The 69,195-nt window shown below is 59.4% G+C and overlaps 1 protein-coding gene across 2 annotated transcripts; it reads right to left on the minus strand.

Annotated features, from left to right (window-relative positions):
• Positions 1–4,171: 4,171 nt before the first annotated feature.
• HS6ST1 (heparan sulfate 6-O-sulfotransferase 1) lies at positions 4,172–56,767 on the minus strand. 2 transcript variants are annotated; one of them, XR_006736803.1, is made up of 3 exons: positions 56,187–56,767; positions 5,463–7,435; positions 4,172–4,747 (listed from the first exon to the last, which is right to left on the minus strand). XR_006736803.1 is itself a non-coding variant. In XM_045559030.1 (2 exons), the coding sequence occupies exons 1-2, from the start codon at positions 56,711–56,713 to the stop codon at positions 6,727–6,729; spliced, it is 1,236 nt and encodes a 411-aa protein (XP_045414986.1). In that variant the 5' UTR covers positions 56,714–56,767; the 3' UTR covers positions 4,172–6,726. The 2 variants fall into 2 exon arrangements, 1 of the variants encoding a protein (XP_045414986.1); XM_045559030.1 differs by having other exon boundaries at positions 4,172–7,435.
• Between the last annotated feature and the right edge of the window lie 12,428 nt (positions 56,768–69,195).

Consider the following 69,195-nt stretch of genomic DNA (forward strand, 5'->3'; position numbering starts at 1 on the left):
CTTGGGCTGCAGCCTCCAGCTGTGTTTTCTTTGCGGCAATTTGATCTTTAGTGCCCAGACCCTGTGGTCCACCATTGTTAGCATTAGGTTTAGTTGACAGTGATGGAAACCCCAAGCAATAGTGGTTTAAACAAGGTACAAACTTACTTGTCTCTTACTTGGATAAAGTCTTAAGACCCAAAACTGGTAGGGGGGTTCCACAACCATCAGGGACCTATCTTGTTACTCTGCCATCCTCAACACACGGTTCTACTTCATGGTCCAAAATGGCTGCTTGAACTCCGACCATCACATCCTCATGCTAGCCATTAAGTAGGAGAAAGGGAGGAAAGGCCTGTTGCTTCTCTTTCAGGATCATTTCCCAAAGCTACAGGTGACATTTCCTCTTGTACCCTGTTGGCCAGAGGGTGGTGGTGAAGCCACGTCTCATTGTAAGGGGGCCGGGAGGGCAGTGCAGTCTTGGTCCCGGCTGGCTGTGCTCCCACCGATACATGGAGATTCTACTACTAAGGAGGGAGAGGAGAATAACTATCAAGGGACAACTAGCAGGCTCTGCTGTGAGGACCAGCGTCAACTTTGAAGTGGAAAATTCACTTCCTGTGTGGAGTGCCAGGGAAAACGGGGAGTCTGCAGGCCGCCTGCCGTGCAGCCCCTCAACATACTCCCGAAGCACAGGTCAGACGCGCTTGAAACCGCTTCCTGTAGAACCGCGTGTGAGCCTTACGGGCAGGCCTTCGTCGGCTGGAAGCTCAGTGCCCCTGGAAGCCCTTCTTGCCAGAACCAAGGGCCCTTCCAGCTCTTCCTGTGCACCAGGCTTTGTCACGCCACGGCCACTCCCTGGAGAGGACACTGTGAAAGCGCTGAGCTCCTCACAACAATGTCGCCTGGAGTGTCGCCTGGAGCTCCCCGGCTGGAGTCGGGCCATCGGCTTTGGGGCAGGGCGGGCACCTGGGGAACAAAGACCCATTGCAGAGCTAGCCGCGGGCTCCCAGCCGACTCCTGGGAGTTTCGCAGAGCCTTGTCTTGAATGCTTGGCTTTCTGTCTGAGAAAGAAAAGTGTTTTCCAAAGTCCCCAGGCTTCCTCTCACACAGAAATCACAGGGTCTGGAGCAGCCACAGGGTAGGGCAGAGGATGGGGGCAGTGAGGACTTCCTGTCACAGGGGACAGCGAGAATGTGCCAGGGGCCAGGGGTGTGGGGAACTCTGAGGGCACAGGGGAAGGGGGAGACGCCGGGTCTCAGCGCTCCATGACCATGGCCTTTGCCAGGGCCAGGCCCTGGGAGGGTGCAGGGCCCGCCTGGCGGTGTCTGCAGCGGGGGAGGCCGCAGAGTGGCAAGTTCAGAGAGCGCAAGGGGAACTGCTGCCTGGGGTGGGGTAGGAACCTGGTGCTGGGGTGGGGGCTCAGGGCAGAGCCTCAGAGGGACAGACTGGGTCCTAGGAGGGGCCTCTGCGCCTCACCTGAGCCAGGAGGGAGACCCCAATTCCAGCTGGCCTGGACACCCTTGCAGTGGGGCTAGTGAGGACAGAGGCTGGTGGTCCTGGCTGAGGCCGATGGCCTTCTCGAAGGGGCAGCAGGTGACCCCGTGTGAGCGCCCCGATGGCACCCAGAGAGAAGGGGGAGCAGAGGAGGATAGGGTCCCCTAACAGACTGGTTCCAACCAGGAGGGACAGTTGACTCAAATGGGTGAGTTTAAAAACATGCAAATCACACTTCGGAGGGGAGGGGAGCGTAAGGTCAGGATGTGGTGTTCCTTCCTTGTCCTGGGCCAGTCTGGGCAGTGCCGCGTCAACCCAGACCCTCCTCTCGGTCTCCCCTGGGAGCCCCGGTCCCTGAAGCCCGAGGCCACGGCTGCAAGGCAGCGGCAGCTGGGCCAGGCGGAGACGGTGGACAGGCGACCCCCCCAACATGCGCTGGGGAACGAGATGGCACGGGCCAGGGGGGGATGGAAGGAAAACGGTCACAGCCCTCCGGGGGCCAGGGCTGGAGAAGGCCTTTGTGGGCAGGGTGGGGCCCGGCTCCCCGTCCCAGTTTACAGAGAAGGGAAAGGGGGCACAGGAGCCACGGGCAGCCGGGGGCGCCGGGGGATCCACAGCCCGACCCGAGAGCAGAGCTGCCCCCGAGAGGTTTCCTCCGAGAGGCTTCTGTGTTGCTGCAGCTCACTTGCTGAGGACCCGGCTCCCCCGCAGGGTTCCCCGGACCCCTGAGCTGAGGCCCTCCTGGGAAGAGGTGACCCGTGTCACAGAGGCATCGTGTCCCCCCAGAGGCCTCCTGGCCTCGGAGGTCCCCAAGACCAGGTGCACACTCTCGGGAGGGGACTTGGGGTGCCCATTCTTGCGAGGACAGCTCCTCACTGTGCCGCTGTGAGGGGACCAGGGTCCACGCCACCCACATGAGACCGCACCCAGGTAGGGGAGTGGGGGCCAGCGTCCCCGTGGAGGAGACGTGGCAGCACGTGGGCAGGCGCACCCCCAGCAGAGCAGGTGTGAGGACCAGCGCTGGCCCGATGGCTTCGGGGCGAGGACTGAGGGGAGCAGTGGGGAGCAGGCCTGTCCAAGGACTGGGCAGTGCTGGTCACAGCTGGAGTGTCGCAGGGGAAGGCGGGTGGCAGTGGTGGGAGGGATGAGGCTGGTGGCTGCTGGCCACGAGGTGGGGTGGTGGCGGTGGAGGGGGTGCAAAGCCAGGTGTGGGCTCCCAGGGGACAGGAGGGACAGTGGACCACAGAGGATGGGGGCCTGGCCCTCACCGGGAGCGGTGGGTAGGGCTGGCTGGGGCAGACCAGAGCCCCTGGGTCTTTGGCTCAGGTGGCTTTAAAGCGGCCTTCAACTGCAAACCAAAGGAGGAAGAGGAAAACCCCCGTTTGGGGGGAGGCCTTTTCAGGACTGATCCACCCGTGTCTGATCACACCGGCCCTGCAGAGCGGAACGGAGCTGGTGAAAGTGGAGGACGCGGCCATCGTGTCTTCGCCAGGGCAGGACCCAGGCTTAACCCCAAATGGAGGGTCGGGGAGCCAAAGCCACGGCGGCTGCGCGGGTCTCTCCACAGCGCGGCTCCTCCGGGACTCTGGCCTCCGCCCGCCCCTGCACAGACTCACACGGTCACCGCGGATTCTCAGGTGGAGTCTGAGGGAGTTTGAGGGGCCACGACTCCCCACCCCCCGCCTCCCGCTCTGCCTTGACCCTTCCAGAAAGGCCCATTGCAGGAAACGTTCACCTTTGCCGTGGGACAGCTGCAGGTCTAGCCAGCAGGTGACCCCCCTGCTGCCGGGCAGGCTCCTGCTCCCCAGGTGGCGGGGGTGGGGGACAGAGGTGCCCCGAGAGAACCACCTGGCCTGCGGCCACGCGTGCCCGGGTTTAGCCAAATCTGATCACTAGGAAACAGACTTGTGCAGGCCTTGTAAGAGACAACGGGCCGGTGTCAGTCAACAAGGTCAACGCTGAGAGATGGAAAAAGGAGGGCGGGATGGCGGGACGCTCCTTGGGTCACGGCAGCAGGAGGTGCCTAAGGAACTGCTGGGTGGTGCTGGGGTCACACAGACGTCCTGAAGACATCACTGGGGCGCCTGGAAGAGGCGGCCGGCGGCAACACGGCTTAAGGTTGTGCTGTGAGTGGGGCTGAGTTTGCAGCATGATCGTGCCTAGGAGCTCGGGGCGGGCCCGCCGAAGAGCGCAGTGTTCTGGTGACCACAACCTACTTTCAAATGCTGCAAAAACCGTGAGCAGGGGCGTGTGCGTGGGCGTGTGCATGTGCGTGTGCGTGTGTGCAGAGGAAGCATGAGCACAGCATAAAAGGTGACGAAACGTCATCTCCAGGTAAATCTAGGCTAAGAGCTTGTGGGTGTCCATGGACTATTCTTCTACCCTTTGTCATTTGAAATCCTTCAATATTTCAAGAGTTGAGGGGAAAAGACGTCACTGAGGCTGTAACCAAATGGCACCAGCCTTCCTTTCAACCGGGTGTCATCTTCCCAAACGTTGTAATTAATGATCAGTAGATGGTTACTGTTTGTGGTGATGACAAAGTCCCATGTTTTGCTTTCACTACGCCCTAGGTAGGGCCACTCTGTCCCCAGCCACCGCGCCTGTGGGCAGGCCGGGCAGAAGCAGGTTTGGGCCCCCTGGCAGGGTCCCCGCCCGCGGACCACCCGCCCCACAGAGCACAGCAGCCAGCAGCTCCTTTTCAGGGTTTATTTCGTCTGCTAACATTCATTCTCGACCTAGACAAGAACAATTAGATGATTATGACTTGCTTTTCCGTCATCAACTTGTTTTTTTGTATGAATAACCAAAAAATTTTCTTCTCACTTTTTTTTTTTAAGAAGCTATAAATAAATAAAGCTTTAAACGCTCCTGGGTTCAAGTTAAACAGTTCCAGTTCCCAAAAAGTTCACAGAGTTGTTGCTTGGACGATTCTGCTGTCCCTGGCATCCCCTCCAGGAGGGGACGTCTGCAGGTCTGGGGGTCCCGGTGACCGGGCCGTTGGCACTGCCTGCCTGCGTCTGTCTTCTCAGCCCGGGTGGGGGGCCTGCGTGGGCACAGTCCTCAGAGTCCAGACGCCGGCCGCAGGCACAAGGAGCCTCCGCCCCAAAGCAGGTGGCCTGAGTGGGAAGTGCCGGGCTGGACACGCGGCAGGCTGAGGGCACTTCCGGCCACTGCCACCTCCGGCACCTCGGCCTGGCACTGGCCTGAGAAGAGACTGCTTTCCAAATGCAGCAGAGAGACCGAGAAGAGCCCGGTGCTTCCGTGTGGGCTGGGACGGCAGGGCACAAGTTAGAACATATTCCAGTATGTACAGCACAGACCCCGTGCCGGGGCCGGCACACGCAGGGAGCCCACGGTGAGGAGGGCCCTCTTGACCAGGCCACCAGCTGGGTGCCCACCTCCCGACACGAGGCCGCGGCACCCCATGTGGCTTGTGCAAGACCCCAGGCTCCCCTGAACTGCCCCAGCCTCCTCCCAGGAGTGCACCCACCCCAAATGACAAGTGTCAGAGCAGGTTCCCCCCACCCCCACTGACTCTGACCTCTTTAAAGAGCCACACTACTAAATCACCTTGGCACTCGCCTTCTTAGTGTGACACACCCACCTTGGCGGTGGCCCTGGGCTGGGCTGGCACAGTGCCCACCTGGCCTGTTGCCTGCCCTGCCCTTGGACCCCAAGGCGAAATGGCCAGTGTAGGAAGCCCGGGGCTGGGGCCCTTGTGCCAGACAAGCCACGATGAAAGCCGCGTCCTCCTGAGTAGCAACCTCATCTGATCACACCCTGCCTGGCTCTTCCTGTGCGGGATCCAGCTGATCTGCTGAGGCTACAGCCCTCACCCCGGGCCAGGAGGCCTGCAGCCCCTGGGCACATGCACCTGCTCTCAGGAGAGCCTGGGGCCTTGTCGCCTGGGTGTCGGCCCACCCGAGAAGACACCAGCCTGGCCTCCTAGGGTGCACGGGGGACGGGGAACTGGGAGTACTTACAATGGATATGTGACATGGCTTCTGGTAGGGCCACTGCTGGCCTGTGGTGCTGCTGCGGACAGAGATGACCAGTCTTGGGGGCTGGTTGGGAATGCAAGAACAGCTGGGTGTGGAGGGCTCAGTGCCTGGATACCAGGGAGGCCGCCCAGAGCCGCTTCTCCCAACCCTGGCTGAGAATCTGAAAGCCTGTGCCCCCTTCCCTCACCACCATGGCCCGGGCATGGCTCACGGGCAGGAGCTGCGGTCCCACGTTCCGGAGGATGGAAGCTGGATTGTCCTTTCATACACGGGGCCATGGGAGCAGTGGGATCTAAGCCCTTGGGACAAATGTCCCAGTGATGGAGCTGGGGGCTGGGGGCAGACTGCTAACAAGTTCCAGAGGTTAGAAAGGAGAAGGGGGCAGGTGGGGCTCTGTCCTCCCCCCCAGCCCTCTCTCCGCCCACCCCCCCCGCCTGAGCCTGGCCTGCCTGGGTGGTCACTCCTAAAGGCCAGCCAGATGCTTGGGCACAGGTGGCAGCATCACTGGCTACAGCCTCCGGTGCCTGGGCCGCCACCCCGGCCATGGGTGGGGGTAGTGCAGGGTAGGGCCTGCCCCTCACAGCCCTCCCCCGTCTGAGGACTGCGGGCCCCAGAGGTCTGCTTTGACCCCTGACCTGAAGCATGAAGCTGGACTGCAGGTTCTGACCATCAGCCAGAAAGGGGAGTGGGCTTCCTGGGGGCTGGACTCCAGTCTTCTCTGCCCCAGGCAGGGCGGGCCCTGACCTTGAAGTAGATGGCTGAGCTGGGAGCTCCCCCAGCCCCAGGCCAGTTGCTGGGAGCTGGTCGCTCACCCTCCTGGCGGGACAGAGGGGCTGGGAGCGAGCGCTGTGTGCATAGTTGGTGAGGACACGCTCCGGGCCTGGCAGGCCCACTCCCCACTGTCTGGGTCTCTTCTTTAGACCTTCGGCTGTTGTGCCAGTGACCTGGGGGCCACGAGAACAGGGACGCCCCTGGCCCAGAGGCCCACCCTGCCCAGGGCCTCCTTCAAGCTCGCTTTGCTCTGACCCACAGGGCTGCACAGGCCAACCCCTCGGACCCCTGGCCCGGGAGAAGCAGCAGGAACCCCCGGGCCCACCCCGGCCCCGTTTCGTCAGGATGCATCTGCCCTGTGCAGCAGGTCCGGGAGGCCTCCCCGGCCAGTCCTGCGTGAGCCCCGTCTGCCTGTGGGTCTGTCTGTCCCGTCTCGCTGCCCCACCCAGGGGCCTCCGCACGGCACTGACCCCCACTACCACTTCTCGATGATGTGGCTCATGTAGTCCTCGGTGGGCACGCGGCCTGGCTCCTCGGCGTCCTCCCGCGGCAGCGCCTCCTTGGCGCGGTGCAGCAGGCGCTCCTCGCGGCTCCGGAGGCGCTGCTCCCTGCGCTCCAGCTGCCGCTTGTACTGGTAGCGCTGCTGGAACAGGTCCTTGGCGTAGTCATAGAGCTGCATGTCCAGGTCGTTGAGCTCCTCGATGCGCCGGATGGTGTCCTCGTCCACCTCCACGCCGCCCGCCCGGGTGCTGTTGTACTGCATGAAGGGCCGGATGAACTTGAGGTTGAACGTCCGCTCGAACAGGTACTGCGTCTTGCGCTGGAACTCAGTCAGGCCGAAGAAGGCCATGCCGCGAAGGTTCTTCTTGGCGCTCTCCAGCAGCAGCTGGGCCCGCTTGCCCTCAGGGATGAAGGACAGGTTGTAGCAGCCCACCAGGCTCAGGTCGGCCAGCATGCGCACCTGGCGGTTGTTGGCCAGGTTGTAGGGGCAGTCCATGAACTCCTGCAGCGTGCAGCCTGACCAGTCCGTGCCCTCGTAGCAGGGCGGCAGCTCTTCAGGCGTGGGCGTGCGCCCGTCACACATGTGCAGTGACGTCTTCCAGGTGGCCCCCCGCTGCACATGCCGCCACTCGCTCAGGTAGCGGGACACGGGGTCTCGCAGCAGGGTGATGTAGTAGAACTTCCTGCAATGAGATGGGAGAGGAGGTGAGGTGAGCCCTGACTGCACGAGCCGCAGCTTCACCCGAGAGCAAGCAACTGCCATGTTTAGCTCAAAAAGGCCATTTTGCAACCTGGGGTCAGAGATGCCAAGGAACCTGCCAATGGCACGCAGACACCAAGGGTGACCACCACGGTGCCCTACAGCACTCGGCCCGGCTCCCTCCTGCCTGCTGGCTCCTCAGGAGGGACGATCTGACCTTCTCCTGCTTTGGGAGTGGAGCCACCAAGCACCTCATACCCAGGGCAGTCCCAGAGCCACGGCTACCTGGGACCAGCAGTTTTCACTGGCTGGCTGCGGCACGGGCACAGCGCCGCCCACGGAGCTGCTCAGCAGGTGCAGAGGGTGGGCAGGGGCCAGCAAGGGTTGCCCCCAGCCCTAGGCCACAGGCCTTCCCCGCCCAGAGTCCTGCCAAGGACCCCAGGGGAAGCTGCGACTCATCACCTATATCGACTCCAACCACACTTGGTTGGCCAGACGCCCAGGATGACCTCAGTCCCTGCCAGACTTGCTACAGTGACGCCTGGGAGCGACAAGACACCTTGGACAGGTGGGTAAAATATGGCGGCCGCTGCCGATGCGCCTGGTATGGCCCAGTGTGTGTGGGGTCAGCCCCAGAGGGGTCTGCAGCGTCACTTCTGGGGGGCTCTCCTCCTGGCTCCTGCGTGGTGGGGCAGGTGGGCCTCAGGCCAAGGAGAACCAGGGCCGGGGCAGGAGCCCCCAGGTCCTCTCTCGGCCTCCCCCGCCCCCAGCACTGCCAGGACAGCAACATGGATGCGCCCACGCGGTTCCCCTCCTCGTTAAGGCCCGAGAGGAGCACCTGACTCGTCTGCTCCCCTCCCGTGGCCCGGGGCAGAGCTGCAGGCAGCACAGCACCTCCTGCTGCCCGCTGGCAGCTGCCCTGACCTGGCTGCACATCTCCCAGAGGCAGGGAGGCCCGGGGCTGGGCACGGCACCTGGCAAGGTGGTGCGGTGCCACTGCAGGCCACCACAGAGGCTGGCGCTCTGAAGCAGGAGGGGTGGCTGGCTGAGGGCTCCTGGCGCAGGCCAGAGACTGCCAAGGAAGACAGGTACCAGCCATCCACCCGACACCCCCTGTAGCCCCCATGTGCTGGCGGGCCTAGGCCCTGCCCTCGAGGGCTCCCGGCAGACCGTGTGGAGAAGCTGTGGGCAGCAGGGAGGAGTGCCCACAGGCCCCTGCCCAGGGCACACCCAGCCCTCCCGGCATACCTGCGCCCACCGCCTGCCTGGCACTGCCCGTCCGTGCTGATGGCAGTGGCTCCCGGGCACGCAGGGCTCCGAGGACTGGAGGGCGGGACCAGCCCTCAGGCCTGCACGCAGCAGGGGCGGAACACACCACAGGACTAACAGCAGATGAACGGGACCAGGGATTGAGGGCGGGGTGAGTCCTCCACTCCCACCACCGCGGCACCAAGCCCGACCCCTCAGGAGACAAGGCCCCTGCTGTCACAGCCACCAGCTCAAGGGCAGGACAGATGCTTCCCGCCCCCACCCTCCTGCCGACAGAGAAGAGGCTGTGACATCTGCAGCAGTCCTGGGCCTGGCGACGGGCCAGATGGGGGTCCCAACGGACTCCCAAGCAGCCTACTTCCTCCACCGTGGCTCGGCCGCCAGGCCGGTCTGAGTGTACAGGGACGGCCTGGGGGGTCAGCAGGCGGGACCGAGGGGGGGCTGCAGGGATCTGGCCTGCCTTTCCCAGGAAGATGGTCTGAAGGACCCCTGGCACCTGCACCCAAGGGTGAAGGGCTGGGACATGCTTCATACCAACCCCACACCCAGGGCCCGAGGGGTCCTGACTGTCCCTGACCGTCCTCCACTGTCCTGAGGGCGGGAGCCTGGGGCTGAGGGTCCCTAACCCTGGGGCGGGGGCAGCACAGGCCGAGCCACAGACTCCATTCCACGAGCCCTATACCTTTCTGAACCGGCCTCTCACCCTTGTGGAGCCCCTGGAGCCTCCACCGTGTAGGGACCACCACGTCCACCTGCTGTCCTCCAGAACTGGGCCTGGCCCGGCCCTTTCCCGCCCCACCCTCACACAGCACCGCCATGGCCTCAGGCGGATACCAGCACGGTGACCGCCTGGTGACCGCCCCTCGTCAGGCCTCTTGCAGATAAGGAGGGCAGGGACGGGCCACCCTGAGCACATGTGGGGGGCCGGCTCTGGTGGCCACAGACGCACACAACCTCCAGGCTGGGACAGCGGGTGGGAGGCTGCTCGGTGACCACGTGCCGGCCCGTGCAGACAGCCGAGGGGAATGAAGGCCCCTCCGCCCATGTCTGCAGGGGCGGCGTCCTGGGGAGGAGAGGGCTCCATTTTCAGGGTACAGACACTGGAACGACTTGACGTTTTCCTTCAGGGGCGTGAATCACTCTAAGAATCCATGAACGACGAGAGAACTGGGGGTGGAGGGAGCAGTGAGCTGCCGGAGACGGCCGTCCACGCCTGGCCCCCGAGCACTGGAGGTGTGTTCCCTCCTTCACGTCCCCAGGCCCTGGCTGCTCCCCCTGCACAGGCCTTCTTTGCACAGGATGCCCAGCGGGCACCGACAGGCAGGCGCAGGACACCCATGCCCGCAGGGCACCTTCTGCCCACGGGGGACAGAGACAGGCCACCCATCCAAGGGCCCGGTCATGGCCCTGCAGACTCACCTGCCTTTTCTGCACTTCAGCTTCCTCGGCCCCCAGCCCAAACAGGGCCTCCCACGCAGGGATGGCTGCCGGGGACCCGGGATGGCAGGTGTGTGCAGAGACAGGTGTGCTCTTGTTAGCAGCGTTGGTCCAGGTGTGCCACATAACAGAATGGTAACATGAAAAGCGCATCTGTCATGCACGCACACACACACACACACACACACACGCAGACTCAGCCCAGTGTTTTCTCTCTGAGGGAGCCCAAGGAGCTGACCCAAGCCCCTGAGCTCCTGGGGCCCACGTGGCCCCCACGGCTCCCTGTGCACCACCTGGTGCCCAGCGGGGTGGCCTCGCTCCCGGCTGTGTCTCTGGCTGGTGGCTCGGGCCAGAGGGAGCAGTGCTCACCAGGGCTGCATGGTGCCCACGAGGGTGGTAAGGTGGGTGTGCTGCACCTTCTCTGCTCAGGACACTGCCGTGCCCTGCACCCCCAATCCTGTCCCCCAGACAAGGCCTGTGGTGGAGACAAAGGGCCAGGCGGATGCTGGAACCTGCTTGTGGTGCCAGCAGCCAAATGTGCGTGTTCTTACCCCTTTCTGCAGGTGTGACAGCTGAGCCACAGACAGGGTGACCTGCCCCAGGACACTGTCCAGTTCTATCTGCTCCTGCCTAGATGGCGCTGGAGCCCCCGCCTGGCGCACACCCGCCGCTGCTGGGCCTCGGGAGCCAGGAGCATCTGCTCACACACCTGCTGCTCAGAGGCCTCCTCCAGCCCCAGCCCCAGCCCCACGGCCTGGTCCCCTTACCTCACTCTGCCAGACACGGCAGGTACCTCTGGCCAGAGGCTTGTGCCTGGCCGTCCTTTGCCCAGACGCCCCCAGCTCTGTCTCTCCACGTCCCCTGGCCCTTGCTGTCCTCTTGTCCTTTACACACATCGCCAGACACATCAGCTGTCTGCCCTCCAGTTTATTGGAAAGTTTGCCGAAAGGTGGGATGGGGCATCAAAGAGAAGAGGGCGGAGGGGTTGTGGTGAGGCATGGAGACCCCCAGGTGACCCACCTCTCACACCCAGGCAGCTCTCTGATGTGTGTTCTCTAGAGGTGCTGTGAGGGGGTGGCTCATGGCTCAGGGGTACGAGGAACGGTCGGCACACTCCACGGTGGTCCCCAGCCCCTGCCTGCCAAGTGCCCAGACACCTGCCACTGGGCTAACTAATCCCTGTTCCCGCATTCCCCACTGGAAGCTGGAGGGTCTCTGCCCCAGAGCAAAGTCTTCCCTGCATCTGACGTCTGGGGACCCCACAAAGCAGGGGGCTTTCTGCCCATCACTCTCCAGCAGGGTCTATCCATCCCAGTACCCCAGGTGCCAGCCAACAAGGCTTCCAGGAAGTGGGGAGAGAGGAAGTAGAGAAGAGAGAAAGAAATGACCAGAACTGGAGTTCGTAATTCACTGAGGCTGCAGTGGCTCACCATGTACCCAGCCAGTGAGTGTGGGGGTGGGACCCAGGGTTAAAAAGCATCTGGACAGAAAGAACCATGAATAAAAAGATGCTTTTCCATCGCAATGCCAGACGTTAGACGTCAGTGGAGCAATGTCTTCACAAGACAGAGGGAAAATGATCAACTCAATCTCATACCCAGCCAAACTATCAACCAAGGGGGAGAGCAGCAATGTCTTCAGACATACAAAGGCTTAGGAAATTTATCTTCTGTGAATCCTGTTTTAGGAAGACACTGGACTCCGTATTTCATTTACTAAACAAAGAAAAGAAAAAAAGACCCTTGGGATACAGGAGCTCAACCCAGGCAGACCCAGGGTGTCAACAGCACATCGGGCTGGGCCTGTCAGGAGCACAGGGACAGGGGCTGCAGGAAAAGCGGGGCATGGACACACCGAGCATTTGGTGGGGAAAAAATGGATGGCAGGTGTGGCAGATTTGAGAATCATTTAGAAAAAAATTAGTCTATGAAGACAGAAAACAAAGCAAGTAAAAAGACAAGGCAATCGTTAATTCCAAGGAAAACAAACAGTTATGTAAAAAAAAGAAACACTACTAACCTCAGATGTAAACAGCGGTTTTGGAAGCATCATGATGTGACGAGTGACGACTGATTTAATAAGAACTCGAGCTTTAACTTTACTTGGGGGACAGGTGGGGTGTGGAGAAGTATGTGTGAGGGCATAGGAATGCTTAGTCTTCATCTACCAAAACAGAAAGTAAACAGATGATGTTTATTTATTTACTGCTAGAGACAGGGTCTTGCTCTGTCACCCACGCTGGAGTGCAGTGGTGCCATCACAGTGTCTGAAACCTGGGCTCAGGAGATCCTCCTGACTTAGTCTCCTGAGTCGCTGGACTACAGGTGCGAACCACCATGTCTGCCTAATTAAAAAAATTTTTTTTTGTAGAGATGGGTTCTTGCTATGTTGCCCAGGCTGGTCTGGAACTTCCAGCCTCTTCTGATTGTATATTTTCAAATAGCCTGTCTTCAAGCTCACTAATTTGTTCTTCTGCTTGGGTAATTCTGCTGTTGAATAACTCTGGTGCATTTCTTAGTTTGCCGACTGAATTCTTAAGCTCTGGAATTTCTTTTTGGGTTTTTTTTTTTTTTAATTTTAATCTCTTTGTTAAATTTCTCTGCTAGGCTTCTGAATTCCTTCTCTGTGTTGTCTTGGAGTTCACTGAGCTTCTTCAAGACAGCTATTTTGAATTCTTTGTCTGAAAGGTCACCTATCTCCATCGCTCCAGGGTTTGTCACTGGTACCCTACTTAGTTCATTTGGTGAGATCATGTCTTCCTGGGTGTTCTCGATGCTTGTGGACGTTCGTTGACGTCTGGGCATTGAAGAGTTAGGTATTTGTTTTAATCGTCACAGTCTGGGCTTGTCCGAGCCTGTCCTTGAGAAGGCTTTCCAGATACTCGAAGGGAATTGAGTGCTGTGGTCTAGATGTCTGGGCACCGCAGCTGTACCAGCACTGGATGCCCGAGCCTGGCCTCAAGTGAGCCTCCCACCCCGGTCTCCCAAAGCGCAGGGACTACACTGAGTCAGGAGAGGGCGCTCTGCAGCACCTAGAGACGCGGAGGCCACGGCCTGCCGGACACTGAGCAGAGCTGCAAACGGGCCTGGGGAGGCTGGGAAGGAAAGCAGATCCGTTGCTTTCATCACAGCTGATTGGAACTGCTTGTCTTAAAGTATGCGTATAAATTAACTAAAAAACTAAAAGGACAAGAAAACAACGAGGAAACTGGCCAAAAGCACATGGACAGCTGCGCGCTGCGTCAGTCACCGAGGCATGGCACGCCACTGGTGCGGCGAGAAGGCCGAGCCCGGCAACTGCAAGGCGGGCATGGATGCAGGGCGACGTTCCTGTCACCTGCTCCCGGGATGTGCGCGGGGACAGTCAGTGTGCAGTGTCTTCACTGGGAGGCTGGAGGTCACGTGACCCGAGGCACGGCGCTCCTCTCCTAGGCGCACACCCGGAGAAGCCCTGTCCCGCCCCAGGCAGCGCCGCCGGCCCCTCCACACGTCTGCGGTGGCACACGTCAATGGTGGTGTGTTTCACCCGGCGATAAAAACGAACAAATGACAGCTACTCACAACACAGTAAATGTGACAAGTTAAGACGTGGCCGGGAAAAAGCAAATCAGGAAACCTGATCAAGTGCGGTGACAACAGGTATGATGTCAAGTCCTCAAAAATAAACAAAACCCAAGAAAACACCTTTCAGTGATACGCAGTGTGCTGAAAGCACAAGACGTGAAGAGAAGATACACAGCTGGGGTGGCACCGGGGGGCTCACAGGGGCTCACGAGCCACCCACTGGGTCCTCATCCCCAAGGCAGGCAGTCGGGGCACCATGTTCATGGTCACGATTTATTTCCTATGCACACCATGCAAGTTCTTTTGTATGTCCCAAATACTCCACAATAAAGAAAACAGTTTAAAGGGAAGGCAGACAGACAAATGGAGACCCTTGGCGGCAGCCCGAGAGAGGCCAGCTGGGCGTCCAGGCGAACCTGCCTTCTCCGCCAGCCAGGAGCCCCGGAGCTCCCCGGCCCCTGCCGTAACTCCCGCCCACCTCGGGGCCCAGCCAACCCCAGGCCTCTCCCCTCCCCTGCTTCGAGCCAAGGATGCTGAAGTGAGCAAGGAGGAGAGGACCCCCTCAGTGTCAGGGAAGGGAGGGGGACCCCATGGGCTTCAGGGAAGGGGGACCACATCCCTTTGGAGACGCTGAGGGTGACCAGTTTCCAGGTCAGTCAGGGCTGCCCTGTGGTTTGTTAACTAACTGTGCATTGATGAGCCCGACTGCTCTGTGGTCACTCCAGGAAGGAACCACAGGTCTTGCTGGGCCCGAGCATCCGGCTGGTGGTCGGCTTTGCCGTCCACGAGGGCTTAGGGCATACTGCAAACAGGGCCTGCTCCGCTCCCAAGGGCTCCCCTTCACTGCTGCTAACCCAGGTGCGGAGGCCAGGGACCCTGCTCAGCGACTTGGCTGGCAAATTATGCTCTTTCAGGGTGGTACGCCTGTGGCACCTTCTGTGAACATGGCCTGAAGCCGGGGTCCTGGCCCAAGTGGTGTCCGCAGCCCTTGGACCCCCGGGGCAGGTCTCTGTGGGCATCTCCTACATGCCATGCACTTGGACAGAGCCAGGGCTCACCACACTCACCCCTGAATGGGGCACACACTGGTCACCCGAGGGTGCTGAGGGGCCCTGGCTGTCGCCACCACCAACCCCACTCAGCGCCCTGGATCGGCTGTGGGCAGCAGCAGGTACGACGTGTGGTCTTCCCTGAGGCTCCACCTCTGCAGCTGTGGGCACACGTGTCTGTGCAGCCACCACGCCTGTCCCCAGCCTGTGTCCTTCCCCCGTCTATGTGCTCCAGCCAGTGCAGTCCCCTGGTGATGCTGGACAGCCCTCGTGACCCAGGGCCTCACAGGGCCAGGAGAGATTGCCGAGGCAGTGCCTCCGTTGCCCTCGTTGCCGTCCCGGGGCCACTGGAGAGCGTCCAGCACCCAGATGTGGCCAGAGGGGGGCTAACTGTGGCTGTGGTGCAGGAGAGGCCTGTGCTGCCCTCCGGGGAGCGGCTGGGAGCAGTGGGTGGTAGGAATTGTGCTCCCAGTCCCTCTGCCTCCAACACCGAAGCTGGCCACAAATCTAGATACCCAGGCAGCTCACTGGTGTCACCGGGAATTGGGCGGAGTGAATGCCGGTCAGTGGGGTCTGGAGCCGGATCCACCGTGGGAAAGACGGGACTCAGGCGGGAGGGCATGGGTGCAGAGGAAGGGGAAGTGCTGAGAAGGCTCCAAACCGCTGCAGTAACGCTCAGCAAAGGACATGAAGTGGCAGTGTGGCCACGGGCACCTGGGCTTCCTCCAGTCAGGCTCAGCCTTTTCTCCCGTTTTACAGACGGGGCGTCCCCGACCGTTCCCAAGCACTCCAGACTGGGTGGGGTGCGACCAACAAGAACAGGGAGGTGACAAGTGGTGGGGTCGGTCCTGGTGGGGGTGGGGGGTAACGGGGCAGGGAGGCCCCTCAGAGGACGGTGGTGGCATAGCCAGCTGAGGCTCGAGGCACAGGTTCCAGAGACAAAGCATGAAACTTCTGCGCTGCGAAATGATGATTCTAGCCTGCACGAGCTGCACCTTCTCTTGACAGCCCACAGGATGTATCGCCTGGCATTTAATTACACTTGGTTTAATGCTTTCTGTGGCCTTAAGCTCTTGTGACACTTTGGTGGGCGCTGGTTTCGTGGGCCCCACAGGCACGTAGGTCCCCGCTGGCAAGCAAGGGGCTTCCTTCTCGGGTCCAAGTGCTGCTGTCAGGGAGAGGCTGGCTCCAAAGTTTTAAGAGTCTAGATTCTTAAGGGACAGGCTTAGGACTGGCCTGGGAGTGCCACTCCATTGGAGACAAACACAGAGAGCCCCTGGGGAAATTCTGCAGGTGAAGTGGAAGAGCTTAGAGCCCCTTCTGGGAAGCAGGGTGGGGCGCTGGGGCCAGGCGGGGCTGGGGACAGCCCTCCTCACTGTGTCCTCAGGCGCCACCTTCCTGTGGGGATCAGGCAGGCTGTGGCCCGTAGTCCGGACCTGGGGGACTGGTGCACTTGCACTTTGTAGATGACGGGGAAACTGGGCTTGGAGAGGCCAGGCAGCCGCAAGACCAGAGCCGCTGCTGCCCATGGCTCTCCTGTGGCTGGAGGTGGCTTCGTTTTGCCTCCTTTGCCCGAGAGTGTTGTCCTGACCCAGACTCATGCCCACATCTGCCTACTCCTGACTCTTCCTTCTGGAAGCCCAGCGCTCCAATCGGAAGGCTTAGCCCGGCTCAGGGCACGTGGACAGACCAGAGCAGGGAGGGGCGCGGATGCCGGGGCTGGCCGGGGGCCGCGGCAGGAATCCACCTCCCGGACGGGCAGCGTTTCCTCTCGGGGGACGCTCGCTGCAGCACCAGCTGCCAAGCAGACAGGGGCGCACGGCAGAGGCCACGGCATACACACAGCGCTGAGCCGCAGCCCACGGCGGGGACACCGAGACCTGGGCGTGGGGAGAAAAGCCTGCGACAGCCGGTGCAGGGACGCTGCGCGCTGTGGTCACAATGTTGCGAAAAACACACATGCTTAGAAAAACATCACCCAGGATGGAAATGGACTGTTTTTCAATGGCTGTCTTGGCACAGGGAGATTATGGGGCTTTTTTCAACACTTTATTTTAAAAATGTTCAGGCTTAAAGAACAGTTGAAAGTTCAGTGAAAACCCATAAGCCCAAATGGGCGACTGTAACATTTTCTTTATATATTTCTGTACTGTCCTTAATCGCGTATTACATAACCAACCGAAAAACACAAGGCAGATTACAAAAACCTCGCTGCTGCCTGGGGTGGGGTGTGGTGCCACCCCTGCCTCATCTGTCCTCCCCGGGGCACCAGCGCCGGCTGCCCCTCCCCAGAGCTGAGCAGGCGTTTCATGAACAAGGGTCTAATCCGCAAGTTTCTAAACTCAGACCCTGAAACAAAGGCAGATTTTTCTACCAGTGCCACCAGAGTTGCAGTTCCCTAATTGTGTGTCATTTAGAGTCAGAACCACAGAGCCTTTCGGTTTTTTTAAAGAAATACTGTTGCATTGCTTCCAACTCAGTCCCTGGGAGAAATCAATGGTTTCCGTGGTTCACAAGGAGTCCCTGGGGGCCGGCCTCAGCGCAGCAACACGGCCGCGCTGCCAGTTCTGTCCCCAGGACGAGGACAGGCCTGCGGGGATCACAGTGGTGGGGCGGGGGAAGCCCTGTGAGGGGCTTCATGAGACCCCTCCGCTCCAACTGTGTATTTTGGCCTTCCAGGGCCCCAGGGTCCCTTCATGAGAACAAAGGCCACACCATAAAGGCTGCATCCAGATGACTAGTTTTAAAACCATATTCCAAGGGTTATCAGAAATTCAGAGGGGTGACCTGGGGGCCACTCACCGAGGACCGCTCAGGGACTCAGAAGCACTCGACGACGCCTGTTCTGTTGCTGCCCCTACCAGGGGCTGGGGAATGGTTCTCTGGGGGAAGTGACTGGGCCTCACCAGGGCCTGGGTCCTTGTCACAGGAAGAAAGTGCAACCTCCAGGAGGCCACCCAAGCCAGGACCCACAGCCGGCTGCCGTCACACACCCTGGTGCCCCCATGACCTCGTCCCTGCAGGGCCCAACAGCCCGGTTCCTGCTTAGTTCCTGAGAAAACATGGAAGTCTGATTTTGGCTCCAAGCCCCCTGTGAGGTGGAAGTGCTCAGCACCCCACGTGGGGCTGGCGGCCGCCTCCCTCCTGTGGCAGGAAGGGGCCCGCAGGCACAGCTCCAGCTGGGGGGGCCACCTGCTCTCTAAGAGGCTGCAGCTGCAGGCCGGGTGGGGGAGAGACAACCACCACCTAAGCAAGTGCCCTGGCCCGACACCACGGCCCGCCTTCCTGCACCTGACCCCGTGCTGTGGGGCGGGCCCGGCTCAGGTCAGCAGCAGGCAGCCCCTCCCCGGTGCCTGAAGGAAAACCCAGAACATCGAGTTCTGAACCAGCAGCAGCAGGCTGGGGAGCCCCTCTCCAAACGCAGTGTAGAAAACGCTGGTCTAAGGCTACCCCTTCTTGGTAATGTCTACGGAAAAGTAGTGGTAATTTTTTTATGAACTGAATCTGCTTCCAAAAATATAATACCTGGGTCTGGAGAGAGGCCCCACAACATCAGTGGTCAGGTGTGCCTCCCAGGAAGACTGTCCTGCCCACCTGTCCTCCCAGAGGCCCCGGTTACCTCAGGACGCCCACTGCAGGCTGGGTCTGTCGCCAACAGAAGCCGTGGCAGCAGCCCAGAATGGACGGCCCAGGGCAACCCCTCTCCAGTGACCTGGGAGGCTAGGGGAAGCCAACGCCCAGAGAGGTGAATGGCCCAAGGTCACCTGGTCCCTGAAGGGTGGGCTGGGCTTGGAGCTGGGTCTGCTGAGGCTCAGCCCCTGTGCACCAACCCCTCTGGCAGGAAGGAACTGCAGGCCCCCCTCCCCCACCAGCAGCCAGGAGGCGCCTGGGCTCTGGGCAGGACTGGCCAGCAGGTGCCCAGCTTCCCCACCCACCTCCAGCAAAGTGGGGAGGGCCTCCCTGGCTCAGCCAGGTGAGCTGAGTTCTTACAGATGGGCGGGAAGAGAGTCCAAGTGGTACAAGAAGCTGTGCTCATGTGAGCCCCCAGGAGCCGGCTTGGGAAAGCGCATGGATGCCCCGCAGGAGGAAGCAGCCCAGATGATATGCAGCAAGGTGTGGCTGTGACTAAGTCTGGCCATCAGGATGTCCTTAGAGACACCCTTCTTTCCCATTTTCCTCCTCCTGGCTGGAATGTGGATGTGACTGCTGAGGGTCAGCCGTCATCTTGGACCATGAGGAGCAAACTCCACTGCCTAGAGCAGAAAGAGCCTAGGTTGCCTGGTGTTTTTGTGGCTGCACCACCAGCCTGCCCTGCCTGTGCTGGGCTCCTTTTAAAAGGGAGGGAAGGCCAGGCGCGGTGGCTCACGCCTGTAATCCTAGCACTCTTGGAGGCCGAGGCAGGTGGATTGCTTGAGGTCAGGAGTTTGAGACCAGCCTGAGCAAGAGCGAGACCCCCGTCTCTACTAAAAATAGAAAGAAATGATTTGGACAGCTAAAAAAACATATATATGAACAAAAAAAATTAGCCGGGCATGGTGGCGCATGCCTGTAGTCCCAGCTACTCGGGAGGCTGAGGCAGGAGGATTGCTTGAGCCCAGGAGTTTGAGGTTGCTGTGAGCTAGGCTGACGCCACGGCACTCTAGCCCGGGCAACAGAGCAAGACTCTGTCTCAAAAAAAAAAAAAAAAAAAAATACAGGGAGGGAAATAAACTGCCACCCTGTTTTGGTCTCTGAACCTAATCCCTCTATTGAGAGCAATGCAGTAAGGGCCTGGGCATGACGAGAGGGTGGGCTCCTGGGGTGGAGCTGCGAGGGCCTGGCAGCATCAGGGGCTCAGACATAACCAAATTACTTAATTTACTGAGCCCTCGGTGCTTTACCCGGTCATCCCGGACAGTCACAGACACCCGTAAGCACGAATCATTCCCATTTTGTAGATGAGGAAACCAAAGCCCAGAGAGGTTCAACAGCCAGCCCAGGCCACAGAGCCGGTCAGGGAGGGGCTGCGGCTGGAGCCAGGCCCACCTGATCCGAGCTGTGACTGGTGAGACTCTGATAGCCCGAGGGCCAGCAAATGTGCAGCTGTGGCAACGCTGGCCAGGTGGGACACCCTGCTGACCACTGTCCACGTCATGGCCAGGGGTGGTGGTGGTTTCTAACTTAACTATGAACAAAAATCGCAACCCGTTTCCTTTAAAGCACAGTGAATTAGGCCGAGTCCAGGCGGTCTGCATAAAGAAAAAGCCACAGGCAGACCTGCAGTGAAGACGCATCCACACGGGCTGAACTACTTTAAACAGAAACTGCAGCTGTCCTGGGTGTCATGGGGACAGAGTCCTGGACTTTGGTCTAATCCAGGTAGCACCTCGCCATGGGGTGCTGGGGTGGCCTCCCTCTGGCCCCGACAGGCTCCTCTGGTCCCACACAGCCCTGCCCCGCCCCCGCCAGCCCGTGGCAGATGGCCCATGTGCTGCCACACAGAGCTAGGCTGGCTCCTCCAAGCCCAGCCGCAGCCGAGATGACAGCTCGGCCAGAGTCCTAACAGCACTCCTGTCCCCTGCCGGGAAGCCAGATGGGCGGAGACCCCGAGGCAGGAGGGCGTATGGGGGCTGTGTCCCCGCAAAAGCAGGGAGGGAGGGGGAGGGCAGGGCTGCCTGAACTCCCACCTCGGTGCCTCAGGACTCTGTCCCAGCCCCACCCGCCCCACACAGTCCAGCCCCCAGGCTGGGGGGCAGAATCCAGGGGGGACACACAAGCTTCCCAGGAGCCCCCACCTGGAGGGGGGCTGAGTCTTACGGAGGAGGGGACGGCCTGGCCCGGAAACCCGAGCATGCCCAGGCAGCACAGCCCAGCCCAGCCCAGCCCACTGGGCCCCAAGCCACAGGGGCCACAGCCCTGGACACAGGACCTGCTGATCATACCACATGCATGTTCCTGCCCTGGGACCAGGTACCCTGTCCACGGTGACTCAGGCAGCAACACCTCCGAAGTCACCTTCCCAGCAAATCAAAATAGCTGTCCTCAGACCCAGAGCTCCTGGCTCTGGCCTGTAACTGTGTGTCCTGGTCAGGCCACCACTCCCAGCCCACTTTCCTGGGGTGAAAGGGGGAGGGACAGGGCTCTCCAGCCCCCTCCTGCACAGCAATGGGGTGGGGAGAAGGCGGGTGCCTCTCCATGACTGTGCTCAGGGGCCACTTCCTCTGACAGCTCCAGGCCCGGGCAGGAGAGGCCCTGGTGGCCTCGGACCGCAGCGTTTAGCAGCGCTCACACGTCTGCCTCCCCACTGGCTGGGGCAGCAGGCACCCCTGATGAGGGAGGCAACCCCAGAGACCGTCTGGCAAGGGGCCCGGCGGCCCGGAGTTCCCGTGCAGCCACGCCATGCGACGCCCTGCTCTACATGGAGTGGCTGGGGGGCCTTGCTGGAGAAGGTGACCCCTGGGCCAGGTCTCCAAGGTGAGGTGGTGGCCCCCACTTGCACCTGGAACTATGTAAGAGCTTGAGGGTACTGGGCCCTGTGTCCTGGCCACCAGCCCTCCCATGGCGCCGTCTCCCTGTTAGCGGGCAGCAGGGAGGGTGCTGGCCGGGCTGCGGGAGTGCGCGGGGCTGTCGGCAGGAAGACCCCTGCCCGCTCTTGGTGAAGGCCCAGGGATTTCTCAGCTGCTCCGAGTTCAGGAGCATCTTCGGCCTCTGCAGAAACCTCTCTCCCACTGCAAGCCTGGGTGGGAGTTCAAATGCAACCAACTCCTGGGACCACGGGAGATCTGGTTATCAAAATGGCAAAAATGGATTCCACAGGCATAAATTCTACATTCTGGGTCCCACCTGCCGAGGGACACCGTCCTGGACTGAGCTGGAGATGGGCCGGGACACAGTACACGGCAGGCCCACCCCTCCCCCACCTCAGCCCCCTGTCAGCCCCGCTTCCCCGTCTGCCCCGAGCTTCCCGGCTGGACCCTGCTCTCAGGCTTTGGTCGCTGGGTGCTCAGAGAGGGTGGTGGTGGGGGCCTCGGCATCTCCGAGCGACCTTCCCTTGGCCTCTGTGCCTAGGGCCACCAACCCAGGCCCTGATCCCCCCAGCCCCAGGACCTTCTCACACTGCCCTCTCATCTGTTGCCATCTGTCCCCGGGTCTTTGCCATCTGCCCTGCCTTGCACACGCCCATGGGTACACGCTAGCCCATGCCCCACGCCCCCACACCCCTCGGGTGCCGTGAACATGCCGGCACCTACCACACGGAGGGGGTGCGACTGCCTCTGCCTTAACAGCTGAGCCGAATGAACCTCTGAGAGGCTGTGCGTTTCCCAGAATGGATGTGCCACATGGCCTGAAGTGAACACAGCCTTCCTGGACCTCGGCAGAGCTCCGGCCAAGGGGCCCCTCCCTGCTGGTCTCTAGGAGACACAAGCAGCGGACCATAAGAACGTGCACCGATTGGACGCCGACTGTGTGCTGCAGTTAATCTACCCACTAGCGTTGTCAGGACCTGGGGCTGCTGTCCCGGGGGAGCTGGGATATGAACTCAGGTCCCACAGCCAGCGAATGTGGATGCGGCAGCAGGAGCACGGTGCGCTGGTGCTAACGGCTGGCGGAGGGCGGGGGCTGGGGCCGAGCGCAGTGGCTCTCTCTGTCTGGGAAGCCGCTTGCTTTCTCAGGGGCATCATGCTCTCCTGGGAAGCCCTGACTGTCGGAGACCCTGCGGTGAACTTGGCCAGATTCTGGGATAAAGATGGTCTTGTTTTCCAGAGCCAGGGCAATGTGTGTCCCAAGCTCTCTGGGCTCTGTCCTTCCTCCCTGGGGCCCCTGGCCAGCCAGGGTATTTGGTGGAAGCCTGTCCCTCTGTCCCAGGCCCTTGAACATGGTGTGGAGGGTGCCTCCCAGCCCCCAACCCACACAGGGCCCTCTCTGGCCTGCCCTGGATGCTGGGTCCACAGACCCCACTGAGGCCCAAGAAAGTTTGGCTGGTGCGGACGAGAGGGTGCTGGGCCCGCCTCACTCTGCACCCGGGCACCTCCTGGCCCCGAGTCCTCCCAAGGCCTTGGCCCACCTCATGGCCAAGCTGCTCACTTGGACAGCAGCTGCCCAGGGCCCAGTTCCACATCCCTGTGGGCCACAGCCATGCAGGGAAGGCTTCTGGGACGAGGGGAGGTCTTGGGGGATGGGCAGTTTGCAGGGAAGGAAGGGGTGGTGTGGCCCCAGCAGGCAGTGTTCCCCTGTCCCACCCCAGGGCTGGTCTCTCCGATGGCCAGGGGCTGGGCCTTTGCTGTGGGGACGGGCTTTTCAGGACAAGAGAACGTGCCAGCAGGCCCTGTGAGGGGAGCCGCGGCCAGGGCCAGGGCTGTCTCACTGGACGCCTGGCCTGTCCCACGGCACCCCTGCCCTGCCTGCCCGGAGGTCCCTGCCTGCCAGGGCCTGCCTGGTGCCGACTCAGGCAAATGCGCCCCAGTGGGCCTGGGCCTTTTCCACAGGGGGCGCTGCGGGCCCACAGCCTCTGCCCTTACCTGCCCGGGCCAGTACCGAGACGGCGCCATGCGCCCCAGAGTAGCCCTGTCCGGGCGTGGGGGCTGAGGACGTGAATGATTCGCTGCAGTGACAGGCGGACGCATGGGTGGGATTCCCCCCCTGCCAGTTGTCCCCCATGAGGCCTGGGGACAGTCACCTGGTCCCTCTGAACTGAAGTTACTGCCTCCATAAAACACGCTGTCCCTACGTCCCAGGCTGAGAGGCTTCGGCGACCGTCATGCAAAGGAGCATTATAGCCAGAACCTTCCAGAGGCGAGGAGCTTGCTCATCCCGAGGAGACGGCGGCCCGGTGGGAGCGAGGGCACCCGCACCTCAGCCTCGGGCCTCAGCCCCCGCCCCAGTGTGCCCTTCCTCCGCCACAGGGGCTGCACCAGGCGCCTGCGGTGTGCCCACCAGGGTGCGGCCGGTGGGCACCCGGACAAGACCACGGAGATCAGCGCCTGGTTCAGACTCCAGGCGGGGCCTCTGAGGGCTGCAGGGTGGGGGCGAGGCCAGGCGGGCGGGGCCCCTGCGAGCTCACACCTGAGGTCGGACGACCCGTCACCCACGCACGGGTCAGCCGGAGGAGGAAATGAGTTCATGGCTTCAAGGACAGGACGTTGTTATTGGCTTCAAGGACAGGACGTTGTTATTAAATGGTGAGAACGATGAAATTATCTGACCTTGTTTCAAAATACCCAGTTGTTAAAAAAACGTACAAGAAATAAAAATCTTATCAGTGCAGGCTTAGGCAACACCGCCACGGGCCCTCTCTCCCCGACAGCACTGCAGTTCCACGGGCGGGTGGCGATCTCCGCTCGCCTTGCAACAGGTCAGCGAAGTATCAGGAGAACAGAGCAGACTACCGCCCACGAGATGGCCCCCGGGCAAGGCCATGCCCACCCAGATGGAGAAACTGAGGCACTGCCTGAATGGGCATGGTGCCCCTGGTTGCCTGAGGGAGGCACAGGGGTCCCCAGGGCAGACCCCTCTGAATGCATCCCGGGAGCCTGAAACTCCACTTGCCCCCCAGGAATGGTGTGGGGCAAGTGACCAGGAAGAAGGGACCCCACACTTGGGGGAAGCCCCCCACCTGCATGATCTGATCAGACTCTGACACGGCCCTGGGAGACCACTGGGCAAAGGGGTGTCAACCCCCGGGCGGACACACACCGTGGGGCGCTGTGCAGGCCACACTTGCCACACGCCTGCACTGGCACAGACGGGAGAAAGCGCCCAGCCCTGGGCTGCGGTGCCCTCCCCGCCCCAGCGTGTGTGCTGGTGACTCTGCACTCCCGACCGGCGGCCCCCTGTGACAGCACACCTGCAACACACCAGGACCTGGGTGCTGCCCCCACACAAATGGTCCACACTCGGCCGAGGGTGAACGAGACAAAGAGCGGGCCCCAGAATGGGCTGTTTCCTGACGCACTCATGTGCATGTGCGCAGGGACTGGCACGGGGCTGGCATGCCAGGCCTCCGACTGCACCCACCTGGCAGGTGTGTGCTAAGGCCGAGGCTGCTGGAGACTCTGGAAGACCCGCCCAGGGCGGGGCCACAGCAGGGCCAGCCACTGAGGCTGGGCTCAGGGGAGCTCTCCACCAACCCTCTGCAACGAGGAGAGGGCAGGCTGATGGCTTTCTGGGAGCGTGCCTGCCGTCCCCAAACCCAGCATGGCTGTGGGCAGCCCGAGCTTAGACTCCGCTGACTGGACACCAGAGCGGAGCTGTGCCCGGGGCCTCCCGAGAGCAGGGCTGAGCACACTTGCCTCCCTGCCCTCCCAACTCCCCCGAGCTCCTGCCGGCAGCTCCTGGGCAGTGTTCCAGCCCGGCCCAGAAGGCCCCACGGGGCTGCCCGTTCATATTTCATGTCTGCTCGCCTGGCACTTACTGGCTTCTGACACTGGCAGGCAAGATGTCACTTCCACCTGAACGCACACACTCACACCTCGGGGTCAAGGGAAGGTGACGGTGCCCTGCTCCTTTGCTGGGCGTGGAGCTGAGTGCAGGGCAGCCGGGCTGTGTTCTGGCTACGCGGCCTGAGACCTGCCTGCAGAGCCTCAGTCTGCTCTTGTCCTGGCCAGGAGCTCTGGAGCTCCTCTTTCGCCCCAGGCCTTTGCTGAGGCTGTTGCCAGGGACTCGAACTGCACTCGCCCTGTGTCCTTGCAGCCTGTAACTGCAGCCCCGCTGTGGCCGGGAGGCCCAAGGAGGGAGGCGGGGAGGCCTGTGGGGAGGTCGGAGGCAGCGCCGGGCCCTGCCAGGGGTGCAGTGCACACGCCCAGCCAGGAACCGGTGCCTGCCAGCTGAGGAAGCTCAGGGTCTGACAGCGGGGGTCGGGGCGCACGGCCTGCTACCTGGGCCTGGACACTCCATGGCAACAGGGAAGCACGGCCCTTCTGGGGCCTTGGCAATGACACAGGGGCCCCGTTCTGTGTGTACAATGAGCAAAACTGCCACGTCAAAGCTCGTGGATACCACCTGATACCAATTCTGGAAAACATGAACCAGGAGAGATGGAGCGGAAATGCATGAAGTGTGAAGACAGCTTGTCCCTGGGCCTTGTGCCCAAGGCAATTCTTTTTCTTTCACTTTTTCTGCATTTTTTATATAACCAAGCATATACTACAAACAAAGAAACAAACAAAACGATAACGCACATGATCTAATCTGACTTTCTCATAGGAGGAGTGAGAGCCAGGCAGGCCTGGGAGCTCACGGCTTCCCCAGGGGCCTCTTAAGAGTCTCCAAAGCCACAAAGCTACCAGTTATCAGCTCGCCTAGGGGTCAGGAGGGCCAGGGCTGATCTGAGAACCACCGGGGGTGTTCCTGGGACCCCTCCAGGCTCAACCTGTTGACCCTACAGCATGGTGGCTCTGTGCCTCTCAAGAACCCATTCTCCCAGGATCCCAGGCAAAATCCTCCTGGGTCTCCCCCGAGTGGCCCACGGAGCCTCTCCTCAGAGAGGAGGGGCTGGCACCCGGCCCGCTGAGCACACGCATCCGCCCGCACAAGCACAGGAAAGGCGGCCCCGCATGCTCTTGAACACACAGCGCTTCCTCCCAGAGAAAGTCAGAGCCTAAATATAAACAGCACACTCCAGAAAGAAGCCCCGGTGAACTGCAACGCCCCACTTCCTACGTCCCTGTGGCCCTGAAGACGCGGCTCTGCTCACAGGGAGGGCGACCACCTCTGCTGATGCACTAGGAGAGTGTCACCTGAACAGTGACCCTTGGTCCTGGGGACTGTGGAATACTGTCCCTTCCAGAACCAGGATCGCCCCAGAAACTTCAGGGTCCCCCATCAAGTGCTTCTGTGGTTGGAACTTCCAATGGGGGGGTGGGGCCTGCCAGGCATTTGCTTGATTTATTCCTGCAACCCCTGGTATGGTCACCACTGTTAGATGCTCCCTGCAGATGGGCAAACTGAGGCTCAGGAGGTCATCCGCAGCCACAGCCTCCTGGGCATCACAGGTAGCTGACCTCATAGGCCATATGCCTGGGTGTGTGTGCCGGCTGATCCCGCAGGTGCAGGGACCCACAGGAACTGAGTGTGCCACCATCAGTCCCAAGAAACAGGTCTCCAACTTCTCAAGGGCTCTGCCACCAAGCACCCTGCGGCCGTGACAAGTTCCCCAAGGAACGCCTCTGGCATCTGTTTCCTCCTCGCACAAGATGGACACTACGCCACCTGGAGCCCACAGCACAACCCCAGGACGGGGAGGGGCCCAGCCCAGCCAGAAGGGAAAGAGAGAAACTGCCGGAACAGACTTGCCTGCTCTCACCAACTGCAGGTCGGGGGCAGCAAGAGACAGACAGAGAGAAAAGCAGTCAGTCAAATGATTTATATAAAATGTAAAAAATAAAAAAAAAATCACAGGTAGCCCTATAACCTCTAAAATAAAAAATTACAGTGGTAATTCAAAATCTTCCTACAAGTACTGAGGAATGCCTGCAGCTTACTTTCAAATGTTTTTGCTAAAAGGCAAAAACACACGCACACGTGTAAGTACATATATGCGTACACGTAAGTATGTGTATATAGCATAGTACAGTACACACGTGGACTCCCATGTGTGTAAAGAGCAAGTGAGAGCACACAGGCATGAGCATGTGCACAGACATGGCAAAATGTTAACAAGCAGCAGATGCAGGTTAAAGGTGTAAGGTTCACTTTACTACTATTTCAACTACTTTGTAAGTTTGACATTTTTCAAAACAAAAAGTTAGAGGGAAATTTCCTATGAAGAAAATGCCAGGCTATTTCTACCAGATTTCAAAAGAACAGATTATCCAATTTTATGCAAACCCTTCTAGATCACAGTAAAAGAGTGAACCCTCCCCAGCTCATCCTCTGAGGCCAACATAACCCCAAACCCCGACGCAGGCAGATGCAGAAGAAAGACGGTGGTCGCAGCCTGGCCGCTGCCCCTGCCGCTCGCAGCCAGTTCACAGTTCAGGCAGAAAAGGTCGAAACAAAAACCGTGGCAAATCAAATCCAATGGAGCATATAAAAGATATTAATTACACTATTGCCATGTCAGGTTATACCAGGCATGCAAGGATGGTTCAAGATGGAAAACTCCTACATGTGACTCATCTCATCAACAGATTATAGTTCTCAATAGATGTACAAGTGCTGAAATTAAACACCCACTGGTAATAAAAGCTCTCAGGGAAGTACAAATAGAGAGAACTTCCTTAATTTGATGAAGTATTCCGAAAGCCTGGGGCCAGCATGGTCCTCGTGGGAAAGAGTGGGACACCTTCCCTCTAAGGTCAGGAACAGGACAAGGGTGCTCCCTCCCCTGCGGCAACTCCACGTGCTGGGGCTCTCAGCTGATGACGCAGAACAAGGGGGAACCAGGGGCATCACTGTCCAGCACAGTCCCCTCGTCCGTCCTTCTCATCTCTAGTGAGCACCTCTGCGCAGCCATGACCAGGCTGGGGGCTGTGCACACGACCTCTTGGTCACCTGGGCCGTGTGCATGGCTGGGGGAGAGCTACTTGTCCCGCCCACTGCCCTTGCCTGGGACCCAGAGTGTGCCCGCGTGAAGGCTGTGGGTTTGCTCCCAGAGAGGTGGGAGGTTTGGGGCAGCAGGAGGAAGCAGGTGTCTCTTCGGCTCTATCCTGCCGGTGCCTCTTGTGGCCGGGGCCTAGCAGGGAGGGCCCCGGGCACTGGTGAGCTCAGCAGGTGCGTCAGCCAGAGCACCGGCTTCCGAGCGAGCTCAGTGGCCCAAGGGAGAGCCCCTGGCTGCACGCCCCGGGGGCTCCGGGGGCTGACGGCCTGCCTGGAGCCCGCAGGGCATTCCAAGGCTTGCCCAAAGGTGGGGTGTGGGGCAGGGCCTCCCAGCCTCAGGCTCCTTGCTGCTGGCACCAGTTCTGCTGCCTTCCATCACCTGGCCCCTCCTGTGGGAGGCCCTGGACAGACCTCGGGGAGGCAACCCGATGCAGACGTGTGCCACCAGCTCTGCCTGGGGCCCTGGCCCTGCAGCCTGCCGGGCGTCCACACACAGGCTCTTCCGCCCGAGCACACACACTTCCCCATAAGTGGCTCTCCCCTCCTCCCCTTCTGTCCTCGGCAGGCAGGGTCCTCGGAACGTGCACCCCTCTGAACCCCCACTGAGCTCCTCCATGCCAGGGTGGCTGTGGGGGGGTCTGGGCCAGGAGAAGGCCCTGGATGCCGGAAGAAGAGCCAGGGCTTTCCCAGGGGTGGTGGAGCCAGCAGGGGAGCCTGCACAGGCCAGGGCCGCACTGGGGCTGGGCGGCTGGGAGAGGATGCCAGTGGGCAGGGTGCCCGTGGGGTTCCCGGTCCTGCCCTCCTCCAGGCCCATTAGTGCCACCAGGACCACCAGGTGAAGGTGGGGGAGGGGACCCAAGTGCAAGGCACATGGCATGGGGCGGGGAGGGGACAGTGACTCACTGGGCCGCGGGGCAGGGCAGAAGAGCAAGGGCAGAGGGAGGGCAGGCGGGGGTGCTGTCAGCTGACAGGCTCCTGCTGGCAAGGACGCCTGACTCACACGGGAGGGCGCCCGAAACACGAGTCTCCAGGGACTGTGGCTTCCGGGTGGGGGCTGTGTCCAGCCTCTACCTGTCCACACAGCCCCTGGCCACCCCTGCTCCTCCTCTGTGATGGGGACATGCCCACCGGGATGCCTGCCCGGCCTTCCTGTTGGGGAAACTGCAGCACACGTGAGCACAGGGAGCGGCCCGCCCTCCCTGCTCAGAGACAGGTGTGTGCTTGTCAGGGTGCGGGAGCCAGTGTGCGTGTCAGTGTGCAGGAGCCAGTGTGCGTGTCAGTGTGTGTAGGAGCCAGTGTGCGTGTCAGTGTGTGTAGGAGCTAGTGTGCGTGTCAGTGTGTGTAGGAGCTAGTGTGTGTGTCAGTGTGCGTGTCAGTGTGTGTAGGAGCTAGTGTGCGTGTCAGTGTGTGTAGGAGCTAGTGTGTGTGTCAGTGTGCGTGTCAGTGTGTGTAGGAGCTAGTGTGCGTGTCAGTGTGTGTAGGAGCCAGTGTGCGTGTCAGTGTGTGTAGGAGCCAGTGTGCGTGTCAGTGTGTGTAGGAGCTAGTGTGTGTGTCAGTGTGCGTGTCAGTGTGTGTAGGAGCTAGTGTGCGTGTCAGTGTGTGTAGGAGCTAGTGTGTGTGTCAGTGTCTGTGTCAGTGTGCGTGTCACTGTGTGTAGGAGCCAGTGTGTGTGTCAGTGTGTGTCAGTGTGTGTAGGAGCTAGTGTGCGTGTCAGTGTGCGTGTCAGTGTGTGTAGGAGCCAGTGTGTGTGTCAGTGTGTGTGTCAGTGTGTGTAGGAGCTAGTGTGCGTGTCAGTGTGTGTAGGAGCTAGTGCGCGTGTCAGTGTGCGTGTCAGTGTGTGTAGGAGCTAGTGTGCGTGTCAGTGTGCGTGTCAGTGTGTGTAGGAGCTAGTGTGCGTGTCAGTGTGTGTAGGAGCTAGTGTGCGTGTCAGTGTGTGTGTCAGTGTGTGTAGGAGCTAGTGTGCGTGTCAGTGTGCGTGTCAGTGTGTGTAGGAGCTAATGTGCGTGTCAGTGTGTGTAAGAGCTAGTGTGTGTGTCAGTGTGTGTGTCAGTGTGTGTAGGAGCCAGTGTGCGTGTCAGTGTGTGTAGGAGCTAGTGTGCGTGTCAGTGTGCGTGTCAGTGTGTGTAGGAGCCAGTGTGCGTGTCAGTGTGTGTCTCAGTGTGCGTGTCAGTGTGTGTAGGAGCCAGTGTGTGTGTCAGTGTGTGTGTCAGTGTGTGTAGGACCTAGTGTGCGTGTCAGTGTGTGTAGGAGCCAGTGTGTGTGTCAGTGTGTGTGTCAGTGTGTGTAGGAGCCAGTGTGCGTGTCAGTGTGTGTAGGAGCCAGTGTGCGTGTCAGTGTGCGTGTCAGTGTGCGTGTCAGTGTGTGTAGGAGCCAGTGTGCGTGTCAGTGTGCGTGTCAGTGTGTGTAGGAGCTAGTATGCGTGTCAGTGTGTGTGTCAGTGTGTGTAGGAGCTAGTGTGCGTGTCAGTGTGTGTAGGAGCTAGTGTGCGTGTCAGTGTGTGTAGGAGCCAGTGTGCGTGTCAGTGTATGTGTCAGTGTGTGTGGGAGCCAGTGTGTGTGTCAGTGTGTGTGTCAGTGTGTGTAGGAGCTAGTGTGTGTGTCGGTGTGTGTAGGAGCTAGTGTGTGTGTCAGTGTGTGTCAGTGTGTGTAGGAGCTAGTGTGTCAGTGTGTGTAGGAGCTAGTGTGAGTGTCAGTGTGTGTGTCTGTGTGTGTAGGAGCCAGTGTGCGTGTCAGTGTGTGTAGGAGCTAGTGTGCGTGTCAGTGTGTGTGTCAGTGTGTGTAGGAGCCAGTGTGCGTGTCAGTGTGTGTAGGAGCTAGTGTGCGTGTCAGTGTGTGTGTCACTGTGTGTGGGAGCCAGTGTGTGTGTCAGTGTGCGTGTCAGTGTGTGTGTCAGTGTGTGTAGGAGCTAGTGTGCGTGTCAGTGTGTGTGTCAGTGTGTGTGGGAGCCAGTGTGCGTGTCAGTGTGTGTGTCAGTGTGTGTAGGAGCCAGTGTGCGTGTCAGTGTGTGTAGGAGCCAGTGTGCGTGTCAGTGTGCGTGTCAGTGTGTGTAGGAGCCAGTGTGCGTGTCAGTGTGCGTGTCAGTGTGTGTAGGAGCTAGTATGCGTGTCAGTGTGTGTGTCAGTGTGTGTAGGAGCTAGTGTGCGTGTCAGTGTGTGTAGGAGCCAGTGTGCGTGTCAGTGTATGTGTCAGTGTGTGTGGGAGCCAGTGTGTGTGTCAGTGTGTGTGTCAGTGTGTGTAGGAGCTAGTGTGTGTGTCGGTGTGTGTAGGAGCTAGTGTGTGTGTCAGTGTGTGTCAGTGTGTGTAGGAGCTAGTGTGCGTGTCAGTGTGTGTGTCAGTGTGTGTAGGAGCTAGTGTGCGTGTCAGTGTGTGTGTCAGTGTGTGTAGGAGCTAGTGTGCGTGTCAGTGTGTGTGTCTGTGTGTGTAGGAGCCAGTGTGCGTGTCAGTGTGTGTAGGAGCTAGTGTGCGTGTCAGTGTGTGTGTCAGTGTGTGTGGGAGCCAGTGTGTGTGTCAGTGTGCGTGTCAGTGTGCGTGTCAGTGTGTGTAGGAGCTAGTGTGCGTGTCAGTGTGTGTGTCAGTGTGTGTGGGAGCCAGTGTGGGAGCCAGTGTGTGTGTCAGTGTGTGTGTCAGTGTGTGTAGGAGCTAGTGTGTGTGTCAGTGTGTGTCAGTGTGTGTGGGAGCCAGTGTGTGTGTCAGTGTGTGTGTCAGTGTGTGTAGGAGCTAGTGTGTGTGTCAGTGTGTGTGTCTGTGTGTGTAGGAGCTAGTGTGCGTGTCAGTGTGCGTGTCACTGTGTGTGTCACTGTGTGTAGGAGCTGGTGTGCGTGTCAGTGTGAGTGTCAGTGTGTGTAGGAGCTAGTGTGCGTGTCAGTGTGTGTAGGAGCTAGTGTGTGTGTCAGTGTGTCTGTCAGTGTGTGTAGGAGCCAGTGTGCGTGTCAGTGTGTGTAGGAGCTAGTGTGTGTGTCGGTGTGTGTAGGAGCTAGTGTGCGTGTCAGTGTGTGTCAGTGTGTGTAGGAGCTAGTGTGTGTGTCAGTGTGTGTAGGAGCTAGTGTGCGTGTCAGTGTGTGTGTCTGTGTATGTAGGAACCAGTGTGCGTGTCAGTGTGTGTAGGAGCCAGTGTGTGTGTCAGTGTGTGTGTCAGTGTGTGTAGGAGCTAGTGTGTGTGTCGGTGTGTGTAGGAGCTAGTGTGCATGTCAGTGTGTGTGTCTGTGTGTGTAGGAGCCAGTGTGCGTGTCAGTGTGTGTAGGAGCCAGTGTGTGTGTCAGTGTGTGTCAGTGTGTGTAGGAGCTAGTGTGTGTGTCAGTGTGTGTAGGAGCTAGTGTGCGTGTCAGTGTGTGTGTCTGTGTGTGTAGGAGCCAGTGTGTGTGTCAGTGTGTGTAGGAGCCAGTGTGCGTGTCAGTGTGTGTAGGAGCTAGTCTGCGTGTCAGTGTGTGTAGGAGCCAGTGTGCGTGTCAGTGTGTGTAGGAGCTAGTGTGCGTGTCAGTGTGTGTGTCTGTGTGTGTAGGAGCCAGTGTGTGTGTCAGTGTGTGTCTGTGTGTGTAGGAGCCAGTGTGCGTGTCAGTGTGTGTAGGAGCCAGTGTGCGTGTCAGTGTGTGTAGGAGCTAGTGTGCGTGTCAGTGTGTGTGTCAGTGTGTGTAGGAGCCAGTGTGCGTGTCAGTGTGTGTAGGAGCTAGTGTGCGTGTCAGTGTGTGTGTCAGTGTGTGTGGGAGCCAGTGTGTGTGTCAGTGTGCGTGTCAGTGTGTGTGTCAGTGTGTGTAGGAGCTAGTGTGCGTGTCAGTGTGTGTGTCAGTGTGTGTGGGAGCCAGTGTGTGTGTCAGTGTGTGTGTCAGTGTGTGTAGGAGCTAGTGTGTGTGTCAGTGTGTGTGTCTGTGTGTGTAGGAGCCAGTGTGCGTGTCAGTGTGTGTAGGAGCTAGTGTGTGTGTCAGTGTGTGTCAGTGTGCGTGTCAGTGTGTGTAGGAGCTAGTGTGTGTGTCAGTATGTGTAGGAGCTAGTGTGCGTGTCAGTGTGTAGGAGCTAGTGTGCGTGTCAGTGTGTGTAGGAGCCAGTGTGCGTGTCAGTGTGTGTAGGAGCTAGTGTGTGTGTCAGTGTGTGTCAGTGTGCGTGTCAGTGTGTGTAGGAGCTAGTGTGTGTGTCAGTATGTGTAGGAGCTAGTGTGCGTGTCAGTGTGTGTAGGAGCTAGTGTGCATGTCAGTGTGTGTGTCAGTGTGTGTGGAAGCCAGTGTGTGTGTCAGTGTGTGTGTCAGTGTGTGTGGGAGCTAGTGTGTGTGTCGGTGTTTGTAGGAGCTAGTGTGTGTGTCAGTGTGTGTCAGTGTGTGTAGGAGCTAGTGTGCGTGTCAGTGTGTGTGTCAGTGTGTGTGGGAGCCAGTGTGCGTGTCAGTGTGTGTGGGAGCCAGTGTGCGTGTCAGTGTGTGTGTCAGTGTGTGTGGGAGCCAGTGTGTGTGTCAGTGTGTGTGTCAGTGTGTGTGGGAGCCAGTGTGCATGTCAGTGTGTGTAGGAGCTAGTGTGCGTGTCAGTGTGCATGTCAGTGTGTGTAGGAGCCAGTGTGCATGTCATTGTGCGTGTCAGTGTGTGTAGGAGCTAGTGTGTGTGTCAGTGTGTGTAGGAGCTAGTGTGCGTGTCAGTGTGTTTGTCAGTGTGTGTGGGAGCCAGTGTGTGTGTCAGTGTGCGTGTCAGTGTGTGTGTCAGTGTGTGTAGGAGCTAGTGTGCGTGTCAGTGTGTGTAGGAGCTAGTGTGCGTGTGAGTGTGTGTGTCAGTGTGTGTAGGAGCTAGTGTGCGTGTCAGTGTGCGTGTCAGTGTGTGTGTCAGTGTGTGTAGGAGCTAGTGTGCGTGTCAGTGTGTTTGTCAGTGTGTGTGGGAGCCAGTGTGTGTGTCAGTGTGTGTCAGTGTGTGTAGGAGCTAGTGTGTGTGTCAGTGTGTGTGTCAGTGTGTGTGGGAGCCAGTGTGTGTGTCAGTGTGTGTGTCTGTGTGTGTAGGAGCCAGTGTGCGTGTCAGTGTGTGTAGGAGCTAGTGTGCGTGTCAGTGTGTAGGAGCTAGTGTGCGTGTCAGTGTGTGTAGGAGCCAGTGTGCGTGTCAGTGTGTGTAGGAGCTAGTGTGCGTGTCAGTGTGTAGGAGCTAGTGTGCGTGTCAGTGTGTGTAGGAGCCAGTGTGCGTGTCAGTGTGTGTAGGAGCTAGTGTGTGTGTCAGTGTGTGTCAGTGTGCGTGTCAGTGTGTGTGGGAGCCAGTGTGTGTGTCAGTGTGTGTCAGTGTGCGTGTCAGTGTGTGTAGGAGCTAGTGTGCGTGTCAGTGTGTGTGTCAGTGTGTGTGGGAGCCAGTGTGTGTGTCAGTGTGTGTGTCAGTGTGTGTAGGAGCTAGTGTGTGTGTCAGTGTGTGTGTCAGTGTGTGTGTCAGTGTGTGTAGGAGCTAGTGTGTGTGTCAGTGTGTGTGTCAGTGTGTGTGTCAGTGTGTGTAGGAGCCAGTGTGTGTGTCAGTGTGTGTGTCAGTGTGTGTAGGAGCTAGTGTGTGTGTCAGTGTGTGTGTCAGTGTGTAGGAGCCAGTGTGCGTGTCAGTGTGTGTAGGAGCTAGTGTGCGTGTCAGTGTGTAGGAGCTAGTGTGCGTGTCAGTGTGTGTAGGAGCCAGTGTGCGTGTCAGTGTGTGTAGGAGCTAGTGTGTGTGTCAGTGTGTGTCAGTGTGCGTGTCAGTGTGTGTAGGAGCTAGTGTGCGTGTCAGTGTGTAGGAGCTAGTGTGCGTGTCAGTGTGTGTAGGAGCCAGTGTGCGTGTCAGTGTGTGTAGGAGCTAGTGTGCGTGTCAGTGTGTGTAGGAGCCAGTGTGCGTGTCAGTGTGTGTAGGAGCTAGTGTGTGTGTCAGTGTGTGTCAGTGTGCGTGTCAGTGTGTGTAGGAGCTAGTGTGCGTGTCAGTGTGTAGGAGCTAGTGTGCGTGTCAGTGTGTGTAGGAGCCAGTGTGCGTGTCAGTGTGTGTAGGAGCCAGTGTGCGTGTCAGTGTGTGTAGGAGCTAGTGTGCGTGTCAGTGTGTGTGTCTGTGTGTGTAGGAGCCAGTGTGTGTGTCAGTGTGTGTAGGAGCTAGTGTGTGTGTCAGTGTGTGTGTCAGTGTGTGTGGGAGCCAGTGTGTGTGTCAGTGTGTGTGTCAGTGTGTGTAGGAGCTAGTGTGTGTGTCGGTGTGTGTAGGAGCTAGTGTGTGTGTCAGTGTGTGTCAGTGTGTGTAGGAGCCAGTGTGCGTGTCAGTGTGTGTGTCAGTGTGCGTGTCAGTGTGTGTAGGAGCCAGTGTGTGTTTCAGTGTGTGTGTCAGTGTGTGTAGGACCTAGTGTGCGTGTCAGTGTGTAGGAGCCAGTGTGCGTGTCAGTGTGTGTAGGAGCCAGTGTGTGTTTCAGTGTGTGTGTCAGTGTGTGTGGGAGCCAGTGTGTGTGTCAGTGTGTGTGTCAGTGTGTGTGGGAGCCAGTGTGTGTGTCAGTGTGTGTGTCAGTGTGTGTGTCAGTGTGTGTGTCAGTGTGCGTGTCAGTGTGTGTAGGAGCTAGTGTGTGTGTCAGTGTGTGTAGGAGCTAGTGTGCGTGTCAGTGTGTGTGTGAGCCAGTGTGTGTGTCAGTGTGTGTGTCAGTGTGTGTAGGAGCCAGTGTGCGTGTCAGTGTGTGTAGGAGCCAGTGTGTGTGTCAGTGTGTGTGTCAGTGTGCGGGAGCCGCAGGCCAGAGGAGAGGAGAATGCAGTGGGGGCTGGGTCTCCATCCCATGTGCCTGGCAGAGCTGCTCCCCGCTCAGCCCCCTCCATGCCAGGTCCCCACCAGCTGCCCCCGGGGGACAGCACAGGGCCTGGACAGAGCGAGGACTCAGAATGGCTTGGAATGAAGCTGACCCACCGACAATCAGGATAGCTGCCCCATAAAACCCCTCGCAAGACAAGTTAGTGGTGGTAACTGCGGCAGCCATCACCACCCAACGGGCACTTTCCTTGCACAGATATTGGGGTGACTCCAGATTTCCCAGAAAGCACAGCTCCTTCCGCCCAGAGGAGAGGGGGCCTTGAGGCTGAATGAAGAGCAGCAGCAGTTTGAGGCCCCAGGGGACTCTGGAGGGACCCTCCCTGCTTCCTGAGGCCACAGCCCAGGGGCTAAGCAGGGTGGGGCGAGTGCGGACGGTGCTGCTGTGGACAGGGACCTGGGGGTCCTGGAAGGAGAAGATGCTGCAAGATGGGACTGAGACGAGGTGCCATGAGAGCAGCTGGTGGCCGCCACCTTCCCTCCCAGCAGGCACCTTGTCTGCACCCCAGTCACAGCCCAGGGAGCCCAGTTACCCAAGAGGAAGAGGAACACACGTTTCCAAAGCTGCTCCCCACAGGGAACAAAGAACGTGGCCCAAACCAAGTCTGGAGGGTTTGTCAAAAGACCGTGGCCTCTGCCAGGGCTCCGTGGCCCTTTCTTCCAGCCGAGGCTCCACCCGCACAACCTGGCCTGGGCCCTGGGAGCGCCGACCGACAGAGGCGGCGAAGGCTCCCACGCCGCCCCTTCCCCGCGGAAGCAGGACACAGGGCCTGGAGACCTGCTGGGCCATCGGCACCCCACGCCCCGCCAGGGCGGGAGCGCCAAGTCTACGACAGCCCGAGACCCGGGAGCCTCCTGCGCCACGGCTGACCCTGCACGTCCAGGGCCCCGAGGCTGCGAGAGTGGGGTCCGTGCCCTCGGCACATGTCCTAGCCCCGACGGACTGATGGGAAGGGAAGGCGAGGCACACTTACACCTGAGCGCCTGTTTCTGGGCCACCTGCGGGGCTGAGGAAGGGCGGGTTACACCAGCCTGGGAGGCAGGACGATGAGGGGAGGGCCAGGCAAATGCGATGTGAGCAGGTCTGTGGCCGCACAGGGTCCCGGCAGCCCCATGGTCGGCCTCCACCCACAGAATGGCCATGTTGAGCTGGCAGAAGTTGAACCAGCCCTGCTGGACCTCCCAAGGTATGGCCACGGGTCAGGGGTCCACGCTGAGACCACCGTAGGGACACAGGCACACCATGACAGTGCCACTCCTGGGCCCAGTGGGCTTGAGCTCCATGCCTCCTTGTGGGCAGGGGCCCTGCCCTCTCCTTCCTTCAGGGACATGTGTGCTGATTCTCCACGGACACAGCCCTGGCTTCCCCAGTGAGCTCCAGGAGGAATGAGGAAAATACAGAGGGCGGCTGCCATGATACCTGGCTCCAAGGCTCGGCAGACTGGGACCCACCCAGCCCACTGACCCCATCCTGGTCTTCCTCTGTGGCAAGGCAGGAATGCAGGGGGCTTAAGTCAGAGGGGCCTGGGTGTGCCCAGCGAGACACCAGACCTGAATCCCCTTGGGCAGATCCAGTGCCCTCTGAGCCCCGGGCCCCTCCTCTGTGAGACAGGTGACGCTGCTGAGAATACCTCGTGATGACAACGGCTGGTGGCACGGCCAGCATCCCTGGTGCCTCCCCTGTGCCGGACACACTCACACCTACTGGCTTGTGTGGTATCCCCTGCCCCAGCGCAGAGGGTACCATTCCTTTCCACTTACAGTAGAGGACGTGCAGGTGGAAGCCTTCCCGGGGCCACAAAGCCAGGCGGCTGCGTGGGTGTCCACAGCCTTTATTTTTTTATTATTATTATTATTTTTTGAGTCAGTGTCTCACTCTGTTGCCCAGGCTACAGTGCCATGGCGTCAGCCTAGCTCACAGCAACCTCCAACTCCTGGGCTCAAGCGATCCTCCTGCCTCAGCCTCCCGAGTAGCTGGGACTACAGGCATGCGCCACCATGCCTGGCTAATTTTTCTATATATATTTTTAGCTGTCCACATAATTTCTTTCTATTTTTAGTAGAGGTGGGGTCTCACTCTTGCTCAGGCTGGTCTCGAACTCCTGAGCTCAAACAATCCACCCGCCTCGGCCTCCCAGAGTGCTAGGATTACAGGCGTGAGCCACCGTGCCTGGCTGACAGCCTTGACTGTTAGGCTCTGCGGCCAAGCTCCCAGCACATGCCTGGGACTCAAGAGAGGCTCTCCCAGAACTAACACTAATCCTTCCCAAACTCTTCCAAACACTGATGCAGAGAGAACATGTCCTAACTCATTCTGTGAGGCCAGCATTAACCTGTTACCAAAGCCAGACACAGACACTACAAGGAACCTGCATGCCAACATCCCTATGAATATTGATGCAAATACGCTCCATGCAGCACTTGAAAGCTGAACTGAACAGAGCATGTTAAAAGAACTACAGGTCACAACCAAGTGGGATTTATCCCTGGGATGCAAGGATGGCTGACCCTATGAAAATCAATCAATGTCATAAACCACATTAACAGAACAAAGGGAAAAACCATATGATCATCTCAACTGATGCAGAAAAATCATTTGACAAAATTCGAAATCCTTTCATGATAAAAACATTCATCAAATAGGAAGGGAGGGAAACTACTGCAACATAATGAAGGACACTGCTACAGACTGAATGTGTGTGACCCCTCGAACCCTACACGCTGACGCGCTAGTCCCCAGTGTGGTGGAATTTGGAGGTGGGGCCTTGGGAAGCAGCTGGGTCATGAGGGCTGCACTCTCATGAATGGCATTAGTGCCCTCGAGAGTCACGAGGGCGGTGATCGCTTTCTCTCAGCCACAGGAGGACACGTGCAGGGCACACGCCAGAAGCAGCGGACCTTCACGAGACACCAACCTGCTGGCCCCTTTATTTTGGACTTCTGGTCCTGAGATCTGTGAGAAACGAGCATTTGTTGTTTAAGCCACCAGTCTGTGGCATTTGCCGCAGCAGCTGAGCTAAGACAGCCCTATATGAAAAACCCATAGTTAACGTCAGACTCAGTGGAAACACTGAGAGCGTCTCCTCGTCACGTAAGCACCAAGGCAGAGATGCCCACTTTGCCACTGCTACTCAACACAGTACGGGAAATTCTGAGCAATCAGGCCAGAGAAAGAAATAAAAGGTATCCAAACTGGAAAGGAAAAGGGAAAGATTTCTCTTCACAGGTGACATGATTGTATATCTAGAAAACCCTAAAGAATCTACTGTAAAACTGTTAGAGCTGATAAACTAACTTAGAAATGTTGTAGGACACAAAATCAAAACAAACAAACAAACAAACAAAATCAGTTGTATTTCTATATACCAGCAATGATGAAGCCAAAAAGGAAATGAACAAAACAATTCCACTTATAATAGCATCAAAAAGTATAAACTACTTAGGAGGAGACTTAACCAAGTAACAGACTTGTATGCTGAAAACTACAATACAGTGATGAAACAAAGTAATGATACCACCAATAAATGGAAAATCATCCCATGTTCATGGACTGGAATACGTAACATTGTTAAGATGTAAATAATACCCTACACAATCTACAGATCCAGTGTGATCTCTATCAACCCCAACAACATTTTCTGCATAAATAGAAAAAATTATCCTAAAATTCATATGGATTTTCAAGGGATCTCAAATAGCCAAAGCCCTTGATAAAGAAAAAAAAAGTTGGAAGACTCACATTTTCTGATTTTAAAACTTATTACAAAGCTACAATAATCAAAACAGTGTGGTACTGCCATAAAAGCAGACATATAGACCAATGGAATGGAGTAGAGAGCCCAGAAATAAACCCTCATGTGCATGGTCAATGGTGCCAAGACCATTCAATGGGGAGAGGACAGTCTTTTCAACAAATGGTGCTGGGAAAAATGGATGTCCACATGTAAAAGAATTTGGACACTTACTTAACATTATATACAAAAATTAACTGGAAATGGATCAATGATCTAAAATTTTAGGAGCCAGACCTGTCAAACCCTTAGAACATAGGAGAAAAGCTATACGACACTGGATTTGGTAGGGAGGGGGATGGGAAGTTGGTGTCATTAGCCAGGGCCCCCTTCTCTCGGGAGGGCAGAAGGGAGGAACGGGAGCCCCGAGGCCACACTGTCTGAGGAGTCTGGGTGCTTGAACACCCCCGGTGACCCCTCCTGAATGGTCCACAGATCCCAGCCCGCTCGGCCTGTGTGGGGGGCAGGGGTGCGCAGGGCCCGTGTGGCCCTAGGCTGCCCTCTGTTTTCTGCAATGACAGCAGATCTTCTGTGCAAACACATTTCCTCCAATATCCTGGGCCCATTCTGAGGGCTTCTGAGAGCTTGGGATGGAGTGGCCAGCCACCGAGTGGAAAATTGCTCAGCTCTTAAAAGGGACTAGTGCAAAGGAATTTCAAACGGCAAGAAATGTCCCAAAGTGCCAACCACTTGTAAGGAAAAAAGGAATTCCTGTTCCAGACTGTTTCTGAGTCACTGCGGCTGGGAGCTGTGAGTAGTGAGTGGGGTATGTGAGAGCTGGGGTGCCCTGGCCACACGCCCCTCAGGGCCATGCGTGTGTAGGTCTGAGGTCCGTGGCTGCCCCTGCCTGCCAGGGCCTGTCCCCACGGGGTCCCCAGGCCCTCATGGAAACCATGTCCTCGTGCGTCCCTGGGGCACCACTGGTCTGCTCGTCCAGCAGCGCGTGTGGCAGCAGAGCTGACCGGCAGGGAGACGCCACGCCGGCTGCACCTCCCCAGGCAGCAGCTCCCAGGGGCCCCAGCTCGGCCTGCGGGGAGGGAAGGCAGAGGGCCGGGCCCTCCAGTGTCATCTGGTCCTCCCTCACGACGAAGTCAGTCGCCAAGTAGAAGACACTCCTGCCTGGGCCACAGGCCAGCTCTGCCCCCAGGAACACCACCAGAAGGGGGGTGTCGCCGAGCACAGCGCGGACACAGAGCCGCAGAGCGGAGCCCGAGCACGGGGCTGCCCGCCAGGCCCTGCACTCCGAGCTGGCGCCGCCCCCCTGGGGCCTTCAGAGAGGCGCAGCAGCAGGAGGACGCTCGGTCCCAGGCCCCAGGCCCCAGGCCGCATGGCCGGCACTGACCACGTGGTGCTCCGGTCCCCGAGGGGCTGTGCCCTGGGAGCCCGTCCCACACAGGTCCCACCTGCCACCTGCCTGAGAGGAAGCGCCAGGCTGTCACAGGGCCTGGGCCTGCCTCCCACCCAACGCTCAGGGGCGGGACCCAGCCACAGGGAGCCCGGGCAGTGTGGCCAGGACACCACACTCCTGACGCTCTCTGAAGGGACGCCCCAAACGCAGGTCAAACGCAGCCCGAGAGGTGCTGCAAAATGTTACCGAGAACAGCAAAGGCCTCTTTGGGTAGGACCAGGACGGGGCTTGAAGAAGTGGCCAGAGCCACAGGGCCAGGAGGACAAGCTGGGAAGTTGCCCTGACCCCAAAACGGCAGAAGAAAAAAAAATCACACAATGCCACCATGCCGCCCTGAGGGTGGGGGTGGTGGGGGAGGCAGGCAGGGTGCTTCTGTGCTTGAGAACAAATTCTAAAATCAGCACACGGTACTGTGATAGTAAGAAGAAAACGGAAGGTAAATAAATATCTGACAAACAGTTTCCAAGTCTAGCACTAAATTGTGCACAGCACTGAGCACCCCCTTACCTGCGGGGAGGACAGGTGGGCCGAGGCTGCTTGCACAGGGCAGGGGCCGTGTGCAGGGCTCTGGGGGCTCTCGGGGCTGCCGACCCAGCAGCCTCCCTCCCAGGGCCTCTGTACCCAGCACGCCTCAGCCTCTGTGGCACCCCAACCTCAGCCCCGGCTTGCTTTCAAATTGCTCAGTCCTGCTCTCGCTCCGAGGGGCCCACCAGAGACCGCTGGGGGCCGAGAGGCTGGAGGGATGGAGCAGGCATCCTCTGTGACACTGAGGGGCTGGCTGGAAAGCAGGCCCTCAGAATCCAGGAATCCGGGGGGCCCTCTCCACCCTGTCAATGGGGTCGGGGTCCCAGGCGAAAGGTCCCGGTGAGCACCTGCCATGGGGCCGGAGGAGCCAGGCGGACGCCATGCTAATCTCTACCCCTCTGTGACCTGGACGGATACCTGCTAGAGTCCCTCCTGCGGGTGGGCTGGGTGGGAGCTGTTGCCCACCCACAGCAGCGATCCGATGTCACAGAGAGGGCTGCTCCATGCACAGCAGACACCGAGCTCTGTCATGGCCACGTGAGAACCGAGGCAGGCGGTGGGTGGCCAGGCTGTGCAGGGCTCACGCGGGCCACCTCGCTGCAAAGGTTGCCGCTCTGGGAGCCACCTGCCACCTGTGAAGTGGGTGAAGAGTGCGGCCAACCTCGCCAGCCTCCTGGAAGGTTAAACGAGACACTGCCCAGTCTCAGCCCCCCATGGGCAGGGCCCAGTCTAGATGAAGCGGGAGGCAGGAGCTGCCAGGAGGAAGAGGTTATGGGGACACCGGTCCCGGTGGGTGGGCCCTGTGCCACTCTAGCCATCTCGCCACCCAGGGCAAGCAGGAAGACCCTGGTGACCCACACAGACTCCCCTGGCCACCAAGTCCACCCTGTACACGCTCCCACCGGCGCCGAGTGCTCCCGCGTATGTGTTATTTCTGGGTGTGGTAGTGAGGAGTTTCCAGAAGGACTGGCGTTTGACTCAGTGGACTGAGATGAAGATCCGCCCTCACCGTCCCGTCGGTGGAGGGACAGACAGAACAGAGAGGCAGAGGGAAGGCGAATTCCCTCTCCTCCGGAGCCGGGACACCCTTCTTCTCCTACCCCTGCACATCAGAACTCCAGATTTCCGGGCTCTGGACTCTGGGACTTACACCAGCAGCTCCCTCTGGCTCAGACTGAGCTGTGTCACAGGCTTCCCCGGTCCTCCAGCTCCCAGATGGCCGGTCGTGGGAAGTCTCAGCGCCCATAATCGCATGAGCCAATTCCTCTAATAAATCCTCTCTCATCCGTCTATATATATCCCGCAGGTCTGTCTGGAGTGCCCCGGTGCAGCCACCTGGGAATACTGCTGGGCACGGCCACCCTCTCAAAGTGTGTCCTAGCCTTTGGGGACAGAGAAGGTCTGTGTGACAGCCCTGGCAAGAGGAGGGCCGCGGGCCCTCAGAACAGGGACCACTGCCTCCCCAAGTGTGTGTGCCGAGCACTGAGTGGGGCCGAGGTGGCCACCTCGGCTAAGGGGCGGGAGGAGGAGACAAGGGCCGCCTCAGACCGCAAGGCCTGGGGGCTGCCTTGCTAATGGACGTCAGCAGGGACTCTAGAAAGACCCCTGGGCTGGCCAGTGCCAACCCTGGCCCTGCCACATGGCTGGTGCCCCCCACCCAGCGAGCCCCTGTAGGAGCGGCAGTGATGCACGCTGCTGTAGGATTCGGGCCCAGGCAGCCTGGATCCCACTCCCGAAGACATGGGGCACCTACGTGCCAGGGGCCCGCCACAGGGATGCTGCGTCCTGACAGGGCACTCACACCAGTGCCGTGTGGCAGTGGCAGCCACTCCACGCTGGCTCACTGGGTCAGTTGGAGGAACCCACCCTGTATCACCCTGGCATCTCCTGACACCCAGAAATGGTCACCTGCTCCCTCTCCTGCAGCTGGGATGGCTTCAGGCCCCCGTGCCAGCTGACCACGTGGCCCCAGTGGGCGCAGTGCTGGGGTGAGCTAGGGCAGGCAGGTGACCAGGCACCCACACGCACCTGAGGCCACTTCTGGCCTGGTCAGGGGACGCAGCGACCAGTGATGGCGGGGCTTAGCGGGGTCCATTTGGCCAGCCACAGTTTAGTGCCACCCCAAGTAAGGCCCATCTTCCCAGCCATGCGGGGTTCCCTGTTCCGGGCGCCCCTGCCAGGGCAGACCCACGGCCACTTGGACAGGGCCACGTGGGAAGCGCTGGCCTTGCAGACGGGTGCTGGGTGTGGGAGGGAGCCCCCAGCACGGGCTACGCAGCCTCTTCCTCACAGGTGCCTGCGAGGGACAGGGCAAGTGAGGGTTCCACCGGGAAGGGGCCCCCGCTGCAGGACGAGCCTGAAGAAGGCACCACGGGCTGCCGGGCCTGCTAGGCCCTCCCGTTCTGGGACTCTCCATCCCCTGCTGGCCCGAACGAACTGGCACGCTGCCTGCCCGGGTCCCCTTTCAACCCACCTGCTTGGGAAATGGGGTTTGCTCCCGTCCTGGCACAGCCCCCACCGATCCCTCTACCTGCCTTTTACCCACTTGGCTGAAACCTGACCACCCTCTATTTTACACAAACGATGTTCTCTGCTGGGCGTCGTGCCAGCCCAGCTTCCAGGAAAGCAAAGGGAAAACCCTCTCCTCACAGGACCCGGCCTCCCCACAGGCCTACACGGATGGCCGGAAGCATGACTCGGGAGGGCCTGCGCCCCTGCAGGGTCCGGAGGTGGCCAGCGAGCAGCCCTCTGTCTGGACTTGCGTGAGCAAAGCCAACTGCCCAGACCTGCTCGCCCGCCTTCTTGCGGGCCAGGAGGGGACAGAGGCAGGAGCAGGGGCTGAGCCCCTCCAACCTGGAGCCCGGGGCAGGCTGGGTGGGAAGGAAGAGGGAGGTGGCAAGGGCTTGGGCCTGGTCGGCTGAGGCCTGTGTCCTCCAGGCAGGGTCCGAACTGCCTCACTCTGCAGCCCACCCTCTCCCTGGCTTGTGCCTGGGCCAGGCCTCTCCCTACAGCCGACCTCAGACACCTCCGAACTCCCCCAGGAGACGATCTGTCCTGGCTCCCCCGTCACCTGCCCCTACTCTCTCAGGGGAGCTGACGGGTCAGACCCAGTGACCTGGCTGTTCTGGTCAGGCGTCCATTCACTCGGCTGGACTCTGAGGAGTGAGGGCCAGTGGTCACTAGGGACCTCTCCCAGGGTCCCCACACTGTGCTGAGCTCCCTGGCAAGTCCCCCCACAGAGCAGCCATGCTGCACCCCACCGTGCAGGCAGTGCGGTGGGCATGAGTCCCACACCCTGGCTAGCTCCTGGCTCCCCTCCTAGGCAGGGACCTGCCTGCCCCTTGTCACTGGGGAGGGGATAGAGAAAACCCTGGAGCCACAGGCCTGCATGTGAATCCCAGCTCCATCTCTGGTGACCTCAGGTAGCAAGTTATTTAGGCTCTCTGAGCCTCAGTTTACTCATCTGCGAAACAGGGCCCCGGATGGTGAGGCTTGAATGAGGGCACCTGGCACGAAGTGAGGGCGGCAGTCAGCCACAGCCCCTCTGCTCCCAGACTGCTGCCCCTGTCCCCCAGCAGCACCCCTAAGCGGCAGCGACACCCCACATGGCTGCACCTTCCCGGCGCCCTCCGTCTGCAAGCTGTGGTCTGGCTGGAGGACTTGGTCTTGCTGCTGCAAAGCTTTCCCAGCTGAGGAATGAGAACCAGGATTCCAGAGAAAGCGCAGGCCCGTGCCCCACACCCCCAGTGCATGGCTCCAGGAGGACCCCCCACCTTCCTCTCGCCATGGTGACGCAAACACAAAACCTCAGTGCTTGCAGGTCCCTATTTCCCACGGACACCGGCCTCCAGAGAGGTAAATATTTACATGGGAGCCTCTAGAGCTGCATCTCAGAGGGAGACGCAGCCCAAACACCCCCCGGGGCAGCTGGGGCAGCGTCCCGCCTCTGCCTCTGCAGGCCCCGCGGTGGCAAGAGAGACCTGCAGAGCACATCACCCACCGAACTTGGCACCAGGACCCACAAAGAATCCCTATAAACCACATGAAAAAGACAAACAACCCTGTAGGGGAAGACACAGGCCAAAGACACGAACAGGTAACCAGCGGAGGAGACCTCAGTGTCCAATAAACACACAGTAAGATGCCATCTCGCTGTCAGGGAAACTTGAGCTAGGACCACTGGGGTCCCATTTCCCGCCTACTCGCCTGGCAAAAGTGACAAAGTGGCAGGGCTAAACAATGGAGAACCGCAGGCATGGCATGGTGGGGCAGGCACTCTGGACTGAGGCTGGACCACTCTCTGACCCTCTCCTAGAGACACACAAGGACTGTGTGCAAGCAGCATCGCCACCTCCAGACTGTGACAGCCACAGCGAAGCACCCCGCGCAGCTGCACGAGAACAAAGCAGGGGGAAGAGACATCTAGACAACCTTGATGCAAAGTCCGGCAGTCAGCGAATTAAACATGCGTGTCAGGGAACAACAGGGATAAACCTCAAAAACAAGGCTAAGTGAAGACAGCAAGTCGCAGAAAGTTAAATACAGTCTGACACAGGTCCTAGAAAGTCTGTAACATCAAAAAGGCACTGGTATCTTTTAAGGAATACACAGACCTGCAGCGAGTATAAAAGGAAGTCTAAAAACACGTGAAATGCAGGACCGTGGTGATGGGGGGCTGGCGGAGGGGTGGCAGGGTGGGGCTTCACCTGCACCCCGTGCCACGCTCTGAGCCCACGGTGGGAACAGAGGTGAAAACCCCACAAGGCTCCCAGGTCACCCCCCTGCAGACACCTTGTGGGGGTGGACTGTAGCCTGCCTCGGCCTGACAGGGTCAGGGAGGGACAAAGCCTGGGGCACGGCCAGGTGGGGCCTCTGGGCAGGGCCAGTGTCACGTGGCACTCACCCCTCCTCCTGGCTGGGCGTTGGGCTCTCAGACGGGCCCGCGCTGACGCGCCCTCTCCACGCCCAGCTGCTGGCCAGAGAGGGGTGCTTTCTGGAGATTCCAGGAGCAACACCCTTTTGTCAAATGGGCACAGACAGGAAAGCAGTGGGAGGTTCCAAGGCCACAGCCCAGGGTGAGGAGGACACCCCTGCAGCCAAAGCATGGCGTGTCCCAGGTTGTCACCTCACAAGGCCAGTGATGACACTGGGGATGTCCCAGATAAGGGCCCCGGGCTGCCCAGACTCCCGCTGCTTTGAGGGAGGGTCCTGCTGGGCAGGCCAGCTCACAGCAGGAACGAGAGCTGGCCTCCCAGGGGCCCTGGAGGCCCCTTCCCCGCGCCCAGAACAGATGGACTTACTGCAGCCTCTCGTGGAAAAGAGCCCGAATAGAGCTGTGGGAACAACTCCAAGTGCCACCTCTGGGGCAGGCAGTGTCAGCACACCCTTTTTACAGATGGGGAGTGTGAGGCACAGAAGTCGCAGAGCTTGTGAGAGCCCAGCTGGGATTCCACCTAGCTGCTCCAGCTCCAGGCCTGGGCCCCTTCCCTCGCTCCAGGACAGGCCCTGGCTGTGCCAACCCCTCCACCCCACCCCGGCCCCCAGCCCCAGCCCCAGCCCCTGCTCTCCCATCTGCCTTGGGCCACTTTCTCCCTGGCCGGCCTCCTCCCTGCCGGGTGCCCATGGAGACTTCCGTCCCCACCTGCCATGGAGTGCAGAGTGGGCCTTACCAAGCTGACTCCGCTGGCCTCTGCCCTCCCACTGGTCCACGAGGCTCAAAGTGTTCCCAGCCTCTCCTGGCGGGAGCAGGGCCAGAGCTGGAACCCAGGCTGGGCTGACTCCAGGGCCACGAAGTTCAAACGTCTGCCTGGGCTGATGGCGCAGAGCCCTCCTGGGGACAGCCTGGATGCTGAAGGACAAGGCCCGGGCCTGCCCCTCACCAGGAGGCCCGTCACGGGGAGAACCAGCCCTAGCTCCTGCCAGGGACCCACGGCCACCGACCTCTGTGGACTCTACAGCTCTGTAAACAATCAGCTGCAGAGTTTTAACCTCGGCAGTTACTGTCTTCCCGGCCAATTACTGACTTGCTCTGAGGTCCCCGTCAGGGCTTTTAACGAGCCCCACGTAAACAGTCTGAAGCAGCTGTGCTGGTCACATGCGTGCCACACAGACAGGCCACGGGCAGGCCACCGGAGCCGCCTCTCGCTGAAGCCCGTGTGAAGCCCTGCCACTGCGCCAGCCTCACGCCACGGGTGACAGCTGCTGACAGCCTGCTGTGCAGAGGAGGAACCAGGCCCCCCTGGATTGCAAAATTATACCGGGTTGGGAGTGGCCATGGCTCCCACACACACGGACACAATCTGGGGCCAGAGGGACCATGGCAGAGGGGTCACAAAAGGTCATGGGTAATGAGTCACCAGTTCCTGTGCAGAACCCAATGGCAGACTGACACCTCCATTTCAGAGATGGGGAAACTGAGGCTCAGGCAGATGCTCACCTGGACCCGTGAGCCACAAGGTAGGAGAGGCTGCTCAGGGGACTCTCTCCTCCTTGGATTCCCGGCTGTGCCTTCCAGGAGAAACCCATCCCAACACGCGCCCGAGGCCCCAGCAGGCAGGCGAGTGCCTGTGTGTTCCGCGCCCCCACTGCAGCCTCAGCGGCCTGTCTACACCGAGGACCCAAGAGCTCCGGAGGGGAGCCCTGTGGAACCCGGGGTGTGTCAGTCCTGCAGGCCCCCTCGGAGCGCCGGGCCCAGACCCAGGGTGCCTGGCCAAGTGAAGGAAGGAACGGACCAACAGCCAGGGCTGGGGGGGCCTCCAAACAGTCCAGCCACCCTGGAGGGAGCCTGGGGCAGAGGTACAAGCTGGTGACGCTGCGGGAAAGGCCACCGGCGGGCGGGTGGTGGGGGGAGGTGCATCCTCAGCAAAGGTCCCAGCAGCACCAGAGCTGACCAGGAGGGGCCTCCACAGGGGCAGCAGGTGGCTGTGGGGACAAGAGCTGCCCCCATGTTTTCTGCTCCCTCATTAAGGAACATACGCCCAGCCACACAGCGAGTCTTGAGGAGGATGCGTGTGGTCTCCAGTGGCTGCCTCCTCCCTCAGCCCACTCAGCTGGGCCTGAATGTCCTCCAGCAGTGTCCACTCTGGGTTGGGCGGTCCGGGATCCTGCATGTGGGTATGTGCGTGCCATGCCATGTTTTTCCAAAATGACAGCCCCTGTAAGCTGGGGACTTGGGACACCGCCATAGCAGGCAGGGGGCACTTTACCTAGGGAGGAACAGAGCTCAGACCATAAGTCCCATAGCCAGAAAGTGACAGGCCTACATTCAGGGGCAGCTGGGACATCAATAGCCGGGCCTCTGCCTGCCCCTCTGCACTCATGCTGTCTGTCCCCACTGCCCTCTCTGGCTTCCATTCGTCCCTACGACTGGCTGTGGGTCTCAGATAACCTAACTGTGCTTCCAAAGTGCTACTTCCTGTTTATACTCCTATTCATCCTGCAAAACCCTGTATGTGCTCCACCCTCTCAGGTGTTACAGGCCACACCTCTTGCTGACACCATGCTTGCACGGGCTTGTCACTGTGGCTGGGGTAGCATCTTACCCCCTGGGGCTCCAGACATTTTATTCAGCATAACATGCCCACCCCCCCAAAAAAACCAAAGGAGACAACAAAATCTTTTTTTTTTTTTTTGTGAGACAGAGTGTCGTTTTGTTGCCCTGGCTAGCGTGAGTGCCGTGGCGTCAGCCTAGCTCACAGCAACCTCAAACTCCTGGGCTTAAGCGATCCTACTGCCTCAGCCTCCCAAGTAGCTGGAACTACAGGCATGCGCCACCATGCCCGGCTAATTTTTTCTATATATATTTTAGTTGGCCAGATAATTTCTTTCTATTTTTTTTAGTAGAGATGGGGTCTCGCTCTTGCTCAGGCTGGTCTTGAACTCCTGACCTCGAACGATCCAACCACCTCGGCCTCCCAGAGTGCTAGGGTTACAGGCGTGAGCCACTGCGCCCGGCCTCAAAATCTTAACAGGAAGAGAAAGAGCCAACTAAGTTCCCAAAAAAGCAAGAACAAGAGTCTTAACAGATAAAAACTGTTGTGTAAACACACGTCACATCACCTCAGAGCGGGCTGAGCGGGCTGTCGCCTGCTGTCTGGGCGGCTGGAGAGAAGAGCTCAGAAACCACCTCAGCAGGAGGTGGCCTGAGCCCCCGCCCGCTTTCCCGGCCTGAATCACACACCGTAACTGCCCCCCAAGGCACGGCTTCTCGTGCTATTCCCTCTTCCAACCCACATGGCCCACCGCGTGCCACCGCAGTGGGGTGGAGTCCAGCCCGGGGCCCTCAGAGCTGCCTCTGTGGTGGCTGAGTTCTGACTGGGAACACCCTGCACTCCTTCACAGGGGCGGGGAATTCAGTCCCGGACAAGAGTGGGATGGTGAGGGCACTCAGAGGAGGAGCAGAGGGCAGGGGGACCCTGGCTTCCCACCTGCCCGCCCTGTGTCACTCCCTGAGGCAGAGAACGGACACAGAGCAGAGAGACGGAGGCTGGACCCACCTTCGCCCACGCACAGTCGCACGCTGCCTCCTGCACTGCCTGTCACCCCCAGACTGGCGCTGGGATCAGTGGCTCCAGGCCCTGAGGACCCGCGAGGACAGCCCAACCATGGCGGGTGGAAGGTGCCGGCCGCGCTTTGCTGGGAGTGTCTCTCAGCAAACCTTGGTCGCGCTACCCTTCCACAGCCGCGAGCATGCGTTCGGATTCTTGTCCTGCTGCTCTTGGGCAAAGGCTGCCAGATGTGTCCAGTAAACTCAGTGTCACGGGTCCACATGTGAAATTGCCTGTGTCCACCCAGATCTCGGAAGCCGGTGTGTTCTGAATCCGCTGGCAGGACCGGTGGCGCTCCTTCTCACCCACGGACAGTCTTCCCAACTGTGCGGGGGCGGGAGGCACGCAGCCCTCGGGACAGAGGACGTCCAAATGCCAGCTGTTGGCTGTCCAGGTTGAGGGACTCTGACACGGTCTCCAACTTCCCTGGGCTGTGACTTCCTTGTGTGGAAAATGGGGTCAAGCTTCACACACCTGCCCCGTGGGGTGCTGAGGGCCAGTCGAGATAACCCATGCCAGGGATGCACTGAGTGCTCGGGGACAAGAGCCTCCCTGTTTGCCCCTCTGCTCTCTCGCTGGGACCCCAGGCCCCGGGGAGCCGCACTCCCTGCTCAGTAGCAGTGAAATGAGCCACTGGGAGCAGGTGGGAAGCACCTGGGGTGACTGGGACACAGCCGCTCCCAGCCCCACTAGGTGACGGGTCATCCCCTGGGCACACTAGTCAGGCAAGACTTCGCAATAAAAGCCACCAGATTGGCACTTTTTGCTGATTTGAGAAAGTCAGCTTCTTTTAAACCCACAGTAAGATTCAAAATCAGCGAGGGTGCCGCTGAGATGGGCACTCAAATACCACAGGTGGAAACGTGTAAGGTGTAGGCGTTCTGAAAAGTAATTTAACATCTATATTGAGAGCATTAAAACGTTCAGACTATTCAACTCAGAAATTTCACTCCTAGGAATTTCCTAGGAAATGAGAGCCGTGCAAAATATTTATATACAAGGATGTGCACTGCAGCATTCCTTACGGGAGACAAACCGGAGCCTGCACGCCCAGCCACCAGGGCCAGCGAGGGCGCACCCAGAGCGGCGAGCATCTGCAGCCACTAAAACATTAAGTTTTTAATGACATGAGGCAACATTTATGGTGTAATTCATACTACGGCTTTAATTATAGTGGAAAAACTATGCATGGGGAATGAGATGATTTTTCTTTTTCCCTGGGTCTCAGATCTCCCTCCTACTCATCTGCCCAGCAATCATTGTAACAACAACAAAAGGGGCGTGTGAAAGGAAAGACGCAGTCCCGTCTCGACGATGAAGCCAGGCCCCCTCTCTTCCCGCCCTAGTGGACGTCGGGGGACTCCGGCCGCAGTGTGGCCGCAGACCACAGCCAGGCCCCCAGCGTGGCAGCCAAGCCTCCTCCCGGGGAAGACACCTGGGCGGACTCCAGGGATGGCAGGGCCTCACCGGCTCAGGGCCAGGGTGGGCACTGTGCCCCGGGGAAAGGGCTCTCTGACCCAGAAGACGACAAGGCCCCAGGCAGAGCTGGCCCCACCACACCACGGCTCTGCACGCCCGGGTTTTACAAATAAAGGGCCCAGGACAGGAAGCCATGGCCTGGTGTGTCCTCCGGTGCTTAAAGACAACTTAAGCGACACAGCAGAGGTGACCTCACAAGCCAGAGAACCATCTAAAATGATTCTGTCAGTAAACCATTCATGAATTTGCCTTCTCATGTATCTGCTTAAAAAGAAGGGGTTTTTTTGGTTTTGCTTTTAGTGAAAACCTAATTTGGAACATCTTGACCTCAGATTCCCTTGTCTCCACCAAAGCCTCTCTGGGCAATGTGGGCTGTGGCACCCCCGCCAGGTCCCCGGGTCCTGTTCACTGGCCCCAGTCACACGCTCTGGGTAACGTCTGTCCCCACCGCAGAGGATGCGGGTTTTGTCCTTTGATCTCAAAGAAGAATAATTATGAAGGCAAGTTGGAAATCGTTGTGTGCCACAGAAACTGTTGTCTCAGAAATGCTCTGGTCTAAGCCCGCCACCACCTGACACAGCCCACCGAGGAGCCCCTGAGGCTCTCGGGGAACAGCATGGCACTTGAGTTCGACTCCGTACACTCGACACACAGGGAAAGAGGTGACAGAGCCCAGATCCTGGACAAGCCACGGGACCAGGAGGAAAACATGGTGACAGAGCAGCAGCCACTCAGCACTGGGCCACAGCCACTGCCGATGCACCGTGCAGGTGCCAGGGTGGCAGATGGGAGAACAGTTAAGGGCACCTAGGGCAGCAGGCCCCCCCCCAACACAGGCTGAGGAAGGCTTCCTGGAGGAGGGGTTCCGAGTGGAGACCCAAGTGAGAGGAGGGGCTGGCAGGACAGTGGGGGACGGGGAGGCCTGTTGGGCGGAGGAGCAGCCTGCGCTCAGCACCAGGCAGGTTTCTGGAGCCTCAGAAGACTTGAGGGTCACAGCCGGAGCAGAGGGCACACAGCCAAAGACGGGGCCACAGGCACAGAGACAGCACACTGCTGACACCCGAGCTCCCGGGTTCCCGCCCTCGTTCAGGAAGGACAGTCTTTGCAGGGCAACGTCCCAGAGGCTGGGCGTCCACCAAAGGGGCCCTGCTGCAGGGAGGACAAGGGCTGTGCCCAGGACCCCTGGCAAAGTGGCCCGGAAGCCACACTTGGGCCCTAAATGCCCTCTGTGGCCCCAAATGAAGCCTATACGATTTCAGGGCACCCAGGCAAGATCTTCACTGTGTCTCCTCTTGTGTTGCTGACAGGAAGAGGAAGGAGGGACGTTCTGGCTCCAGGAGCACCATCCGGACCTTTGGAGGTGACACTGGAGTGTGTGGTGCTGTGACACTCCAATCGGAGCGACCCTTGGTAACGGTGGGTCGCCTGGCAGCTGCCTGCAGGCAGTCACGCCTCTCCAAGGCCCTGCAGCCAGCCTCCTTCCCGGGCAGGCTCACAGGTAACCCGGCTGGGGTCAGCAGATGAGGCAGGCCCTGCAGGGGACACAGGAGCAAACAGGGACCTGCCAATACTTTGCTCACACACCTGTTCCTCTCTACCACGTCAGGAAGCATTAACAGCCACCAGAAGTTCCAAACCATGTTCCGGGAAGACGCTGAAAACCATCTCTATTTGTCACCGGAACACACGCCCGGCTGAGAGCAGCCCCGGCTGGCGCCGTGCAGTGGCGAGCACTTCCCTGCTCCCCGGCCCCCCGACACCGCAGACACTGCCACCGGAGGCTGGGGAAGGCGGGGCGGAGGATTTAGCCTACCTTGGGGCAGGCAGGGGAGGACAGAAAGAGGAGGAGGAGAGGGTTCCAGCCCCCAGAGGGCCTCAGGGCCCCGTGCAGAGCCAGTCCCACCCTCTCCTCAGCTCACCAGCCGGGTGGTCACTCCAACACCCACACGGCCCTCCCCAGGGCCGGGACGGAGGCAGACAGGGTGACATCTGAGTCTCCTGACACCAGGAGCCACTTGACACCAGGTATCCCCCAGGGGCACAGCCCCAGCTTGGGTGTGGGTGTGGGAGTGGGGAGGAGTCCTCAGGAGGTGGACCAAGGTGCAGCTGGGCTGTAAACACACAAAGCCAAGATTACCCTGGCCTCCCAGGAAGCTCATTAAAAAAGAAATCTACCCAGTGCCTAGAACAGAAATGAAGGGAGGGGAGGGCGGGGTGCTGCCACCTGCCTGGTTGGTGGCAGAGGGGGGCCTCCGGAGGGCCCTGGAAGCCCCTCCCCCATGCAGCCTGCTTGCTGCTGAGCCAGCAATTTCCACGCTGAGTGGGGGGCGGCCCGTTGCGGCAAGAGGCATCTGTGTTTTCCGTTCTTACCCCACACGTGCTCCCTGGGCAGGGGGTGCCAGGGCCTCCCTTGGGCAGCCCCTGCGGTCTGTCCGCCTCACCTGGTCCTTCCATTCCTGGCTCTGAGGGTGGCTGGGGCTCCTGCTCTGGTTAACAAAACTCTGGAGAAGGGAGGCCAGAGACCCTTCACCCTGGGGACCCACAGGAGGTCCGGCTGCAGGAAGAGCATCTAACTACAGTCTGGGACTGAGGTTGCCTCTGCCATGCAAGCTCGCTTCAAAGGCTCTGGCCTCTTTGGCATGCTTCCCTCTGGGGCTCCCAAACTAACCCCTGGCCCCCAGAAGACACCCCCACTCCCTGCAGGCAGGGAGGTGCCCTCTTGGGTCTCTCGGGGTCAGTCAGTGCCCAGCTCTGGGAGCCTACAGTCCTGGTTGACAGAAGGGTGGGTGGGGGTGTGGCTTTGGTCCCCAGGCCCAAGTCAGTCTAGCACAGGCCTCTGGACCACGGGGGCGGGGTGGGGGGTGGGGGCTGTGTTCTGCAGCAGGAATGTTCATCTGTACGGAGCAGACGAGTGCTGGGCCGGAAGCAATGCTTCAGGGGCCTAGACAGGCAGCTCTGTGACTGCCAAGTGTGGAGCTGTGGAGCAAGGCCTAAAAGGGACCCAGAACACCACCTTCCAGGCTGGGAGCTGCTGTGTGTTGGGGAGAGCGGGGGACACAGCCAAAGGAAAGTGGGAAGATCCCCCCAACTCTAGGACCCCGATTTCCTGACAGCCTGAGAAAGACCATGAATAACAACCAGCAGCTGTGCAGGGAGCCATGCCATGGCTCAGCTCGGCTCCAGGCTGGCTGGACCACTGAGACTCCCCCAACACACCTGAGAGCCTGTGCCTGCTGACCTGAGTGCCAACCCACACACCTCCATTACCCCAGACTCGCCCACTCCCCCAGCCTGTCTGCAAATTCAGTCCTCAGGCAAACGTGCAAGAAAAACAAAAGGCAGGCGAGAAGACCTGCTCCTGCTCTCCCAGCCCAGCCTTCCGGGGACAAGGGCCTGCAGGGCATCTCGCAGGACCAGAGGACACCAACAGGAACGGGAGGAGAGTCATCTCAACTTTAACTGCTGGAAACCCAGCATGCCCCAGGCTCTGCTACAAGCTACCTCCCAGGAGAGCTGCCCTGGCACCCCTTCCATGCCAGCGTCCACACAGAGGTTAGCTCTGTGCTGCTCAACCCCCACAGACTTGGGGGACATGGGGAACCCCCAGGTAGGTGTCTGGCTGCACAGGTGCCCTCCACCAGCTCAGTTACCCCCACCTGGCTGGTGGGTTCCAGGAGAAGGCAGCCGCCAATTGGCTGGCTTTTGTTCCTTTTTCAAGGCAAGCTTGTATCTGGAAGGGTTCCCTGCTAGGCCCACAGGGGAGGACAGGCAGCACTGCCTCCTCCCTGCCCCCAGCCCCAGGTCACACAGGGCCTTTGTTCTACCTGCACACACGGCAGGCAGAGCCAAATCCCTTCCCTGGCAGCTCCTCCCCCTGCCCCCAAGGCAGGCTAGCAGGCACCCCAGAGCCGGGGCACCACAGGTGCAGGGAGAGAGACATCTCACTACTCTCACGTCCACTTTCAGTGGTGGAGCACCTCGGGAGGCCGACACTCGGGGTGGGCTACATGCACACGCAGGGACTCCCTTCCCTGCTTGCAGACCCATAGCCCCAGTGGGTCAGATCTCACGGGGCACAGCAGATGAGGCGACCCAGCGGGCAGTGACCCGGGAGAAAACCCGGCACTGAGCAGCCAGGCAGGTGGTGGGGCAGAGAAGCAAGAGGTGAGAGTGAGGGCAGAGAGCAGAGGTGACAGCCGGCAAGAAGAGACAAGCAGGGCGCCTCGGGCGAACGGCAGGTCTGTAGGGGCTGTAGCTAGTGGGAGCCCCAACAAAACAGGAGAGGAGGGCGGGGCGGGGCGGGGGAGGCAGAGCCGGCCCAGCACATTCTGGCGGGGACGTGGCTCGGGGGCGCAGTCGCTAGCGAGGACCCCGCCAGCCCGGCCCCGACGGCACTCCCCCGCGGCGGGGGCTCACCTGGGGGTGCGCAGCGCGGCGGGGTCGCGGCGGTCCAGCACGCCAGGCACGCAGTTGGTGAGCTCGGTCCAGTCGGCGTGTAGCCCGCAGCTCCAGCCGGTGGAGAAGCGGGAGAAGAGCCAGGTCTCACGGCGGTTGGGCCGGTAGCAGGTGCACTTCTTCTGGCCCGGCCGGCAGTCGCAGGGCACCTCGAGGCGCACGTTCTGCACGAGGTGGCGGCCGAAGGTGGTGCCGCCCGTCTTCTGGATGTGCAGGAAGACGATCACGTCGTCGCCCTTCATGTCGAAGCGCAGCGAGCGCTCCAGCTCGCGCACCGGGAAGTAGTACTTTTTCTCGTAGTGCGGGTCGGGCGTGGGGAACAGGTCCAGGTCGTCGGGCGGCGCGCGGCCGCCGGGCGCGCCCAGGCTCAGCCCCGGGCCCGCGTACTGGTACAGGATGAGCATGAAGCACACCGAGCCCGCCACCACCAGCACGAACTTGCTGGCGTGCTCAACCATGGTCCTGCCGCCGGCGCGCCGCCGCCGCATGTGTCACCATCGCCGGGGCCCGGGCGCGGGGCGCGGGGCCTGGGAGGGCGGGGGGCGCGGGCGCAGCTGCCTCCGCCGACGCCCGCGCTCCGGCCCGGCCCGGCTACTCGGCGCCCAGGCCGCCCGCAGCGGCGCGGGCCCCAGCCCTCCGCGGCGCCATGGCTGCTCGCGCCCAGCCCCGGCTGCCCGGGCTCGGCTCCCGCTCGGCTCCCGCTCGGTCCGCTCCGGCCCAAGCCTGCACCGAGCGCCCGCACCCCCGCCACCCGCCCGCTCCGCTCGGCGCCGAGAACGCTCTGCGCCGCCCCGCGCGCCGCCGCGTCTCCGCAGTCCGCCGCGCCCCGCCCCGGCCCGCCCCCGGCCCGCCCCCGCGGCGCCTCTTGCCGTCGCCGCCCGCGCCGAGCCTTGGCCCCACCCCCGCAGCGCCGGGGGCCCGGGCCGGCGCCGGGCGCGGGGACGCTGGGCGCGGGGCCGCCGGTCTCGGGCCGCGGCCGGGCCGCTCGGAGGCGGGCAGCTGCGGGCTGGGAGCGATGCTCGCCCTCAGAGGCGTGGGGGCGACTGGGGTCGTGGAGCCGAGGCGTGGGCGGCACTCCTGGGGCCGGAGCGCGCCGCGGCGGGCGCCTCTGGGCCCGGGCCCCCCTCCTCCCCAGGTCCCGCTCGATGGCGCCCCGCGGGAGGAGAGGCCTGGACCTTGCACGCTGGGCGCGCTGAAGTTGCAGCCCAGAGCGGGCCGCGATGCACTTGCAGGGACCAGCGGGCGGAGCCGGGGCCTGGTCGGAAGCCTCCCCACTCCCCCACCCCGCTTCGGCTCTGGGACAGTGGCTCGCAGCCCCGCGGTGAAGACATTCTGGAATGTCTGCAGAGGCCTAGGAACCAGCTTTGTACGGTCCCTCCTTGTTTGAAAGGAATTTCAGCCAAGGTGCCTTTTTTCCCCCTCCATGTTTATTGTCTATTCCAGTGAAAAAGTTATAAAAAAATTGAATGAATATTTAAAAATTGTGACGGAAAGCTCACAAAAGCTTCTGGCTTTCGTGCGTCGATGGGAGGGTCTGTCCTGCCTGCGGTGGTCCCAGCCTGAGTCGCCCACAGCGCGCAGGCCTCGCCGGGTACCCACGCTGCGTCCCGGCTGCGCTCAGAGGCTGCACACCCTCAGAGGAGCAGGACAGAGCTGGGATGTGACGTGACCTGTCCGGAATCTCCGAGTGGCAGGACAGCCGGGGTGGCCCTGGTGTTTGGGTTGTGCGTCGCGGCCTCTGGGAGGAAGTGGAGCTGCAAGGCCGGTGCTGAGCGTCCACACCAGCCCGCCTGGGGGCGGCCTGAGAAGTGTCGGCCCTGCCTCGGTAACGCTGTTAAACATAATATATAAAACCACACCGAAAGTGCTTCTGGAAGCAAACCCAGCAACACCCCAAAACCCAACTGGGGGGGAGCTTGGGATTTTCAAAAGGGACTGAAGGACTGCCGTCCATGGACAGATAGGCGCGGGCCCCTGGACACAGTACAGGGTAGCCTCCAGCCTACACCGTGGCGGGGGTGGTCCTCAGTGAGACCTGGGACCCCAAAGCCCCCACTCAGCTTATAGGCTGCCTTAAAACTGTCCCCGGCCAGGGAAGCCTGGGGGCAGCTTGGGCAGGCTTGCCCTGAAATGCTTCCTTCCCGAGGAGTGGGGGTGCGGTCTCCCTGGGACACAGCCGGGGCTGGCACAGCAGCGTGCCTGGCTCTGCCTGCTTCTGCCTGCAAACCTGACCCGGTTTGTGACCAGGGCCTGGGGATTCTTTCTGCATGGGCCTGAGGCAGCAGCCCGGCCCTGGGGCGCAGACCTGTCTGCGGACTACCCGCCAGGGGTCCGTGCTGGGATGGAAATTCCCTACCAACCTGTCAGTCACAATGGAGGCTGCTCTTTCTGGAGAATTGCTGGGTGCCACACAACGCAGCTGTGTCACGTCCAAAACCTTCAGCGAGCCTCAGTGTAGGCTATGGTACCCATTTTATGGAAGAGAAAACTGAGGTTCAAAGGGGTTAAGATCCCAGCTCCAGGGATGACCAAGCTCCTCTCACTCTGTGAGAGTCAGCAGAGCTGGGACCCTGATCCCCGGCTGTCTGGATCCAAAGTCCTGCCCTTTCCCACCCCTGAACTCATCTCATGTCCCCCAGGCCAGGACTGGAGGCCACTCCTCAGCTCCTGACAACGGGCACTGCCCCCAAGAGGGAGTGTGTGTGGAGAGAAGTCAAGAGAAAGCTGGAGCATCTTCAGAAGACCAACAAAACCATCTGGGCTTGGCCTGTGACGATCCCACTGTCCCAGTGGGGACCAGGCCCCGCGAAGGAAGAAGGGCCTGTGGTGGGGTCGCAGTGGGTGACTACCCCTTTGAGGGGATCTGGGGCAGCCTGACCCATGGAGCAACATCTCCCCAGAAAAGCTGTTCGTCACACTTCCCACCTGCCAGAATGGCGGACAGAGAACCCCTTAGCCAGAATCCCTTTCTTTCTAGAATTCTCTTAGGAGGAAGAAAATCTTCCTAGCTGGCTACGGGATTTCACTGCATCTTGCATCTAGATTTAAGCTCTGCACCTGCACCTGGGACTCCAAGGCTGTGGGTGAGTTTCGAGGATCTCAAAGGACAGTGAGACGCGCCACTAACCAGCGGGCCCTGGGGAGCAGGGTGGGACGCAGCTCCAGCCCCGGGCCGGACAGCCTTCCTCCTGCTGCCGCCAGCACCCCGGCCTGAGCCTTCGGTTGGCCTCCTGAAAACCGGCAGAAACGCACACCAAAGGGCTGTGGTGGGTTCCAGAGCGGCCCCGGGCACAGCCAGCGCCCGGCCCGCGGTGGGTACTCTCTGCTGGCTGTTTCCAGCACCCCACGGTGCCCTGTGCTGCTGCCCTACAGCCCGACCTCAGGTCCGCAGCCTCCTCCTCCAGGGAGCCTTCCCTCTTGCGCCTGCCCGCGACAGACCTCCGCCCCAGCACGGAGGCTGTCTGGGGTCTTTCGGGGCCCGAGGGACCAGGGACTGGCTCCGGGCGCACCCCTGGGGACACGCAGGGCCGCCCTGTGGGTCAAAGGCCACCGGGCCGCCTGCGCCCCGAGACTGCACGCGGATGCGGGGGGGCCCAGCGCCCAGCCCCGCGCGTTTTCAGAGTTGGGGGAAAAGCAGCTGCCGCTTTTCTGCTCTGTGGCTATTTGTCCCCTGAAGCTCCCCTTCGTCTCTCCCGTATGACCTCTGACTTAATGTCGAAGAACACGGCCAGCGGCAGGCCGTGACGACCCGACACAGACGAGTCGCTGGCTGCTCTGGGGACGCGCGGGCCGCGGCCAGGTTTCGGCTTTGGGATGAAACGAAGTTCGCTCCCCACCGCGCGTCCTCAGAGTCCGAGAACCAGGAGATCGACCGCGCGCCCCGCCCCGGGCCTGCAGTGCTGCGGGCGGCCGCGCGGGGGCAGCACCGAGGCCGCCGGGCGGTGCAGCGCGGCGTCGACAGCGCGAAATGGGGGCATTTCCACGCTCGCCTCCGGTTCCCTGTCGCCGCCGGCCGCCCATTGTTGTTTCCGAGGGGAGGAGGACAGCGCGTCTGCCCTCGGGCCTCCGCTGGGGCCGGCCCCGCTATCCGCGGCGGGGCGCAGAGAGGGGTTTTGTTGGGGGACAAACTTTTAAAGGGGACCCTGGATCGCGGCGGAATCGGCGGCGCCGGCGCGCAGACTGCCCCGTCTGAGGGGCTGCGTGACCCCGGGGGCTGGGAGGGCGGGGACGCCGGGGCGGAGGTTGCCCACCTCTGCTGGGGGCTCCGCCAGCCGCAGGCCGCCTGCCTTGGCTCCCCCGGGGCCCCGTGCTGCTGCCCGACCCTCACGTCCGCAGCCGCCGCCTCCAGGGAGCCTTCCCTCCTGCGCCTGCCCGCTCAGAGCTCCGCCCCACCACGGAGGCCGCCCGCGGTCTACCAGGGCCCGAGGGCCGAGGGGAGGGACTGGCTCCGGCCGCCGCCTTGGGGACACGGAGGGCCGTCTGTGGGTCAGAGGCCTCTGACTTGAGGCCACCAGGGCCACCGGGCCCCCTGCGTCCCCACCGCTCCCAAGCCTTCGAAGGGCCCGCCGCGGGGCAGGCACGGGGAGCGCAGCGTCCTGTCGCGGAGGGGCCGCCGCGCTTATGCCGCCCTCCGTGCTGCCGCCGTCCATCGGCTGTCGCTTTCCTTTGCGTCTCCCCGCAGGATTCTAGGGTCTCCTTACGTCCTTAGGGCAAAAAGGTGGGCGTGATGGAAGCCGAGCAATTCGGGACAACGGGGCCGGGTCTCGCCCCTGCCGCGGGAGCTGGCGTGTGGATCGCTGTGGCCTACGGGGGCGCTGGTGTGGCCCTCCCGCGGCCGTCCCCGCGGGGCCTGGGGGACCCGCCAGCTCTCGGGGCCTGCTGGGTGACGGGCCGACGCCCTCCCGGTGGCAAGGTGTTCTGCGCGGCCTCCCCGCCTGGCCTTCCTCCCGCACGTCCGTGGGCGGGGCCGGCGCTGCCAGCTCGGTGAGGCCGCGGGGCGTCGTCCTGCTTCCTGCTGGGGACTTGTGAAGGGTCACGGCTTGGAAACGCAGGGCAGCGGCGGGCCCCCGGAGCCTGTGCCCGGGGGAGGTGGGAGGTGACGTGCCCGGGCCAGTGGGGCCTCTCCCCGGGTTGGAATCATTGTTTCCTCTGCCGAGAAGAGGCCCCAACACAGCCAGGGTGTGGGGAGCCACCAGGGACGGTAGCGGGCGGCTCGGAAGGATTCCGCGGTGGGAATATTTGCTGCGGGTGCTGGGGGAGTTGACAGGGGCTATTTTGAGGGTGAAATGGGGTAGACTGAGACAACCCACCTGGGCCGTGGGGCGCTTGGTGCCCCCTGCCCCCCCACCGCCTCCTGGGAGCCATCTGGGGCCAGGTCACGGGTGGGGTAGGGGCCTCCCTCCACCTGGGTCCCCATACTGGAGAAGGGTGGCAGTCGTCGGCGCCCTCCAGGCAGCCTCCACTCCGTTGGGGTTGTGACTATGTGACAACCCCATGCTTCCTGTGCAGCTGGCCTGGCAGACCCCCCTCTGTCTGTGGCACTCACTGGCACCTTTGCCCCTGGGCAGCAGCTGCCCCGGACGGCCCTGCTCTTAGCGGGCTCATCTCCACCGCTATCAACACCCAGGTCGGTGCTGAGCCCCCGTCAGCCCGCGCCTCTATAATCCCCACGGCAGTGCTGCCAGCAGGTTGGGCTGCCAGCCCCCTTTACATGTGGGGAAGTGGAGCCAGGGAGGTGAGGTCACTTGAGCCAAGGCCACAGCCCGGCTAGCGGGGAGCCCTGCTCCAGAGCTCAGCTGAGCCTGTGCTGCCGGGAGAGGCCACCCTCAGGTGGGGGCCGGAGAAGGGGTCTGCACAGGCTGGGCACCGAGGCACCCACATCTGCACTGTGACACTGTGTCTGTGTCCCTGGCCAGCCTGGGGCCGGGCAAGGGCCTCCTGATGGGCGTTTGGCCCCTGACTTTGGCTTTTGGGTGACGGGGCCTGGGGCACTCCTTCTACCTGCATGCTGGTCCCTGGTGGCCCGCCCGGGCTGGGGGCCCAAGGAGGAGGGTCGTGGCCTCAGCCGCGTGGAAGCAAAGTCAGCAGTGCTGCTAGGAGCAAGGGCGCTTCACTCACCAGCTGTGTGAACCGTCCAACCAGCTGTGTGAACCTCGGCAAGTTACTTAACCTCTCTGGGCCTCAGTTTTCTTACCTGTAAAGTGAGGATAATAATAGGACCTGCTTCATAGGGTTGTCGGAAAGAGTAAGTGAGCCAGCAGGCTCATGGGGCTACAGACGCTGCCGATCTGCAGCAGCCCGGATGAGCACCGGCTGCTAAATACCCACCAACAGCTTCTGCACACGGCGCACGCTGTGGGTGCTTTCAGCGGCCCTATGGGCATGGTTCCCCCATTCGCAGGTGGGGGCTCAGGCTGAACAAGGGGCAGTGAGTTGGCCTGGGGTACTTGTCCCCTGCCTGGGGAGAACCTGGTGGAGGATCCTTTCCACCTTCCCACCTCCTGGCTGCCGTCCCCCAGGGAGCCCAGCCCTGCTGGCCCCAGGCTGGCCCGACCCTCCTTGCCTGGGAGGGCTGGAGACTTCCGTGTCCTCACCCTGGGACCCTTCTGGCATGCTTTCCAGCCTCCAGGGCCCTTGCTCCCCTCACCTCATCTCCTTTTTGTGGGACTAACACTTTTTGAAATACATTGATACCCGATCTCCTTTGCCTCTCCCGGGCCTGCCATCTCCCTCTTCCGAGCAGGCCTCTTGCCTCGGGCCGTCTGGGCTCTCACCCGGGACATTCAGCTCAGAATCCCCAGATCAGGCTTTCTGGGTTTGCACCTGGCCAACAGGCTTGAAAGGCAGACTTCACTGAGAGACGAGGATTTTCTAAATGTTTTCTCTTAACTTTTCAAGATGGAAGTAGCTATTCCTGAATGCAGGGGTGTCTGTGAGGGCCCCAGCCCCTTGGGAGCCTCTGGGCGTAGTTGCTCTGCCTGGGACGCTGCAGGATAGGCCTGGATTCGTCCTGCCAAGCCGCCCTGGGTTTCTTTGTGGCAGAGATGGGAGTCCAGAGGTGCCTTGGCCCCAGACGGGGATGCAGAATGCGACTGTGATCTGGGCAGGCACAGTGTGGCCCCCTGTGGCCACTGGCACCAGTCTTTTCCCAGGACAGCCAGGGATGGGGGCTACAGCAAGGCCCAGAGTCTTCCCAGCCGCGGACCTGGTGTCTGTCTGCGGCACCCCAGGCAGGCTGGCTCCACCAGCCTCCCCGGGGGGACGGCGGCCGGCTCACAGCCAGAGGCCAGCCACCTCCCGTGATCATGCACCTCCCTCTTGCTCTGGGGTCCTCTGGGACTCCCAAAGAATTCAGAATTCTGAAAGACCACAGATACCTTAATTGTGCAAGTAGACACCAAGCTGTCGAAAGAGAGGGTGTGAAGGTCACTCTCAGCTGGGGACACAGTGAAGCCCGTGGGAGGAATGAGTGTGCTGCCTGGGACGGGCATTCTGTGCCCCGCAGGCCAGCAGGGGTGAAAGCTGAAGGGCCCCGGCTGCTGGCCGTTGGCTCACTGTGCTGCCTTCTCTACTTTTGTGTGAACTGAAACTTGTCATAAACAAAAGTTAAGAAATAGCAATATAATGAAGCCTTAACAACTATTGGATCAGCCTGGGATTACTGGCAGTGGGCTGGGGCTCTCGAGAAGATTGGAGAAGATGGAAAAACAAGAAGCAGTGGTGGAGTTCTGGTCCCAACAAGGTGGCGTGGGCCCATTTCTCCCTGCTCCTGCCTAAGTGCAGCTGTGAACCCTGGATGGAAGGAGGAGCTGACGGCAGGAGGGACAGCACAGCTGCCAGGCATCTCATACCCCCCAGCCCAGGAGAAGGGGGACAGGTGGCTGGTTCCTACCCAGGTGGGCCAGCAGTGCTGCTGAAAACCCAGGTGAGCCCTGCAGTCCTTATAAGAAGGATCGACTGGGGCCTCTGATGATAAGTGACCTTGACCGGAGAGAGCACTCTCCTTCCCCACCAAACCCGGGACTCCTTTGCTGCACTTGGGGGCTGGCAGGGCAGCTCCGGAGAGGGGACCCACCACAGTAAGAGGCCCAGCCTGGAAGCCTCTTCACCCCCATGGTCTGGAGAACTCCTCTACCTTCCTAGAGGCACCACGTGGCTGGGCCTTGGGGAACTCTGTCCCCTCAGGCACCAGTAGGTCCTGGTGGGCGTCCCAGCAGAATCAGGTAAACCAAACAGACCAAAGTTGTGCCATAAAGGCTCCAAAGATTAGATCCTTATTGGAATCACAGACCACAAAAGTGGGCAGGACCTGCATGTTCAGCCTACACAGGTGACTGCTGAAATAAAATCTTAAATAGTGTACACAGTCTCTTAACATTTAAAAAAAATGCCAAGGATCCAATTAAAAATCACCTGTCATACCAAGAACCAGGAAAATCACAACTTGAATATGAAAAGAAGGTTGATTGATGCCAGCACAGAGATGAAACAGATGGTGAAATTTGCTGGCCAGGATTTTAAAGTAGCCATCATAAAAATGCTTCCACAAGCAATCACAAATGCTCTTGAAACAAACTTAGAAAATAGAAAATCTCAGCCACAAAATAAAAGTTGTAAAAACTATACCTGAAAAGATACAATAACAGAAAACTTTGAAATGCCAATAGGAGAGTGAAGATGCAGAGAGTAGAGCTGGTGGACTTGAGGACAGAACAATAGAACTCCCTGGATCTGAATAAAAGACAAATGGACTTAGAAAAACAATGAACAGAGCCTCAGGGCCTGGTGGGACAATAACAAAACATCAAACGTTTATATCACTGGAGTCCAGTGGGAGAAGGAGAGTGGGCCTGAAAGAGGATGTGGAGAAATAATGGCTGAAAACACCCCATGTTTGGTAAAAGACATAAAACTACAGATTCAAGAAGCTGAGCAAAACCCAAATATAATAAACCCAAAGAAATCCATGTCAAGATACATCACAATTAAACTTCTGAAAACTAAAGACAAAGAAAAAAATCTTGATAGCAATTAGAGAGCAACAACAAATGACTCGTGGGGACAGCAGTGCAGTGACCGTGGGTCTCCCAGTGAAACCACGGGGGCCAGAAGTTTGAGAAGTCGTACCGATGATTGGAACAGCAGTGACGGCACCACCTGATCCCTGAGACAGTATTTAAAAGTGCGAAAGATAAAGAGACCTCAGTGGAAGCGAGGTGTCCTCAGCTCCCTGGAGGTGGTTGGACGTTGACAGCGGTGGATGGTGAGGAGTCTATATGCACTGCACACCCTGCAACTACTGCAAAAACTGTACAGCGATATGCTAAAAGCACTGCAAATAGGTAAAATTCAAATCCTAAAAAAGTTCAATTAACCCACAGGGAGGCAAGAAGAGAGAAACAGGGGAACGAGAAACAAAACCCAAATAATAAAACTGTCGACTTACGCATAGGAGCCGCAAACCGGAAACAGCCCGGCTGTCCTTTGACAGGGCCGTGGTTAAGAGCACTGTGTGACCGTACGCCGGAATCTTACTCAGCAACGAACAGGAACGCATTGCTGACATACAGCAACTTGGACAAATCTTAAGGACATTATGCCAAGGGAAAAAAGTCATCCCGAAGGTTATATCCTGTGTCATTCCATTTATATAGCATTATTGAAATGGAAAAGTTACAAGAATGGAAAACAGATTTGTGGATTTGCAGTTATGGAAGGTCAACAGAGAGGTCCTTGTGCTGACGGGATCGTCTGTATCTGGGCTGCGGTGGTGCATACGCAAACCTCCTCGTGAGGAAATAGTACGGAGCTAAATACAAAACTGGGGAGATCTGAATAAGGCTGTTGGTTGTCGCAATGTCACCATCCTGCTTCTGACATTGCACTGTCTTTCGGCAAGATGTGACCCATGTTGCCACTGGGGAAACTGGTGAAGGAACTCAACTGCATGTGAATCTACAGTTATCTCGAAGTACCAAGTTTAACTTTAAAGACAAGCACATCTGCATCCGGAGCGAGTGAGCATGACGGTGCCCGTCTCCCAGACCTGCGAGGTCCTGCCCGGGCCCAGCCCTGCTGCCATGTGGGTCCTGCGCACCCCTCTGTCCGGCCAGTGCTCGTGGAAGGGACATGAGTGGGCGAGTGGTCCCGTCCTGGCAGCTTCCCTGTGTGCCTGGGACTCCCTGTGGCCACTGCACGGCGAGGGCCTGCGCCTTCAGGCCTGTGCCTGGGGGCATCCACTCTGGCGGGCTGCCTTGGCTGGGACTGCCGGTGACGCTGGGCTGTCCACCTTCAGGCTCAGGCAGGTGCACGGCCCAGGCCACGCACCCTCAGACCAAGCCTCTCTTACCGGATTCCACTTTCCCAGCAGGTCTTGGCCCTGGGCAAACAGAATCATATCCAGAACTTCAAAACGCTGTCTCCAGGGCCCCAGCCCCACAGCAAGGCCTTGCCAGGGGCCTGGGCAGCAGATCTGAGATGCTTTTCGGGTGATTATGACATGCACTCAGGGTTGAGAGCGCTTGCCCACCGGCCCTGGAACAGGTGTGGCAGTCTGGGGCTGCTTGCACTCTGGGCCGGGGCTCCTTCCGTGTCATCTGTAGGACCCGGCAGCCAAGCCTTTCCCGGAGGCTGGGCTCAGGGGAGGAGAGCGGCCTTTTCATTCCGGCCCTGCAAGCGCTGCGCCCACCTCCCTCAGGTGCACCCCTTCCAGCAGCAGCACCTGGGTCTGGGCTGGGGCAGGGTAGCCAGCTGAATGGAGCATATTCAACTTCTAAGATGTTTAATGGGTGTTTTTTTTCGATTTGGTAATTATTTTGTCAACTCTGGAAAAGGTTTAAAATGTAGGAAAGTAGAAAACTGTTGTAAAGAAGAAAGTGACAATCACCTTAATTTAATTAACCAGAATTAACTACTACTGATGTTTTTATTTATTTATTTTGAGACAGAGCCTCACTCTGTTCCCCGGGCTAGAGTGAGTGCCGTGGCGTCAGCCTAGCTCACAGCAACCTCAAACTCCTGGGCTCAAGCGATCCTCCTGCCTCAGCCTCCCGAGTAGCTGGGACTACAGGCACCCGCCACCATGCCCGGCTAATTTTTTCTATATATATTTTTAGTTGGCCAGATAATTTCTTTCTATTTTTAGTAGAGACGGGTCTTGCTCTTGCTGAGGCTGGCGTCGAACTCCAGACCTTGAGCGATCCTCCCACCTCGGCCTCCCAGAGTGCTGGGATTACAGGCGTGAGCCACCGTGCCCGGACTTGATGTTTTTATTTCTTTTTGATCTTTTTTTCTTTTACATGTTAATGTAGCAGTTGAGAGCATACCGTATGTATGGTGTTAAATCCTATGTTACTTCTCTTAATATTTTATCCCCAGCATTTTTGCAAATTATTAAGAAAAATTTCCTAAATGAAATTTTGACTACTTAGTATTTCCAATTTTGGATATGCCATAATTTACAGTTTTCTTAGTGTTGGAACTTTAGGCTTTTTTGGTATTTCTTTTATTTTCTGATTGCTCATTTTTTTCCTCATTTATAATAAGATAGTGCTGTGATGAACATTCCTATGCAGAAATTATCGTCTGCATTTCAGGCTATTTTCTTAGGGTAGTTTATTAAAGGGTCACTGCTGGACCAGGCGAGGGTGAGGACAGGGACTGTTTCAAGTCTTATGCGTGGTGCCAGATTCTTTCCAGGGCAGTGGGACTAGACTGGGCTCCCATATACAGCATGTGACAGTGCTGCCTCACCCCTCTCGCAGCACTGGATATTATCATTTCTCAAAATCCTTTTGAATTTGAGTAAAAAAATTCAAAATTTCTAAAAAGGTTTAGGAATTGTGTTGTAGAATTTGTTTCCTCAGAATCTTAGTCATGGCATTTACAGCCATTAATGTTTGTGCCAGAATAAAGGGATTCTAGAGCATGAGGCTTGTAATAAGCTGTTTCTTCCCTCAACCTCCACTGTGGGGTTTGCAAAAAGGGAAGTGGCAAGAAGCAGTGGATTATACTTTCTTTTTTTTGAGACAGAGTCTCACTCTGTTGCTCGGGCTAGAGTGCCGTGGCGTCAGCCTAGCTCACAGCAACCTCAAACTCCTGGGCTTAAGCGATCCTACTGCCTCAGCCTCCCGAGTAGCTGGGACTACAGGCATGTGCCACCATGCCCGGCTAATTTTTTCTATATACATTTTTAGTTGTCCATGTAATTTCTTTCTATTTTTAGTAGAGATGGGGTCTTGCTCCTGCTCAGGCTGGTCTCGAACTCCTGAGCTCAAAGGATCCTCCTGCCTTGGCCTCCCAGAGTGCTAGGATTACAGGCGTGAGCCACCGTGCCCAGCCTGGATTATACTTCTAAATCTTTTCTTATGACTAAAAAAAATTATCAACTGGCTAATGTCCACTAATGACCAGATTAGGAGATTTTGCCCCTGTAACTCCATCTTTCTTTTTAAATGATAAAAACACTACAGGTTATGAATTTGCCTTGGAGTACAACTTTGGTTGCACCAAGAAGTTTTGTTATGTGCCTTCCTGTCATATCATATGTTTTTCTTCTTGCTTTCTTCTCTCTTTCTTTGCACTTCCTTAGGACTCATCTGTTAAAAACATTTTCCGCTATCATTTAAGGATGTCTCTTATTAGCAGTAGATTAATAGACTTTGAAAACAATATTTCTAGGTTATATAAATAATACATGGTGATTGCAAGAAAATTAAGGACATATTATGTTCATGCAAAAATTGAGGTTTTAGCATTGTTTATGTTTGATATTGGAATTCATTCTTAAATAAATGTGGTCATGTTATACATCATTGTTTTTTTTTGCTAATGGCTTATTACTTGCTGTTTATTTTATATTTATTTTAGACTATGGAAATGATGTTAGACAAAAAGCAAATTTGAGGGATTTTCTTATTCGGTTCAAAATGGGTGGTAAAGAAGCTGAGACAACTTGCACCATCAACAATGC

The sequence above is a fragment of the Lemur catta genome, chromosome 8 (assembly GCF_020740605.2).
Source record: "Lemur catta isolate mLemCat1 chromosome 8, mLemCat1.pri, whole genome shotgun sequence".
NCBI lineage: Eukaryota > Metazoa > Chordata > Mammalia > Primates > Lemuridae > Lemur > Lemur catta.

Excerpts from the sequence above, each read along its gene's own strand:
- HS6ST1 (XM_045559030.1), bottom strand. The coding sequence starts at position 56,713 with ATGCGGCGGCGGCGCGCCGGCGGCAGGACCATGGTTGAGCACGCCAGC. Across the intron at positions 7,436-56,186 it reads GCCGCGCTGCGCACCCCCAG|GAAGTTCTACTACATCACCC; the intron begins GTGAGCCCCCGC and ends ATCTCATTGCAG.